The sequence below is a fragment of the Adiantum capillus-veneris genome, chromosome 23, assembly GCF_014529385.1.
Source record: "Adiantum capillus-veneris isolate H3 chromosome 23, ASM1452938v2, whole genome shotgun sequence".
Classification (NCBI taxonomy): Eukaryota; Viridiplantae; Streptophyta; class Polypodiopsida; order Polypodiales; family Pteridaceae; genus Adiantum; species Adiantum capillus-veneris.
The window spans coordinates 141516501-141588589 of record NC_140953.1 but is presented as its reverse complement, the minus strand read 5'-3'; the positions used below and the strand labels follow the sequence as shown (position 1 = coordinate 141588589).

General features: G+C 39.7%; 1 protein-coding gene across 1 annotated transcript; it reads right to left on the bottom strand.

The window, feature by feature from the left end:
• Positions 1–31382: 31382 nt before the first annotated feature.
• On the bottom strand, positions 31383–44601 carry LOC147428721 (Translation machinery associated TMA7). Its single transcript, XM_086496665.1, has 4 exons — positions 44458–44601; positions 44327–44382; positions 31791–31832; positions 31383–31707 (listed from the first exon to the last, which is right to left on the bottom strand). Exons 1-4 carry the CDS (start codon positions 44471–44473, stop codon positions 31618–31620), a joined length of 204 nt encoding a protein of 67 aa, XP_086352791.1. The 5' UTR covers positions 44474–44601; the 3' UTR covers positions 31383–31617.
• Between the last annotated feature and the right edge of the window lie 27488 nt (positions 44602–72089).

Sequence of the window (72089 nt, the reverse complement as noted above, 5' to 3'; positions counted from 1 at the left end):
ATTACTCCTTACTGCTACCTTTGATTGGTTTATATATTAGTGTCTTCTGGCTTTTATAGACTCACTTTCTGACTTTGAATCAAAATTGGAAGTATGAAGTAATAAAAAAAATGTGTTGTTAATATGCAGCATATCGTACACTGTTTTAGTTCCTTGCTGGATACTGTACCCCAGTTATTGGATACTTGACGTAAGTCGAGTATATTGGTTTGTGGATAGCTAGGATGTGTGGGATAAAACTGAGCCTGTTTTTTTTTTTAAAAAAAAAGCTCGATAGTCGATTCAAACCGGGTATCGACTGCATTGGGGTTTCTAGTTGGTATTCTGTATGTTACTAGATATTTATTTGATGTGACCTTGCTTTAAGGTAAATAAACATCTCTATATACTGTACCCAGCTGCTGGATGCATGACATATGCCGAGGATTATGGTGTGTGGATTTTATATTGGGATGTGTGGCTAAACCTGAGCCAGGTAAAATAAATCTCGATGGGCGAATTGTACCGGGTATCGACGGCTTTGGTGTGTCCAGTAGGTATACATTATAAGACTAGATATTTTATGATGTGACCTTGCTTTAAGGTAAATAGCACATCTCTCTCTCCATTTACACTCTGTAGCGTATTTTTACCTCTCTGTTGTGTCGGGCTGCCTGCAACACGTCTTGTGCCTGCGCTAGGGTTGAGGTGGCTTGTAAGTATAGTCGCATATACTGATGTAAGGTAAGACCGGATCTTCAGCGGGGACCATCCCTGAGTATCTGGCCCGTATGGGTGGCGTCTAACTTTGTAGCAGGACTGTGACAGTGGCGGATCTGCTCCTGATTCGCTTCAGCAATGTATAAAAGCCCCCTAAAATTGTGAGTACTCTTACTCACTTGGCATCGTACTGTATTCACTTGTGTGCATTCTATACTGTGTGGGTGAGTGGATACTTCCTACTGGGTGCTCAATCATGCCGAAAAACAACGTGAAGGATACTGTGGACGCTTCGTCGTCTCCTAATCTACAAGTTTTATAAAATTCCTTGTCTTACATTTGGAATCTCTATAGATTCGCTGTAACTGGTTTTTTGAAATTCTTTAAAAAAAACCAGGTAGTCTGTTACCGTATATTTAACCTAAAGCTAATATGTCACTCTGAAGCTTTGTTGATGAAATGATTTGAAAATTTGGAAACTTGTTCAGGATACTTTTTACTGGTCTTTTGGAGATTAATGAATGTGTAGGTACTCTTTTGCTGCTGTGTGACAATTTGGAAATTATATATTTCTTTGACTAATGATGGTCGATGTCGTAAAATAAACAAATAATTAAGTTGCAACCCGGTTCTGGAAATTGAGTGAAAGGCTCAGTTAAACTAAGTATTGCCTGGATTTTTGTGAATGATGGGAGTTGTATGCATGGTTGCCGTTTAAAACACCGTAAAACTGGTCTATGAGGAAAATTCTGTTTTTTTAAAAAATTGGGGGAAACTGCTTGGTAAGAGGCCGTTTTTGCTACTAAGGAAAGAGTATTGTATGTACTTTTTAGAATGGAATTGTATATTGTTGCGAAGATGTTAAGATTCGGTTAAAAATCTGCTCAATAGATTAAATTAACTCGTGTAAAAATTAAAAAAAACCCAGACACTCACAAATAAAATGAGCTGTAATGATCATATAATGTGGATTTGATATTTTGGATTACTGCTTCACTAATTTACTGCATTCCTGTTTATAAAATTACAGTCACTTGATAAATTTAAATCTCTTGGTAAGGTTCCTATTGCATTAGATCTGCGGTACACTTGTTTGAGGGCACTTTATATTGGTTTCTGTAAAGGCGTCCTGACTTCTCTTAGTGCTTGTTCTCTTATTCATGATAAAGCTAAGAGTTGCTACACATCCGTTATTGAATATGAGTTGCAATACATACTCGGTTTGTATATTGAGCTAAAGTATTGCAGCACATACTGGATTTATTAAAACTGGCTCCAAGATTCTGGTTTTTTTCACATAAGATGATGTTTCTTATGATATTTTTCGGTAAATTACCTTTACTTCAACTGGGGAATTGAGTTATATATGGCTTGGCTGGGTTGGAACCTCGGCTATTATATAAAATTTGTTGGTCTTCATTTGCTGGATTAAAAAGAAACACTCAAAAATATAGAAGCTGACTCTAACCTAAGCATCTTGCAGTATATACAATAGTGCTTCTAGGAATAGGTTATAAAATCCTCGGTTTTATGGAAAGTCGTATAAACTCCCTTTTGTACGGATCTGTTCTGGTTTTTTATATGTCGTATCTGTCTCAGACCAGGTTCGAGTCTGATCGAAGGACTGACTCACCTAGTGCCTTATATTTTTTTAATTAAAACAACTGTCTATTTCTGGCTAGTGATACAATATAACAAGACATGACTTGATAAGCATTAATATTTCTTGAGAAATGTAGTTTTTTTTATAAAATATATATATCAAAAGATTTAGAAAAAGATGGTTTTAAAAAAAGAGAGATATATGTATATTAAATTGAGGAATGAACAGGTACATTGCTACTTTATGGTGTGCAATTTCCTTTATCAGATTGGCAAAATTTGCCAAAGAATGGTTTATTTCAAAACTAAACAAAATACTTGTTAAGAACAATATGTTTTTTTTAAGGTGACATGGATAGCAACTGGGATGCCCTGCATCACCTATGTACAGTCACGTGCTAACGAACTGTTTTCTTGTGGCTATGGGTGCAGGTGAGGGCTAGCTTCCGTGATTAAATTGTCGAGTTCTTAACAAATGGAGGATATCTTAATGTGACGCAAATTTTCCCAGACTTTGGGTTTATGGATTCTTGAACTATATCTTGTTATCTTCATTACCTTGTACAAAATTTATTTTCAACTGCAAATAAATTATTGTGCAATACCACTGTACTTTTCTAGAATTCATGGTCTGTGAATAGCTCGTGTTCGTTTGCGTATATGTATTTAGATTTAAAACTGCTACACACACACACACACACACACACTTGGTCACTGCTTCTTACTATGATGGCTAGTTCTAGTTGATTTCATTGTTGCTAGCCTACTATGCTATCTTGATTACCATGGCTGAATGAATACCACAAAGAAATTTAGCTCGGTGGGTGCAACCCCTTGCAGATGAACCTTACTTGGTTTGTTTGGGTTAGTATTAACCAGTCTTTTGGAACATGGGCCTAGTGGGAGCATTTCCTTTAACAAAATTCTCTAAACCTATAAGTAATAGGCTCCCCTCTTGGATACGCTCTGCATTACTGGTAGTTTAGTCTGTCGAGGCAAGTCTCTTCCATTTCCACTCATAAAACGACACGATTCATCCCGATCGAGGGATGGGTGGCTTGACACGACTCTGAGTCATCAACTGCTTGGTATGATTCAAAAGGCATCCTACCCTCCTATGCTAGGCGCCTGCGGCACTTCCATAATTGCGGCGTCTGCGGCCTCTTCCACTATATAAGGTGAGGGGAACTCCCTCACTTAGACTTGGTGTAGAATGTACAGGTAAGGTCAGCTTGATGCTTGGCTTCGCAATAATCTGTATCCACTGCTACTATGATGATGGCTTATTTTCAAAGGTTTTATGTACTGCCATTAATGCATACTGTGCATTCTACCACACTAGCTTTTTACCTAAATTAGCTTTTTGTCCTGAACTAGTCTTTTACTAATGTTAATTGATGATATACCTGATCCAATGTTGCAGGGTTTTTGGAATGAAACTCAAAATTGTACATTTTTGCTCTTACAAAAACTTTAAATTTGTTATAGGCCTTCAATGGCAAGGCTTGGGCATAAAATGTGTTGAGAATGATTCCTATTATTACTGGTCTTTTGTATAAAATTGCTAGACTCTGGCCCTATTCTATGTTGGAGACATTTTTTGAGAGAATTTGCTATACTAATCTAGGCTTAGCAGGATCTTGTGCTTATGAGGTACAAAAAATGGGGTATTCTAACACTAGCCTCTGACCAACTTATGGTTTTTGATCTAATCCCGTTGCTGTACTACCTTGAAAATGGCATAAACAGAAATTATGGCCGACTTAAGGTTATTGATCTGTCTTGTGGTATGGGAAAACATGGTTACATAATAATTGCCTTATGAGATTGAATTAGATTCAGGTTATGATTATTGATTTTAGAATGATGGCTGACTGGCTATTGGTTGTCTGGCTGTTGATGGAAGTTTAGACTTGTTCACTTGATAATATTGATTTTGTTTTTTAAAAAAAACATTAAGGAGTTGTGGTTTTACTGAGAAATTTTGAGAACATTTCTTATATATTCCATGGAGCTCTGCTCACCTCGTCTCTATGGTTTAGCAGGATTAAAACATTAACTAACTATAGTATGGCTTAAGCACAAAACAGGTGGGAATTTTTTATGATTGATATTGATCCTCTGGCTAAATATGACATAATTTTGGATAGTTGGACTTATGGCCTGCTCATTGAGCTGGAGGATATACTATCAAAAACTTTGATGGATCACTTAGGCACGGAATAAGGGTAAATTGTGTGTAATTCTACCATAAAAAACTAGTTGTATTTGGGTATAGATCTTTTTCTTTGCTGACCTTGCCGGACTTTGTCATGCTGACCTTGACATGCAAAAAATCTGACGTACAGCTTGCTACTGTTTACTAGGAGTATGGTTTGGCTTTTTCCTAGTTTGGCTTTATACATAATCTGGTCTTTAAAAAACAAAGAATTGGCTTAAATTCTGATCTGGCCTTGTGAGTACTGAACTGGCCTTTTCTTGCTCTACTACCTGTGCATGGTATGGTATGGGGGAGGCTACTTGGATTGTCAAAACACTGACCTTCAGCTTGATACTTAGATTACTAGCTTAAATCTGGTTCTTTTTTTCACTACATCTGGTTGGCCAGCTCTGGCTCTGGCTTTTGCTGGCACTTCTCTAGCTCTGGCTAATACTTCTCTGAGTTGTTTCTTTACAAGATCCTTTCACTTTTTTGTGTTGACCTTGCTGGACTTTGTCTTGCTTGCCTTGAGGTGAAAAATCTAAAACATGCCACAGATTACTGGATTAATGCCTTTAATCTGGTCCAGGTTTGAAAAATCTGAAATACAATAATCTCTATACTGAGGTGGGGGTACTGGTTTGCTTTGATTTACCTACACCTTGACTGCTGATTACTGGTTGGCCTTTTTTGGGTAGCTCTATACTGAGGTAGGTTTACCGGTTTGCTTTTATTTACCTACACCTTGACTGCTGGTTACTGGTTGGCTTTTTTGGGTCTTGGATATCTCGCTTAAATCCGAAACATTTTACAACTAGCTCATCTTTTTGGTGATACTTTACTACCTAGTTTTGGTACACTGAGTAGTTGAAGTTTTTGAAATATATGAGAAATTATCTTTTATAATCTAGGCAGATCTGCTCACTTGGTTTAGCAGAAATAAAATATTGAATTTTTGCCTTAGCACTAAATAGGTTGGAATTCTTCGGGCCAAATATGGCTTAACACTGGACAATTGTACTTCGGGCCTGCTCACCGAGCTTGAAAAAAACTATCTGGTTGTTTTTTCATACAATGTTTAGCTAAAAGAATACTTTGAATGATATGGTGTAGACGAATTTCTTTCACAACTAAACAGTTGCTATAAAGAAGAACTGTTATTAACATATGAAGCAATTCTGGTAGATTTACTTTGTATGCAGAAAAAACTTGAGATATTATCTACTTTAATGTACAGGACAGTAGTTAGTCTAATAATGTTTAAGTTTGACATGGATAACAATTGATAGGTTCTTTGAAGCCTGTTATGCATAGCGAAGTCTAACATATATGTTGTCTTGACTATATGGATGCAGGTGAGAACTCTATCTTGGCTTAAAAAGGTTTAGCTTGCTGCAATCCGACTTTGAAAACACTTGATGATTCAACTGGGATAATTTTGATACCTTTGTATAAACTCATTTGCAATGATATAGTTATGAATCAAAGACCAAGTTGTTTTCTGTACTAATCTTTGCCTAGACATCTATAACCAGTCATCTTTTGAACGTCTTATTTCTTGGTGTGTATTTATAAAAGTAAAACAGCTACACACACACATTGTATTACTTAAGGACCATTAACATATTGGAGACTTGGAGCTTCACTTTATTAGGAGTCCACCATGGGAATTAACCCTTCTGAGGTACAAGGTGGTTTTTTACAAAAGGGGGTGGTTTACTGCCTTTACTATTACTTGCCGTGAAGGCGCCTTGTGTAGCTTTCCCATTCTGCTTATAGGCGGCCTTGTTGTAGCTGGGGCGGTCTCTCCATTCATGATGCTCTGCTCATTACACCGAACTGGCGGCCGTCCTCCTTCCTCTATTTAAAGAGGTGAGGGCGCATCTCTGCCCCTCACTTAGCTTTGGTTGTTGTTCTGCTTACATTAAGTAGAAATTGTGTGGCTGTTTTACACTGAAGTATGGAGCTCGCAACAGAGGTTTCTCAGGTTGGCCACTCCACCCTTGCATATTTCTTTGCAGACCTATTTTTATAAAAAAGAGGGGTGTTATTTCACTATGTTAATGACGTTGTAGCTAGTTTTGATATGGTGGTTCTTGATGTGGTTTCTGCTCTGCATAAACGGATCCTGGTTATGGTCCTGGTTGGGCGATGAGTGTATATGATGATGATATTTCCCAGCTGCTGGATGCATGACATATGCCGAGGATTATGGTGTGTGGATTTTATATTGGGATGTGTGGCTAAACCTGAGCCAGGTAAAAAAAATCTCGATGGGCGAATTGAACCGGGTATCGACGGCTTTGGTGTGTCCAGTAGGTATACATTATAAGACTAGATATTTTATGATGTGACCTTGCTTTAAGGTAAATAGCACATCTCTCTCTCCATTTACACTCTGTAGCGTATTTTTACCTCTCTGTTGTGTCGGGCTGCCTGCAACACGTCTTGTGCCTGCGCTAGAGTTGAGGTGGCTTGTGAGTATAGTCGCATATACTGATGTAAGGTCAGACTGGATCTTCAGCGGGGACTATCCCTGAGTATCTGGCCCATATGGGTGGCGTCTAACTTTGTAGCAGGACTGTGACATTGGCGGATCTGCTCCCGATTCGCTTCAGCAATGTATAAAAGCCCCCTAAAATTGTGAGTACTCTTACTCACTTGGCATCGTACTGTATTCACTTGTGTGCATTCTATACTGTGTGGGTGAGTGGATACTTCCTACTGGGTGCTCAATCATGCCGAAAAACAACGTGAAGGATACTGTGGACGCTTCGTCGTCTCCTAATCTACAGGTTTTATTAAATTCCTTGTCTTACATTTGGAATCTCTGTAGCTTCGCTATAACTGGTTTTTTGAAATTCTTTTAAAAAAAACCAGGTAGTTTGTTACCGTATATTTAACCTAAAGCTAATATGTCACTCTGAAGCTTTGTTGATGAAATGATTTGAAAATTTGGAAACTTGTTCCGGATACTTTTTACTGGTCTTTTGGAGATTAATGAATGTGTAGGTACTCTTTTGCTGCTGTGTGACAGTTTGAAAATTATATATTTCTTTGACTAATGATGGTCGATGTCGTAAAATAAACAAATAATTAAGTTGCAACCCGGTTCTGGAAACTGAGTGAAAGGCTCAGTTAAACTAAGTATTGCCTGGATTTTTGTGAATGATGGGAGTTGTATGCATGGTTGCCGTTTAAAACACCGTAAAACTGGTCTATGAGGAAAATTCTGTTTTTTTTTTAAATTGGGGGAAACTGCTTGGTAAGAGGCCGTTTTTGCTACTAAGGAAAGAGTATTGTATGTACTTTTTAGAATGGAATTGTATATTGGTGCGAAGATGTTAAGATTCGGTTAAAAATCTGCTCAATAGATTAAATTAACTCGTGTAAAAATTAAAAAAAACCCAGAAACTCACAAATAAAATGAGCTGTAATGATCATATAATGTGGATTTGATATTTTGGATTACTGCTTCACTAATTTACTGTTGTCCTGTGTATAAAATTACAGTCACTTGATAAATTTAAATCTCTTGGTAAGGTTCCTATTGCATTAGATCTGCGGTACACTTGTTTGAGGGCACTTTATACTGGTTTCTGTAAAGGCGTCCTGACTTCTCTTAGTGCTTGTTCTCTTATTCATGATAAAGCTAAGAGTTGCTACACATCCGTTATTGAATATGAGTGGCAATACATACTCGGTTTGTATATTGAGCTAAAGTATTGCAGCACATACTGGATTTATTAAAACTGGCTCCAAGATTCTGGTTTTTTTCACATAAGATGATGTTTCTTTTGATACTTTTCGGTAAATTACCTTTACTTCAACTGGGGAATTGAGTTATATATGGCTTGGCTGGGTTGGAACCTCGGATATTATATAAAATTTGTTGGTCTTCATTTGCTGGATTAAAAAGAAACACTCAAAAATATAGAAGCTGACTCTAACCTAAGCATCTTGCAGTATATACAATAGTGCTTCTAGGAATAGGTTATAAAATCCTCGGTTTTATGGAAAGTCGTATAAACTCCCTTTTATACGGATCTGTTCTGGTTTTTTATAGGTCGTATCTGTCTCAGACCAGGTCCGAGTCTGGTCGAAGGACTGACTCACCTAGTGCCTTATATTTTTTTAATTAAAACAACTGTCTATTTCTGGCTAGTGATACAATATAACAAGACATGACTTGATAAGCATTAATATTTCTTGAGAAATGTAGTTTTTTTTAAAAATATATATATCAAAAGATTTAGAAAAAGATGGTTTTAAAAAAAGAGAGATATATGTATATTAAATTGAGGAATGAACAGGTACATTGCTACTTTATGGTGTGCAATTTCCTTTATCAGATTGGCAAAATTTGCCAAAGAATGGTTTATTTCAAAACTAAACAAAATACTTGTTAAGAACAATATGTTTTTTTTAAGGTGACATGGATAACAACTGGGATGCCCTGCATCACCTGCGTACAGTCACGTGCTAACGAACTGTTTTCTTGTGGCTATGGGTGCAGGTGAGGGCTAGCTTCCTTGATTAAATTGTCGAGTTCTTAACAAATGGAGGATATCTTAATGTGACGCAAATTTTCCCAGACTTTGGGTTTATGGATTCTTGAACTATTTCTTGTTATCTTCATTACCTTGTACAAAATTTATTTTCAACTGCAAATAAATTATTGTGCAATACCACTGTACTTTTCTAGAATTCATGGTCTGTGAATAGCTCGTGTTCGTTTGCGTATATGTATTTAGATTTAAAACTGCTACACACACATGGTTGTTTATAGCGTGTTGCTATTTCCTTGGTATATTTTACTAGGACTGTTGGCCTGGGGTACCTTTAGTGAATAACTCGCTTAAATTCACTACGTAATTTTTGTAAGGTAGTACCTTAATGGTACCTAACCCCTAGATACTAAATGGGTTATGGATGGGTTACCCGGCTTTGTAAATGATGTTGTCTTCTACTTAATAGTAGCGAGGTGGCTCCCTTGTGACGGGTCTGCAAAACTGCACTATTAAGTGATCTGTGTGTGTGTGTGTGTGTGTGTGTGTGTGTGTGTGTGTACATGGCGGTGCTGCTACACCATCCCCCTCTTGAAGCGGGGCCCACCATACGGCTAATGCTCCAAACCCTATAAAAAGGTGAGCTTTACATGCTCACTTAGCATTGGTGGTGTGTGTAATTGGGAGAAGTATCTGTACATTGTGAGGATTTTACCTGCAAAGGGGTAGTGTTAAGTGTCGAATATATGGCAAAGGGCAAGGATAAGTAGGCTTTTGTGGAGCTGGCTGCTCCAACTCAATCTCAGGTGACTTTTGACATTGAATTGGAATGATGTCCAAATTGTTTGATGGTTGTGAGTATTCCTCATGCATATGCCGGTAGAGGTAGCTTCTTCTGTTGAACTTTATCTCATGAGAGCTTGTAAAGCACAAGGGGCTTCATATGTTTTCTTCCCCTTGTAAATGATTTCATCTCTAAATATATGATTAGCTTGACCTTTCTTATTATTTATCTTTGAAAGCAATCTAGTTGAGTGACATCTATAACATGTGGGATATCCATGCATCACCTGCATACGATGCCAATGCTAACTAAATGTTGTGTTGTTTCCAGGGGTGCAGGTGAGGGTTACCTTCTCAACTATGGTTTTCAAAGTTCCTTGGCTTGAAGATGGCAGACTATTATATCTTCTAGCTCTTGATTTCAGTACTTGTGTATAAAGACTGTTCTGTACTATGAATGGAACTATACCACCTTTTCATTGACATAGTTTCTAGTGTCTTTTGTAATTTGAAAGGATTTTTTGGTGTATATGTTATATTGTTATTGGAACACACACACACACACACACACACACACACACACACACACACACACACACACACACACACACACACACACACACACACAACCTCACAAACATGGCCAGAGCATGAAAAACAAGCCATCCATTGTAAACTTATGCTACCATATCACATACACCTTTTATTGCTAATAGATATAGAAAGCCTATATATATAGCAAGTAAGAAATCTAAGAAACCGAACGAGTCCCAAGGGAAAGTTGGCCAAAAGGAATAGGCAATGGCACATGGTGTAGATTCTTGCTCTTGAATCTTTGTCTAGATATGCAAGAAATGAAGTGTCATCTACATTGGAGATCCATGAGTGTTGTCTGATCTCTTCTACATGGCACCCAACTTTTGAACCACATGAATTAGTGAGAATGTATGGTACTATCAAGGGGCACAAGTGAGAATCCTAGTAGAAGATGATGCTTCTCATAACTTTCTTAATTTCAAGCTGGTTAAGAAGTCACATATGCCTCAAGATTTTGATTTTACACCACTAAAGGAAGTTATGCTCAGTGGGCAAGATGCTAAGATATGGGAGCCTCAAGTGCAAACTGTTCCACTTGAAATTCAAGGGCATACATGAACTTGGATTTCCAAGTCATGAACATGGATATGGTAGAAGCTCAATAGTTGCTACATGTTAGGATTTGTGTCTAAGCCCACACATTGGAGCTCTCCCCTTACTCTATTCTGCCTAGATTCAATGTATTTTCCTACTAGATTTGCCTACCATTTTTAGTTGATGCTTGCATTGACTCCACGCACACACCACACGCACACACGCACGCACGCACGCACACACACACACACACACACACACACACACACACACACACACACACACACACACACACACACACACACACACACACAGTTATGGAGAGGCATGCACGATCTAGAAGAGATTTGGGCTGATCATGATGGGTATCAAAGCTTAAAGCTAGATTGTCATTTAATCTAGCACTAGATCCTATAAAAATTGCATTTGCATTATAACCACTTCCAAGCTAGGCCATTGGATCTCACTGTCTCTCCCTTGCTTGCAATGGCCACTACTCATACTTTCTTGCATTGTATTTAGGTGTAGAAAAAAAGTTTGGATTGATTGCCTTGTGTGTGTATGTCAGCATTGCATTCAATTTATGCTTCAACTTTTGAACCCACCTTATTCACAATTCTCTAAAATTTTGGTGTGCCTTTGATAATAGCCCTTCCTCATAGCTCGCCAATGAGCCCAAGCTCAATTGGAAGCCCATTTGAGCTTCTGTTGAGCTCTCAAATAACTGTAGCAGTGAGTTTTTCATTTGCAAGATTTGAATTTCCAACAAGAAAAGGAGAAAGGTGGCTTGGCTCATGGGGGACATCCTATTCTTGGAGGGGAAGTAGGTGGCGGGCTCAAACCTTGCTCACTATTTTGGGAGTCTTGGTGGTAGACGTGGTTGGATTCTCCACATCCTGCTATACGACGGTAGGGTCTGATAGTGGGCACTCTCATGCCATCCCCCCCTTTGCCTCATATCTCGATGCCAAGATTCTTCAACACTTAGTTTTATAGCTCTGGTGGGTCCATAGGGGGCCCTTCACATGCCACCAATGTTTGTTCATGGTTAGAGAAAACAATTCACATGTGTTATTAATGGGAGAAAAAAATGCCCCTCCCTCTCCACTTCTATGTACATTAAAGCTTTCCGAGGTTTATCTTAGGGAACCAAAATAATAACACATGATGTGTCTCAACTTAAAGAGTTGCTGGATGAAATTCACAAGGATGTTTTTTTGCAAGATTTATCATCAAGGACCCCCTCAATGTAATGTGCAACATATCATAGAAATCATGCAATACATAAGCCCATAAGCAAGCCACCATATTTTATCAATCATGGTGAAGCAGATAGGTGGAGCATTAGCTTGCCGACTATTGCAATTTTTTGGATCTGTTCAACGTAGATCTTAACCATGGGCATGTCCTATACTCTTGGTGAAAAAGAAAGAGTGTTTTATGTACATATGTGTGATTGCCATCATGGATTGAAGTTGTTAATGTTAAGAACAAGTATCCACTACCAAGAGTAGTTCAGTTCTTTAACCACTTAAAAGGATGCATGATTTTTTACAAAAAGAAAATTATTCTATGAATATCATCAAATTTGTATAAGAGTTGTAGATATCCCTAAGAGTGCCTTTGGAACGTGGTTATGTTCTTTGAAATTTTGGTTATATCTTTTAGTCTAACCAATGCTCTAGCTACATTCATGACACTTACAAAAATGTTTGAGACACATGCTTGACAATTTTGTTATCATATTTCTTAATGACACCCTTATCATAGTGCTACTGAAGACAAGCAATTGCAACTCAAAAAGATGTTTGAATTGCTTTGTAAACATTAGGGGACCAAATAATAGAGTAGCACATGCTCTTTGTCATACAACACATACCAATTCTATCCTCTTCACAAAACAGAGATCATATTTCAACTCTTTCAAGGGCTAGCCAATGTGGGCATGTTGAGGCATATTCTAAGGTATGGAGCCATTTCAAAATGAGGAATCTAATAAGTTCCTTCACATATAGTTTATCTCTTTCATGCGATGAACTAAATTGATGGAATAATTTCTCTGTTAAAAATGGTGCCTGATCCACAAGGGGATAGTATGTGTACTAATGGAAATAGACATTAGGCACCATATCATTTATGAGTGTCCTAATAGCCTAAGTACTAGCCATCCTAGAATACAAAATATGTGTACTATCATATGATGATAATGTTGTTGAGTATTACTAACCAAGATTATGTTATCATGTTCAAAACTATGCCTTGCATTATCAAAATTCCAAATTAGCATAGCAAAGTGTGTCAACGTAGTAGAACTCTTGCATCCATTGAAACCCCAAATGCAAGTGGAAACATATATCTATGGATTTTATAGTTGGTCAGAGCATTATCAAAAGTTCCAAATTAACATAGCAAAGTGTGTCAAGGTAGTATAACTCTTACATCCGTTGAAACCCCAAATGCAAGTGGAAACATATATCCATGGATTTTATAGTTGGTCTCCCTTCTACTCTACACAAAAATGACTCAATATGGGTGATTGTGGACCGGTTGACTAAAGTATATAAGTTTGTGCCTACCAAGTCAACGATTAAGACTACTAAATTAGCATGGCTATTTCTAGAAAATAGTTACAAGCTATGGTTTACCCAATCAATACATTCCAAGTGACCAAGATAGGACATGAAGCATATTATAATGTGTGTAAATGTATGTGCTTTCAAATGTACAACACATTTGGCATGTGCATGATAATTAGAGCAAATATTTAAACACTTTGTTGTGCAATAAGTCATTGGATACTTGAGGTTCTATATCTGCATACAAATTTTTTTTATTGAGCACATAATCAGAAGTGATCTTATTTTATTAGTTGAAAGTAGTCTAAAGCTTTCTTTGCAGGACTTGTTCCTCCTAGTGAAATTGCAGTCCAAGTGACTACATCTTGAGGATAGGCTAACTATATCCTCCTATAACTGCAATGCAAGCAACAATATGGACATGTAACCTGTTGTCGATGCATTCAAAGAGATAGCATTATGGACAAGAATCTCATCTTGTGTTTCAATGTTCATTCCATTTTGATATATTTCCACAAAAATAGTACAAAGCACTTCCTTTTTTTATGTCAAATTTCTCCAAGAACCTTACAAGTGCTACATGATGTACCCACCTTCTACTTAAGACCTAGTGCAATGTGTCACCATTGTGCATGGCACTCTACCCATATCAAATTGTTGTGATCCAAACTCTATCAATAGGAGATTTTAATGCCACCCCTTGGCACTTCTAGTCTACCTTTCCTCATGGGTTATGTAGTGCTTAACCTACCTTGAACCATTTGGAAATGAATGGCCACCGACTACTCTAATACAATGATGCAATCTTGGGTTCTTCTTTTGCAGCAACAATATCCCTTGGACTTGTCTATACCCTCATGTGCCCGTCATATTTAAAAGTTTTTCTCATAATTGCTTAATCATGAGACCGTGGTGAGTCCCTTCACATCTACGTCTACCTGCACTTTCAAGGCATAACTCCTACCCAATGTTACCATGGCACACAATTCGTTCAAGCCTATCAAAAGTATCAATCAATCATCCAATTAATTTTGTAATTTTTCCCAGCAGCTAGCTATACTTGTGCACACAGTGTACCCCATCATACCTAATGCAATTCTACAATTAGGGCTAGCAGAGAAATTCCTCATAATAAATGCCTAGAATCATTATGTTACACCTAGTTTATTGGCAAATTAATAGACTGGATTAGGAGAAGAAGAATACGAGCAATAGTACCATAAAGTTGCCTACAATGGAGTAGCACTTTCTTTTGGTCAGCTCCTGAGACGCACGATACCTTGTTGACCTTGCCACTTGCAACCAAAAAAAATCTATTGTTGTTTAGGCCAATAGCAAGCGCTCAGTGAGCTATATTAGATCTGCATGTCACACTTTTCACCCCTACTTGGTGCACTTGTTAGTATGTGATTTTAGTTTTAAATCTGTTAGCATTTATTGAATATCTCTTACTGAGACAAACTCACCTTGACCAACATAACCTTGCTAGCACACCACCTCTTATTGACTCGTTCCCCCCCCCCCCCCCCCCTCTCCCTCTTTCAATGTCCTTGTCCACCATAAGACCTAGTACCAACCCACACTCAGTTGTTGCCTAGCTGCAAAGTTCTTTAGCCTGCCGAGTATAGCCATTGTAGCCATTAAAACTTTGGTTATTGCTGGGTCCCTAATCAGAATTGCAACCAAACTGTACATTTTGTGCATCAAACACACCTTTTAGTCTGCAAATGAGGCATCAAACCCAGTAATGTATACACCTTTGTTGAGCTAGATGCTCGACTTCAGGCCCTTTGTGTGCTGCTTTTACCACACGACTGAACCAAATTGCCTTGTAGAGTGCTTCATAACACTCATCGCCCTCCCAATGATCCATTTTTTGGGCAGCCCTTGTTGCGCACCTCTTATAAGTGCAATCTTAGAGGCAAAAGCTTGCTTCTCAATCATTGAAAACAATTCATTGCTTCCTAGCCTTGTCCCTACTAGAATGCACTGCAGGAGTTTATATCTTGTACCCATGAATTCTTGCAGTGGATAGATTACATAGTGCATAAATTTATGTAATTTATGCATTGCAAGATTTCATGGGTTCGAGTGTGGCCAAGTGACCATAGTAGCACTCACAGATGTTTGTATTGCCTCACATAGGATATGTGTGATTTGCTACTATGTGTGTGTGTGTGTGTGTGTGTGTGTGTGTGTGTGTGTGTGTGTGTGTGTGTGTGTGTGTGTGTGTGTGTGTGTGTGTGTGTGTGTGTGTGTACGTTAAAAATTAGCTACATTTGGCATACATGTCAACCAAAAGCACTACAAAACATGTTGTCTTTTTCTTTGAGCCCTTAACAAACATGAATATGTATACAAGTGTCAAGATGCAACCATACTTGGTTAATCTAGACCACATTGATGAGAGTATTCCTCACTTGACTTGTTGAAGAGTCTTACAAAATGGAGCAAGACAAAAATGGAGCAAACTTGCTTCTAACCCTGGAAGAACCATGAAAGGAAGAGAGAGAGTGAGGAAGGGAGGGAGGGAGGAAAGGAGGGAGAGGGTAGACTGCTTATTACTAAATGTTGGAGACTTGAGTCATTGTGCCTCAAGGAAGAGAAAGAAAAAGATTGAGACAGAGAGACAATGTAGCTTTAGAAAGGAGAAATTGAGGAGAGAGATGAAGTGAAAGTGTGATACAATCGATTCCAATTTTCATTTTCATTGACATAAGCTATCATTTCATCCAAATCCATAATAGAGTGAAGTCAAAAACATTAACCCTCTCTTAAATCAGAGAAGTGATCCTTTAGAATAAAACAAAACTAAATATAAATAGACACAAGGCACCATGTAGCCAACCCGATCAATGTACTTAGTTTGTCTTAAAACCATAGTGAAACATGTTGAACAAGATTTGTATTCATCATTATTGAACACAATGCTATCATTTACATCACAATCAAGTGGCACAATGCCATGAACAAAAGCTCAACCTAGTTTCATCTCCAATTTTCTCACTATGTTGCAACCTTGTTTCAAAAAAGGTACAACCCCCCCCCCCCCCCCCCCCCCCCTTCATTGTCCTTGTCCACCATACAACCTAATACCAGCCCACACTCAGTTGTCGCCTAGCTGCAAAGTTGTTTAGCCTACCGCGTATATCTATTGCAACCATTATAACTCTAGTTATTCCGGGTCCCTAATCTAAATTGCAACCAAACTGTATATTATGTGCATCAAATCCACTCCCACCTTTGAGCGAAGGAGACTCCAATCCCCATGGGGATACCCCAATAACCTGAAAATCTCACCTTCCTTAATGACTTGGCAACCAAGGTTAAGAACCCACTGAGGGACGAGGAGGAGGGAGAATACTCCTATTTTTTTGTGGTTTACACTGGATCTAGAAGTTACACAAAAGGTGTCAAGAGACTCCCAAAAGTCTAGATGCTCAACATCTGATAATAGAGCACAATCCAAAGACGGGTATTAACAAACTTGCCCAACATGGGGCCAAAGCCCATAGCACCCAAGCTAGCAAGTATGAAGGACTACCTAAGCATGTCATAGGCTTTGTCAAAATCCACTTTCATGAAATGAAGTCTTGCCTTGACTCTTATGCATGTTCAAACCCTTCTCACATTGAAATTAAAGCCTCCAATAGGTTTTGACCCTTGATAAACCCTTCCTTCTCTCAAGATTTCCACTTCATCAAGTGGGTCGTAATATTATTGGAAATTTCTTTAGCAAACACCACTTAAGCTAAGGTGAACGTCGTGAGCAGCCTCCAATTGGTTAAGTCCTCCCTAGGGCCTCTTTTGTGGAGGAGCTTGATGACACTTGTGTTGATGGGAGCAAGGAAGGGCTTCATGGGTGAAGAACTCCTCTTAGACTTGTAGGAGAAAAGGGGTTGGGTTGCCTTGAATACACGAAATAATTCCTTCAATAGATATGTTAATGCTAGCCAAGGACAGAGGGGAGTCAACTAGAATCTTAGCATGCTCAATTTTTGTTTTGTGGTTAGCCTCCAACACCTTTGCTTTGTTATTGGATCATAGATTAGGGTCTACAAGTGCCCCTTTTGACGAAGTCTAGGTTATCTTGAATGGTGGTGATAAGGTCATTGGGACAGAGGAAGAGTGGGGAAGACTCTCTAACATTATTTTATCCTAGGAGCTTAAACATCTCTTTACTAAAAAATTTAATAGATTTAGACTTAGAGATACTAGGCAGGTGATCTGAGTACTAGATGAGAAAGTCAAGTTTGATTAATGATTCAGAACTTCAAATAGTAGATGATAGGATGACATAGAACCAAATGGCATAGAATCAGACAAGGTAGATTTAGATGAGTCTGTCACCAGACTTCAGATGAATGGAACTTATTATCACATCATTGAACTTTAAAATATAACAATTGAAATGAATTGAATGAATTGAATGAATAGACAAGTCCATATTAGAAAGACACTGAATGAAGCATAACTCAAAATATGATTCAAATAGCAACTGATATAAGTGATACAAATTTAAACTCAAGACTCAACGATACATTGGATAGAAGACTCTAGAAATGATTGACTAACAGTTTGGGATTATGTTCTACCTCAAGTGTACAAATGATACAAATGGTCAACAATAGCTTCTCTTAAGATCTTCTAAGAGTCGTATGGGTCCCAAAATGAGATCAGTGGGTGGGTTCTATTTATAGGCATTTCTAATGGGTCTCTGACTACTCCCCCAATGTACAATATGGAGTTGTTACCATCTGCGTATGAAATTTGCTATAACAACTACACCTTATTGTCTTTCGGATCATTTTTTGCTTTGATTTTGGCTTTTAATTCCTCATGCTCTGCTAATAGAACATTGTACTTCCTCTTCAATGGGAGGACGTATTATTTGGCGAGCATTTTTTGATGAGCGCTTTCCTAGAAATGGGAGAGCGGATTCCAAAAATGATACTCTCTCTCTCTCTCTCTCTCTCTCTCACACACACACACACACACACACACACACACACACACACACACACACACACACACACACACACAACCCTTGGGAGTTGAGGATCCGCTCTTTTTCTCTCTCTTCTCATCCTCTCTCTCTCTCTCTCTCTCTCACACACACACACACACACACACACACAACCCTTGAGAGTTGAGGATTCACTCTTTTTCTCTCTCTTCTCATCCTCTCTCTCTCTCTCTCTCTCTCTCTCTCTCTCATAGAATTCTTTCTTTGGTGAACACACCTTGATCAAACACCGGGAGCGCTTAAGTGCTGCAGACATTCATTTTTTTGAAAATTTCACACTCTTCCTCCTCCTCTCTCATGCATACTCATACACAAGGACAAAAACAACCCCAAATTATTACAAACACACACACATTTTGAATGCTACTTCCAAGGTAAAATACTTGGAGTTTTTGCATCATTATTCAAGCATACAATTTAAGCAGTGTGATGGCGGTATTGCCTTATGTTAAACAACCTACATAGAGATAGTACTTTGTAATTCTGGACTTGAGAGATGCAAACCTATTGCTACTCCAATGGAAACAAGTTTGAAATTAAATGTTCTTGACGTTGGTGATCTTGTTGATGTCTCTCTTTATCTAAATGCTATTGAATGCCTTATTTATGTATGCAATACAAGGCCAGATAATTCGTTTGCAATCTCACATGTTAGCAAATTTATGCATAGCACAGGGTCTAAGCGTTGGCAGGTTGTCAAGAGGATCTCTCACTACTTGAGTGGCACTTTACATCTTGGGTTATTTTATCCCAAGGGGGGATCATTGCCACCAAATTTACATACCTTGTTAAACTTAGATTGGATTGGTTGTTATGACATACGAGTGTCCACAAGTGGTTTTTGCTGCATGCTCGATAGTTCATGCATATCATGGTTGAGTAAGAAGCAACCTACTGTTGCTACAAACGGGAGCGCGGAAGGCCCTGCAAATACTAAAAAATAGCACATAATCAACAATAAAACACAAAAATCTTCATACCTGGCCAAAGCTCATAATGAGAATCCACGACGTACGAGAACAGAGAGATACAAAGAGCGGAAAGGAGGAAGAGGGCATGTGCAGGTGCACCTCCTAGAGCGGAGTGCTACACCAACCGACGAGAGAGAAGAGAGGAACGATGCAAACCTTTGGTGCAATCTCCCCCCGTGCAAGAGTGAGCATTTTCCTCTTGCACATATTTATTTATAGATTAGTAAACATATTGATCGGCTAGGCAATAATTGGCCATGGCTGATAAAGAGAACTTAAATGATAAAAGATATTATTCTTTTGCATAACCCTTGGACTTTTCCACCTGTCAGCTGCAGAAAATATCCAAATATAAATTCCATTACAAATGTGGCCACTTCTAGTTGTGGAGCTGAGTATAGGGCAGTCTTCACAGCTATGGTTGAGTGTGTATGGCTCAAACACCTTATGGCTAATTTGGGTGTTGGATACGACACTGCCAACATCATCTATACTATTAGTCAGAGTGCATTGGCAGTTGCAAGGAACCCAATTTTTCATGCTCTCACAAAGCACATGGAGGTGCATTATTACTATGTCACAGAGAGACTCTCGGTATGAGAGATCAACTTGGCTTATGTGCCAACACAGGATAACCTTGCATATCTATTTACAAAGGCATTGCTTTAGAGGGACAATCCAATGGAGCTAACAATGGAAATAATAAGGACTGTGAAAATGACAATGAAGATAACTAGATTTTCCCATTGTAAGCTAATGTTAGAACTTGAATTCAGCAATGTGTGTCTCATTTGGACCAATAATCAACAAATCATCTGTCAAGAGATAAAGAAGGAGAGCTCTTGAGCTCTTGCAAGCGCGCGCACGCACGCACGCACACACACAAAGATGGAGGCAAAAGATTGTACTTCTTCTTCTTCACTAACTCAAGATAAGAGGTCTAGAAAACATAAGGGAAAATACAATATAAAAGAGGAACTAGTACAATGGTCTAGTATGAGCCGCTGGTGAGTGAGGTGAGTATATAAGTGTGCCATCACTCTGGTAGATCAACTTGGTGTAGTACAACTGTAGCAGCATTGGCAAAGATATGTTTATCCACCAAGCCATGCTAGTAGTGATGACTGTCGATCGTAGTCATCTAGGAGTCATACATGTTGAGCTTGACATCTCAACACACCCCCTCAAGCTCAACTCCATCTCTCATATGCCAAGCATTGCTCAAAACCACGTAGCTTCTATCCTCCAAGGGCTTTTGTGAAGATATCGACAACCAGCTCATCCATTGCCACATACTCAAGGTCGATGTCACCTGCTAAGACCCTCTCTCTGATGAAGTGGTAGTGCACCTCAATGTGCTTTGTCCTAGCATGAAACACTGGGTTTCATGTCAACTGTATGTTGTTGAAGTATCACAATAGATGACAATTGGTCTCTGTACCTTTACTCCAAAGTCATAAAGTAGCAATCCCAACCATGCTACCTCGCATGCTACCATTGCAACACCCTTGTACTCCACCTATGTACATGAAAGAGCAACCGTAGATTGCTTCTTGCTAATCCATGTGATAACAACACTCCCAAGTGAGAACATGAATCCGTTGGTAGACTTGCAATCGTATGTACTACCAGCCAATCCGCATATGTGTATCCATAGAGCTGCAACTCCACATCAGCCCTATAAGCTAATTATCCAATTTTCTTTGCTGTGTTTGTGGCACCAAAGCATAAGCTAAAAACCAAAAATGTGCATGTGATCAATATATGGATTTGTATCATGCCATGCTTCATAAGGAGTCATAGACTGCAAGGCTTCGGTAGGACACCTGTTAAGTACACAAGTAGCACATATGATAGCCTCAAGCCAAAACAAATGTGGAAAAGCTTGACTCTTGACCATACATCGTGCCATCTTTGTAGGCGGCCTAATTTTTCTTTCAACAATATCATGTTGTTTAGGTGTATATGGCACTGTATATTGGTGTTTTATCCCACGATTAGCCAAAAATGTATTAAACTCATGAGACATATACTCCTCCCTTGATCTAAACAGAGGGTGCCCATAGTACATTTAGACACATTTTTAGACAGTCAAAAATTTCTTGAAGCACATGAACACTTCGGATTTAGCTTTGAACGAATACACCTATGCATTCTTGGAGTAATCATCAATGAAATTCACAAAGTATAGGTAATTGCCGAAGGATGGCATTTGTGTAGGTGCACATATATCACTATGCACAAGTTGCAACCTGCATGTAGCACTTATTGAACCATCCTTTGGAAACTTTGAATGCCGCATCTTACAAAAAATTGAGCCTTCACAAACATTCTTAGAAGGTGCTTCAAGAGGTGGCAGAGAAGAAACCATATTAGATTTTTGCAAATGTATATGCCCAAAAACATGCATGCAAATTTTTGCATCTAAAATAGCCTTTCAAGCCACATTTGCATTTGCAAAATTCTACCCACACTTGTCATAAAAAGTGAGCATATACAACCCACATCACAAAATGCCACATGCAACTACTTTATCACCAAAACTTAGATCATGAACTATACATCTGTCATCCACAAATTTGACAATAATACCAAGTCTTGCAAGTGTAGATTTGTACAAAGGTTCTTTTTTATCCTTGGTACATAAGGTGCAACAACAAGTGTGAAAGAACTACCATTTGTAGCAATTAGCATAGTTTTTCCAACTCCCTTGATCGGAGAAGAGGCATTGTTGACAGGAGTGTTTGTATTCCCTTGAGGGACAAACTCAAGAGAGGTAAACAAAACACGATGTGAAGTAATGTGCTTTGTAGCACCACTATCAAAGTACCACATGTGAATCTATAGAAATTGACATACATGCATCATGGATAGAAGGAGCATAAGTACTCTCTACACTAAATTCTCATTTTGCATTTACATCAGCATCATAATATCCTTTCCCAAAAAATTCTACAATAGTTGCACTTGTAGTGGATTCCATATGTTTCTTCTTTGCCTCTTTTGCCTTCAACTTAGGACTTTATCAATTGATCATCAGCCCTGGGATAATGGCAACACATCTTCTTCTTGCACTTTTCGTTAGAATTCCTAGAAGAGGTGCTGCAGCACAAGCATTAGGAACATGTGATTTTCCACTCACCAAATAACCATGACAAGTGGCTACATTGTTATATTTACTACCTTTTCTTTGAGCAACAACAAAAGCCTATTCAAATAAAAAGGTGGAAACGACATGATAAATGCACACTTGCAAGGGTATGCAACAGTTTGCATGTTGCTTTCAACTACTTGAAATGTATTCGTGGATCGACATGTTTGAAATACTATTTTCCTAGTATCCTTCGAAAGGTGCATTTATTGAATGGTTCAGTGGGAGGGTGGATCCAAAGGGCTAATTTGTTGGCCAAAAAGTTGAACCCAATTTTATATTGTCCATTAAGTTAAGTCAATAAGAGGGAAAGCATTAGGAGACAGTTCGCTGTGCCATACATAGTTGCTCATAATGGAATTTTTGAGTGCATGAATAGAACTATTTGGGAGGGTCACTTCCATGCTATCTGTGGAAAATTTACCTCAAGAGTTTTGGGGAGAGGCTGTTATGACAATGGTTCATATAATCAATAGGTTAGTAGACCATTGAAATCCAAGGTTTTGAAGGATATTTGGACAAGACATAAGCCTAATTATGACAATTCCGTGTGTTTGGGTGTGAAACATTCTCACATGTGCCTAAAGAGATTAGAAAGAAATTGGATCCCAAGTCACAAATATGCATCTTCATTGGTTATGGTGCACATGAAAAAATGGGTTATCCTCTTTGGCACTCAAAATCCCAGAGAGTCATTTGCACCTCACGTGATCTTTAATGAATCAAAGACGTATAGACAACCTTTGAAAGAGGTTGAGTATCACAAAGTTAGATTCAAGGATGTAGCCTCAAGTCAACTTATGGAAATAGCTCAATCTACTAGTGATGCACCTTCCACTAGTACTACAGAGATTGCTCAAGAGAGAGCTAGTGCTCATGAAAGAGTAGAATCTAGCAGTCATGCATTGAGAATATCTACGTGTATATCTTGTGCCCCTAAGTGATTTCAGTCAAGGTTGGACTATTTAGCAATCATTGACTGTGGTGAGCCTACCTAATACCAAGAGGCTATTGAGATGAAAGATAGCATGAAGTGGGAGTAGGCAATGCAGCCCGAGCATAATTTTATTATGAATAATGAAATTTGAAAATTGACAGAGTTGCAGAGGGCAATCAAGCCTTGCCTTGCAAATGGATGTATAAGACAAAGGACACAACACAAGATCCTGAGACTAAGTATAAATCTAGATTGGTTGCTAAGGGTTTCAAGCAAAAGAAAGGCGTGGACTTTGATAAGATTTTTTATACATGAAATCCCAAGGGTATGAAAAGAGCCAAGAAGATCACTTCTTCTATATCAAAAAGTTGAGCAATGGTTCACTTATCATCTTGATACTCTATGTTGATGATAGGCTCATTGCTGGAAAGTCAAAATATGAGATTGCCATCTTGAAGAAGTCACTTAACGCACATTTTGTATGAAAGATTTGAGAGATGCAAGTCACTTTCTTAGTATGCGTATCAAGAGGGATAGAAAAGGTTTTTGGAATATTGGAGTTGCCTCAGGTTACGTATATCCACAAGGTCTTGCAACGTTTGATATGTAGGGGGGAAAGCTACATTGAGTATCCCAATGCAGGCATACGGAAGACTTAGCAAGAATGATTCTCCTGCTAAGAAAGAAAAAATGGCCAAGGTGCCATATTCTTCAATAGTTGGCAATCAGTCTTATGTATGCCATGGTAGCCATGAGATCGGACATTGCTTTTGGGAGAGAAAGAAAAAAATGGCCAAGGTGCCATATTCTTCAGCAATTGGCAATCAATCTTATATATGCCATGGTAGCCACGAGATTGGACATTGTTGCAGTGGGAATGGTTAGCAGATTTATGGAATATCCTGGCAAGAAGCACTGGGAAGTGGTGAAGCACATTTTGAGATATTTGAGAGGTACAATAGACAAGTGTTTGTGCTTTGGGAATAGTAATGTATCTATTGTGGATTACACAAATGCGGATTATACAGGTTGTATGTTAGTCGAAGAGCCACGTTTGGCTATTTTTTCCTATTTGATGTAGCAACCATGTCATGGAGATCATGTCTCCAAAACTATACGTCATCTTCCACCACATAGACACAGTATGTGACAGTTTTTTATGCTAGAAAAGAAGTTGTATGGTTAGCTTGCCCAGTAGGAGATCTTGGCATTATTCAGACTCCATTTTTGCATTGTGCAATTTCTTTGGCAAAGAACCCTATGTTTCATTCCAAGTCAAAACACATAGAAGTCTGTTATCATGTGATACGAGACATATTGGCTAGCAAGCACATTGAGCTAGTCAAGTCCATACGGATGACTACCCTGCAGATGCTCTCACCAAGAGCCTACTCTTAGAGCTCCCACATTGCATGGAGATGATGGGTGTAGGGCAAAGCCACTTGGATGCTTCATGGTTGAACAAATGTATATACATAGGCCACCCCGGCCACATTGGCCTTAAAGTGGGAGATTATTAGGGTCCAGGCCTAACTAGCCGAACACTTATCACATTGATTGTACTAACCTTATCTATTATTTTGATCATATAGAATAATAAGGAGTAGTGAGGCATTCCAATCCTCACTAAGAGCTCCACCAACACTCTGTGTCTTCTTTGCTTCTCCCTTGCACTCTACACACACCGTGCACTCTTTAAAGGTCAAGTCGAATGCTTGCTAATGTTTGATAGGAAGTCTATTATATGTCTAAAGCTCAAGAATATATGGTTCCATGAAGAGAGTGAATCCAAAAGTAGAGTGATTGATTCATTACATTAACACAAGCTCCATTGTCTACCGAAGCTTTTTTGGATTGTCCTTCAGTTGTGCTTATATACATTCTCACATCTATACCAAAGCTTTTTTGGATTGTCCTTCAGTTGTGTTTATATACATTCTCACATCCATACTTTCAAGAAAATTATCTAAAGTTTGTAGATCTCAAAGACCTACCAATGGATTCATTTCTTGATATACATCTTGGATTTTCTTTTCACGATCTGAGGTCAAGATTTCTCTTGGGCCTATTCAATGATTTCCTACTTCTTTATCCTCCACTCCTTTGTTGCATAAATCTATTCTAGCATTTTATTGGCTAGTGTAATATAGTATTTTTGTAAACAACAATTCCTAAGTCACTTTTCCATGACATCATCATCAGAGGTTTCCAATCTTATCATCAATGACAAGCAATCACTTTCCTTTCTTCTTAAATTGTGTGATACACTATTTCATAGAATATGCTAGCACCAAGTCATGTTTTTGAACTCCCTGCTCATCAATTTGGAATCAAAGAGATATCTTTGTTTGCTTTTGTGTCTGTAGATATGAGCAATATTTGTAAGGTGTTTCTAATCAGATTTCTCTAGCTCCTCTAATTAATTTGAAAGTTCATGTTCAGCTTGTGCTTGCTAGCTTGTGACTTGTAGAGTTTTTAGCAAGAACTCCATAGGCAATATGAATCCAATCCAAACACTAGATTGAATGGTGCAATATTCAAGGTTGTCTTGTTTGCTATCCTATATGCCTAGAAGGTGGTATGAAGCTACATTTCCCAATTCATTTGTTCAAATCTAGCAATATTGGATAAAATTGAACTCAAGATATTGTTGATATGTTGGGCTTGCCCATTGGCTTGTGGGTAATAGAGGAACCACCTTATTATAGGTCTTCATGAATTCATTCATCACTTTATCTATCACTTTATTTAATAATTGAGTTCCCATGTCACTAATTGATTTGATTGGGAGTCCAGATCGTATAAAAACATACTCACACAAGAACAAAGTTGTGGTTTGTGTGTCATTTGTGCAGCTTTTGCATGAGCCATATTGTCAAATAATATATTACCACTATGATACATTGTGGTTGGGAGATAGAGTTAGTTGCTCTATTCTCCACCCACATAGAGTGTATCTCCTCTTTCCCTTCCTACGTCATGGACTCACACATTGCAGGCCAAAAGTAGGGTTTTTTGGTTGGTACCAAAAGAGGACCAATATTAGTTCCACCTTGTTTATATATTCAGCATAGCATCCTTTGGGATTTTGGAGGGAATCCCCTTCATGCAAAAAGGTTCTAAAATCTAAGATGGGTATAACCAATTTTTAAAAGTGTGGTGTCATTATGGTTTGAAGTGGTTTGAGTTTGGACTTGTGTGAGAGAGCATTGTCCTAATTTTTGTGTATGAGGTGCAATGTTCAAGGTTGAGCTTGGCTTTGCTGACTCTCTCTCTCTCTCTCTCTCTCTCTCTCTCTCTCTCTCTCTTCATGATACAACAAGCATTATTGATACTCTCTCCTCAAAAGACAAGCTATGAGCTAATAGGATTTTGCTTTGCCCCACTTGTGCTCCTTCTCTCTCTTCTCAAAGTAGCTTAGTATGTTGTGTTGTGCCATGAGGAACCCAACACACAAGGCTGCTACCAGAGGCTCACCTAGGACAAGGGCCAAATCAAAAGACACGTTTACCGTGAAATCCCCCAGAAGCATCATCAAGACATCACCAACACCAACAGGTAAGGTGGACCAAAAAAGCACTCCCAACACGAAGGCAATTGCTAAGTAGAGCATCTTGGTGGAATAATCAGAGCGAACCTTTGTTCTATTTGGTGATGAGGAGAACAAGTGTCCATGCAATCTCTAAAAAATATGATGTTATGGTAAACCTTGACTCATTTTTAATTTAGTTAAAGATTACATGTTGTGAAACGCTATATAGTACTAGGTTTGCATGATGTTTGAATGTGCAACTTTATGTGGTTCAAGAAAGTATGCATGCAATCTCTTAATGAAGGTATTAGTTTCAGATATGAAATGCTCTGCATTACCAAATTTGTCACTATATAGAACTCATCAAGTTTGCATGCATGTTTGTAACTTTTATGTACACGTGCATGCAATCTCTTAATGAAGTTCTATATTTCATTACATTATGCATGCTATGAAATTCTATATAGTACCAAATGTGGTACTTTAAGTCATCACATTTAAGACTGTGTGATCCCATATATAGATTATGCACAATAACTGGTAACTTTCAGCAAATAAATTTCAACAAAAAACTATGTGGCATGTACAAAGCACTAATTTTTATTTTCTTGGAGGGCATGTCTAGCTCATTTTTGCCTTTTCACATTTCAGGTTTTTGTTAAAAAGGAAGAATATCCTTATCTAACCAGATTTTGCTATACAAGAAAGGACCTGAATGGGCAGCCTCGATTGAGCCTTAAAGGACTGCTTCCAAAGGATTTCAATGATGATGATCTCCCGATCAATTAGTGTTTGATAGTCGTCAAGCACAAATAGCAAAAAAGCTCAAAGATATACATGAATCATTTGCAATCGCATTCAATCATGATTGTAGACTTTTGTATCACAAAATTTATCAAATCCCCCCCATCATGTGGTTAAATAACAAGTAAGTTTGTGTGATGAAAATTCCATGAAACCATGAAAAATCCTAAAGCCCATAAGGTGGCATAGGCCCTCTTTGGTGAAAGTATGTTGAATATATGCAGCAACAACAAATAGGGTTGGAGAAAACGTTGAAACCTAAATGAGAGCAAAGGTGCCGATCACAGTGGTCTCCCCCATCATGAAAAGAAGGCCCACATAATGCAAAGTGGCAACAGCATATACACAAGCAAAAAGCATCCATACATAAGGCCAATAGCTGATTATGTTGATGATTAGAATGTGGTAAGCCTAGAGCTGCCATGACAAGGCTAATGAAACGAAGGGCTGCTATCTAGCAAAAGAAGGAGACTTTGTTGAAATATGAAAGCTTTGATGCTATGGCAAAGAGGTGAAGGATGATATTGTTTTATATGAAGCACGAATGCTTGAGATATGACAACAAATTCCTAAACAGTGATTAAGAGAAGGGAAGTGGGAGCTGATTTGGGAGTAAAATCAATGCATGCTACGACAACTTGTTAGTGTGAAAACATCCAAAGGCTTGAAGAAGAGGTTCACCAGCAATAGATATTCTATCTGAGGAATTTTTAATGGTAGTTCATAAAGATGGCTTGCCCTTATGGTGGTTCGGAACGATGGCTTATCCTTATGGTGGTTTTAGATTTTAGTGTATCCACTGGTACATTTCCTCTAGTACTGCTTGGTAGGTTGTAGAACTAGTTGGATAGAAAAATTTGGTAGTTTTTAGAGCTTTGTTACTTAATTTTGAAAGTATTGGTAATGATGGTAGCTTTGGCAGTATTGCAATTTTGAGAGGTATGGTTCTTTTGATGGTTTTGGTATTTTTTACACTTTTTATAGATTTCTCTTTTAAAAGTGTTGGTGGTTTTATAGTTTTAGTAGTCACACAAGTAGTTTTGAAAGATTTTATAGTTTAATGGTAGTACTTTCGACAATATTGCTAGTTTTGAGAGTTATGGTTCTTTTGACATTTTTGGTGGTTTTTAAATTTTTATAGCTTGTTTTAAAAGCTTTGATGGTTTTGATAGTCTTATTATCTCTCATAGTTTTGAAAGATTTTGTAATTATGGTAACTCAAAAAGATTTTATACTTTTGGCAGTTTCGATAGTTTTGGTGATTTTGATAATTTTGCTAGTGTTGAGAGTTTTACATTTTTTTGCTCTAGTAGAGCTTTCCTCGAACCAAGAGATAGTGTACTTCAAGATTCCAAGGTGTAACCCTCCTTCCCAAGCCCTAAACACTCCAATGGGAAAAAGAGTTGTAGGGTAAGAGATAGATCAAGGTGAAAGAAGTATTTCTTAAGCAAGAGAAATAATACTTTATATAGCTTAATCCATGTGCAAGATCTTAGCATAGCTTAGCATAATAGACTAGTAAAAGATGATGATGAAGAAGAAAATCTTTCATTTGCTTGGATTTGCATCCATAGCCGCATATGCTCTTAAGCATAGAAGCAATCTCTAGAGCTCCCACGAGAGAGAAGGTTTGCTTGGTCACTCTTGGCACTTAGAGAGAGAGAGAGAGAGAGAGAGAGAGAGAGAGAGAGAGAGAGAGCAAAATCCAACAAGCCCTTGCTTTTGTATTCATGCCTACAACTTGATCCAATGGGAAGCGACCACTCAAAAATGCAACTCATGCATGCTCATATACGTGTCCCTTCTTACCAAACTTAAACAACTCACCCCTCCCCCCCTTCTCTTGGACTTGACTTGGCAAGTGTACACACACACACACACACACACACACACACACAAACTTGTTCAACCTCCCATAAAGCAAGTATGAATTACTTTGGACATGTGGCTTAGCCAAGCTTAGAAGAGGACTAGAATAAAATCTCTAAACGGGTTGATCTAACCTTTGAGTTTAGAGTTTCCCTTTCACTTATTAAAAACCATAAACTTATCCCTTAATTTAACTAGCTTGAATGTAAGATCTTTGCCAAAAAGAGGCTTTATGAAGCTGACCCGGGTTAGAGCCTGCTTGCTGATTTAGGACCTACTAAATAAGGATGGTCTTTGGTAAAAGTAAAACTCGCCCTTGGGATTTAAAGCTTCACCTCTTGTGCAAAACCGTAGCACAATGCTTTGAAGGTGTTACGAAGCTAATCTCAAAACCTGCTAAATTTAGATCAGCTAAATTTAAACTATTTGTGGCAAGTTAAAAAGTTACCCTAAGGCTTCCAAGACTTCATACTTGAAGTTTAATGATAAAAAGATAAGCAAACGAGCTCTCTTCTGGCTAATGACGCGAGTTGGCAACTCTGGAAAAGCGGACTCGAGCTTTTGGCAAATGAGCTAATGCCACATCTGAGGTACGTCCCTACTTGCTTCGGTTGTCCTTGCAATCTAAACCACCCCTATGGCTCAAATAAAGCCTGCAAAATTAACGAATAATTTCTTATAGTATCATACCTCAATAGATAGGTTAAACAAAAACATATATTGTCTTTCACACATCTTCCACTACATAACAATGAAATAAATGCTAATTGATTTGGAGTAATTTCCTTCAGTATACAAATTTAAGAATCATCCATGACAATAAGAAAGGCTTTAAAACAATTCCAAGGTTGCACATTTGGAATCTACAAAGGAAGCAAGTGGTTTCCTTGGACATCGACAAAGGCATCAATTATGCATGACACTCTGAACATCTTGTACAAATCCCAAGGATGCACATTTGCAATATGCCAAGCATAAGCGATCTTCATGTAGATAAGCCCACTATAATAGAAACAAGACTAGAGGGTATGGACAAAAATTATAGGTAAAAAAGTGAATTTAATGACCCACTATAATATATAACATGACTCTTATCTATGCAACATGACCAGAAAAAATCCACATAATACAAGGTAGAATGGGGACTGGACATCGCATATGAAGCATAAACCTAATGATAGCCTGAAACTTTTAGCTCATCAAATAAAAGAAAAGCCACTAGGACCATCAGGAAAGATGGCAGGTGAAGATAGGCTACACATAGCCCGACAAAGAAAAAGTTGTAACATACTACAAGTTAGCATGTGGACTGAACATCACATATGGATCATAAACCTAATGGTAACATGAAGCAAGCATCCTATTCTGCGTTTTCATATTATTCTCCAAAACAACAATCATATAGCTGCAACATCATGTCAACTGATGTGACACACCTTGAGACCCAAGCATTCAACTTTTCAATGTAGACCTGCAATTCCACAGCCCGACGACAATCATGCATAGCATCAAAATCCTTTGCAAAAGAAAACTAGAAAATCGAGCATTGCCGCTAGTTGAGTTCAACTTCAAGCATCAAACCAGTGCAACCAATTTGACTGAATCATCATAAACATTCATTTGCCATAAAAGACGACCACTTATTCACAAGCATCGGCATGATTACATCCAAGGTCAACAGAACATCCACTTCATCCTAGTACCTTGGCCTCTAATAAGAGAGGGCTCATGATAAACTGGCTAAAAACTTTATACGCTTCATCCCAGTCTGTGTGCATAATACATGCCACAAAAAAAGGAGTGCTTTCACAAGTGCCTGCTAGTAATATCATTTCTTTCCACCACTGCCACTTTTCTTCAAGCCTGACCCGGCAAAGGTGCCCTTGCCAGCTGCTTTGGCCTTCAGATCTTTCATAGCCTGAAACAGTTATATAAAGAAACTGATTAAATCAAGATCTGCACATAATTGGCCTCAAATTAGACTTTTCATGATCAGCCCACCTTCTCTTCCTCCTTTTTTTTCTGTAGAAACGCCTTCTCGTTCTGAAGATACAAAACAAATTTTCAGTCGATGGATGCTTTTTGTGGCAGAAAGACAAACCAAGAGATGCTACCCAAGTAAAATCCCTTTTGTGAGTAAAAAAAGGGGAGGGCAAGCACAAACATCTAATTCACAAAGGACAACCAATACAATCAAACAGAAGTTCACATTACACTCTGCCATAGCTCACGATGGAACACAAGGTTGAACTCCATTTAGGGTGGGTGACCACATGCTGAAAAGACTTTCCACCAAATAAACTTGCAAATGAAATTATATGAGATTGCAATATTTTACCACTGTAAAAACATGAAGCTAGACTATGAGCACAAGGAAAAAGTGCATTTGAAACCATTTTAGTGAAAGTGCTAAATATACACCTAGTCATTTCACTTAGCAAAGATGCCACGTGTTAAGTGTTATTTCTACAACACTGCCTCCCTCCTTTCAGAATCACTCTTCATGTTTGAACTTATCAATCATGAAGTCCAGCTCTTACTTTTGAACAACACGTAATTTCCAGCTAGCGGTCAGGCCCTCTTGCTGTGACATGATAATCTTCCGATATTTTTATAAAAATTATCATGACTTAAATAATGATTATTAAGATAGCGTAAAATTAAACCTAACTTGTCACGTGCACATCTAACCCTATGTGCATGTGGACAAACTCAACTCCTAGTTCTAGGGTTTAGGACACCCTATGAAGTGTTATGGCACCCTTGTGAGCCTCTACGCAAGACGTGCATGTCGAGGCATTGCACATAAGCACAACCAGTGTCTTCTACGTGTAGGCACTGGAGGACATTCATGCATGATTGAAGAGTCCATGCCATGAGCAAATCCAGAAACCACAATGGGAGTTGTCACAAGAGTCTCACTGATCGATTCTTAGAGCATCTGGACGCAGAGTCTGAGAGCGAGCACCCGCAGGCGGTTATACTTTGCTCAAAGATTAATATAAAAGAAATACCGAAAGGGGCGCCAGCCTTTGGGGCCAGTATCTCTTGGCACGGAACTACACCGGGCCGTGTCAACTCTCTCAAATTTGTGAAGTGTTTTGAAGTGAATCTCTGTTGTGTCGTGACAGAATCTTGACTTGGGGTGTCCAAGTTTGTTAGAGCAGAGCCGACGTCCCCACCAACGGTTGACAGAACCCCAATGCCACCTCCAGCTAAGAGAGCTAGACTCGCTATTGGACTAGTCCCTGATATCCATGGCATACGCCTTGAGAGTACTGGGGTGGAGCATGAGCCTCCATCTATATCTGTTGTTGTGATGGAAAGGGACCGAGTGAAGACAACCCTTTGAGAATCTCCGACGAGTAATGTCCAAGAAACACCACTGTCGAGGCTAAACAAAGTGAGGCCTAAAAGGGGGGGGGGGGGGGGGGGCAATGAAAGGTGCACAAAGGGGGTGGGCAGGCAAGGGGGCTGAGGGATGGCGGGCAACAGCGGGGGGATGGGGGGATCCGCGCGGGGTTTCGAAGGGGCAAGGCAGGGCAGTGCAGTGCAACGCGAGGGCTGCGGGGAGGGCGGCACGAGGAGGGTGAGGGGTGGGCGAGCACAGCAAGCAACGAGCGTTTTCTCCCACAGTTGTCGATGTAGTACGTGACACCACTCTTAAGATCAATCCTACTAAAACAAGTAGAACCCTATAATCTATCAAGTTTATCATCAATCCTTGGTATTGGAGACCTGTTCTTGATGGTAATCTTATTAAGCGCCTTATAGTCAATACACATCCTCCAAGGTCCGCCTTTCTTCTGCACAAGTAATAGTGAAGAACAAAAAGGTGAAAGACTAGCTAGATCAAACTCTTTTCCAAAAGGTCTTTCGCTTGACTCTTTTATTGTGGAGCTCTCCTCACTCTTTAAGATGGTCGGTTTGGAGTACTGCTGAAACCGGCCTGTTCAATCCAAAAAGGGCGGTAGACTTTACTTTAAACCTTGATTTAGCTTTCACCCATTATTAGTCGTCTATTTTACCTGTACTTTCAAGACACAACAAAGGGGAGAGGGATACAGGCTGCTAGATTGCACCTGTATGAGTAGACAGACACCAGATTGGCCCCTAACTTAGGCGCCCCTTTCGGTATTTCTTTATTGTTCAAAAGAGGGAATAAACGCTGTGGTTCCTACAAGCTGCCCCGCACAAACTCGGCTGAATTTCCACTGTTCCAGCCCGATTTCGGCAGCATAACTGTACTAGAACCCTTCACGGTCAGTATTCCCACGCATTGACTGACTTTCCCGACGCATACGGGCACTTTGCAAAACCTGGCGAGAATCTGCAGCACGCTGAATTCTCTGTTTTCAGCCCTGAAAATACGCCAGATCGCCTGTACAGCGGTCCCCTTGCGTCCCCGAACCTCCTGGGGGTATTAGGGTCCGTTTAGGGCCAAAACCCTAAACCTGCAAAAATACACAGCAGGCTGTAATTCACTGTTTCGGGCTCCGTTTCGCGTGCCGGTCGCATCCCGAGCAAGTCCTCGAGCTCCCGCACCTGTAGGGCTACTTGCCCTTTGAATCGGACGAGATTTCTGGCGTGAAACCTCTCCGAATTCACCTGTACCTGCGGGGGGATTAGCCGCTAGCTAATCCAGTACCTGTGCAAGAGGCTCTTGCCTCGGCAATCGCGCATGAACCCACACAACTGTACATTGGTCAAATGAAGAGCCCACTAGAGGGGCATAACATACTGCCAAAGGGGAGAGAGAGGGCAGTGCGTAGCGTGCAGGGCATCACTCCTGGCACCGCACTGTGCATAAGAGGGAAAGCAAGCACTCCATAGCTCTTAACCTGTGACAGAGACTTGCAAAATGAGCCTCCCAACTATAAATCACGTTTTTGCCTTCTCTATAAGTAGTAAACTGGCTTCAAAGTGCCAAGTGTCACTCATTTGTGCATTTTCCCGCTTTAGACCCTCGGGTCTAAAAATATCTCACCTGCAGCCTCTGTTGACTTGGCCACAGAGTAACAAAATGATCCCCATGTCAAACTGCACGTAATGACGCGAAGACATTTTCAGGTCCCAAAATAGCAGTTCCCTAAATTTTAGGAGATGCTGCCATTGTATCTTTCTAGGTCATCCGACCCTCTTTGTACACTGCGGCCACATCCAGAACTGAAATGTAGCCTCTGTAACAAAGGATTCCACTTTGGCTAGTCAATGACCCCACTTGGCTAACCATAGTCCTTGTCCAACCTTAGTGCTCTCTTGCCCTCAGGCCCGGACTCCCTCTGGACAGTTCCACACTAGCTATGCAATGCAGGGCAGTTAGATTTCCCGAGGGGTGTTTCCAAAAAGTGAAAGTAAATAGATAATAAGAAAGAAATCAACAAAAAGGATAGATAGTAGTCACACGCTGGTGACATACCCCCCTCTTGAAATCTCAAACGTCCTCGTTTGCATCTATGTCGTCCATGCTTACTGTCAACACTGATGTATTCAACACCTGTCGACACATATACGACACATACATGCTCATTGTCAACCCTGGTGTATTCAACACCTCGTCGACTCATGTATTGCCTGCGTGTGAACCCTGTCCCAATGACATAGTGGTAGCTTCGCACTCTGCCATTGCTTTGAGTCACGAACTTTCCAATGACAAAATGGTAGCTGCACATTTTGCCACTGTCTTATAGTACACGTTGGATCCCGTAACACTTGCGAGCATACCCAAACCGACAGTTTAAGAATGCAGTTACACATGTACTCTTTAATAGAAGCAATCACTGTATCCTTGACAGACTGACAAGAAATACTCACTTCTATAGCACTAACCAAACTTTTGGACATTCCATAAGAGCAATTGCCAAACTGACAATCTGTACAGCTCTAACATTCATGTAACAGGTATTTGATTTGAGCTCACTTTAAATACCATGTACATCATTTGTTTCAAAAGCCATTGTCACACTGACAATCCATTTAGCTTTGAAACTCAAGGGGTCAAGGTAGGTTGCAAATCGAAGGCTTCCAGGTAAAGTGATAACACAGTTGGTGACTCTGCAAGTTCACCTTCTTCCATCCACTTAGCATCCATTGGTGGATAGTTTCTGAACTTTACCAAGTAACGCCTAGCAACCTTGCCTTTCACTTTCCTTTCTTTGTGTGCCAAAATCTGTTCAGGGACCAAGATTTCGTCAAGTTCCTCGACTTCCGGCTGATCTTCAGCTGGTATATCTTCTGGCACATCACCCACATAGGGTCTGAGAAGACTCACATGAAACGCATTGTGAATCTTCCAACTGTCAGGCAATTTCAGCCTATATGCAACATCACTGATTATGTCGCACACTTGAAAAGGCCCATAGTAACGCATGCTGAGCTTTGGAAACACTCTTTCCTTGCCCTTCATCTTCTTTAACCTTGCCTTTTCAAAGCGTAAAAGCACCCAATCACCAAGTGAATATACCACTTCACGACGGTGACGATCAGCTGCTTTCTTTTGCTTTGCCTGAGTCCTTTCTAAGGCCACTTTGACCTTCTTGTACATTTCATCCATGTCCTGAACATACTTATGTGCTTCAAATATCTTGTCCTTTGTATGCAGTATGGGAGGAACTTTCTTGCCACCTTCAACTATTTCAAAAGGTGCCTTGCCAGTTGATGAATGCACTGTATTATTGTATGCATACTCCACCAATGGCAAATACTGCTCCCACTTTCCTTTATGCTCTGACACATAGCACTTCAGCAGATCTAGGACAGTAGAATTTGCCTCTTCTGACTGCCCATCTGTTTGAGGATGAAATGACGAAGAGAATTTGAGCGTGGTACCCATATTCTCAAACAAGCCTTTCCAGAACAAACTAGTCATGCGTGGATCACGGTCGCTAATAATCGACTGTGGCATGCCATGATACTTGAAAATATTGCTCATAAACAAGCGTGCCATCTGATCTGGCTTTATCTTCTTCCTGACAGGAATAAAATGAGCCTGTTTGCTGAATCTGCAAATAATGGTCCAAATACCATCGTTTCCTGTCTGCGTTCTCGGAAGATCAAAGATAAAATCCATAGCAATACTTTCCCATGGTTTATCTGGAATAGGTAGGGGTTGCAATAACCCTGGTGCCTTTTGCCTGTCAAACTTGACCTTTTGGCATATTAGGCATTCTCGCACAAAGGCATCCACATCCCTTCTCAATGTAGGCCAATAGAAGAATGTCTCAACCGCTTTAACTGTAGCATCAATACCACGATGCCCTGCATACGGTGGGACATGACTCTCTTCCATAACTTTGCGTCGCAATGGCTTTGTGACACACAATCTGCCATGCATCATCATGAACCCATCTTTGAGAAGATAGTGTTCATGACGTTGTCCATCCATTAGCTGCTCGAAGACCCTTGCAAAATCTTCATCATTTGCATACTGTTCTCTCATATCATCAAGTTCATGATGATAAGGAATCGACACAGCTGAAATTTGTGGCTTCCTTGACAAGGCATCAGCCACAACGTTCTTCTTGCCTTCCACATGCACAATCTGAAAATGGAACATGGACAAGATATTTGCCCATCGCATATGCTTTTCAGATAACTTTGTCTGTGTCAAGAAGTATCGCAAGGTCTGATGGTCCGTTTGGACAACGAAATCTGCACCTAGCAGGTAGTGTTTCCAACTTAAGAGCGCATGAATCACAGCCAGTAATTCTTTCTCATAGACCTGCATGGTCATCTCTGGCCCTTGCAAAATTCTGCTCTCATAGGCTACTACCCTGCCATCTTGCATTAGCACAGCACCAATGCTACTACCGCAGGCATCACACTGGACCACAAATGACTTCCTAAGATCTGGCAACACAATGACTGGATCTGAAGTCATCTTTTCCTTTAAGAGATTAAAAGCTGAAATCTCTTTCTGTGTCCATCTGAAGGTGACTGCCTTCTTTTGAAGAGCATGTAAAGGTGAAGCAATCTCAGCGAAATTTCGGATAAACCTTCTGTAATAGGAGCATAGTCCCAAAAAGCTTCGGACATCATGCACCGTCTTCAAATTTGGCCATGACTTGATCGCTTCAACTTTTGCAGGATCCATTCTGACACCATCCTTTGAGACAATGTGTCCCAGAAAGTGAATCTCTTCCAGAAAAAACTCACTTTTCTTTGCATTGATGAGCAACCTATGACTGCGTAGCTCTTTGAACACAATGGCCAAGTGATGCCTATGCTCCTCTTCATTCTTTGAGTAGACTATCATGTCATCAAAGAATGTACCAACAAACTGCTCGTGTGGACGGAAAATTCTGTCCATCATCCTATTGAACGTAGCAGGAGCATTTGTGAGACCAAAGGGCATCACTAAAAATTCGTAAAGGCCAAACGTCGTTCTAAAAGCAGTCTTGTGCACATCCTCTGATCTAATGCGGATCTGATGATACCCACTCTTTAGATCTATCCTGCTAAACATAGCTGCTCCTTCTAATTTGTCCATAATATCATCAATTCTAGGTATAGGAAACCTATTCTTGATGGTATTCTTGTTCAGTGCACGGTAGTCGATGCACATACGCCATGAGCCATCCTTTTTCTGCACCAACAACACTGGAGAACAGAATGGAGATGAACTGGGCTGAATCAGCCCTTTTCTAACAGCTCCTGTACTTGGCCCATTATCTCTTTCTGCTGAGCCGCACTAACCCTGTACGGAGGCTTATTTGGTGGGCTACTGCCTGGCACCAAATCTATCGCATGGTCCTCGGGTCTCTCTGGCGGTAATTGAGACGGTAATGAATCGGAAAAGCAATCACTATACTGTTGTAAAAACATTGACCTTTCTTTATCTAGCACAGATAAATTTGATTCATCACAATCTGACACTTCACGTGCAAAAACCAAGTACGCAGAAAGATGCTTTTTCATTACAGAAGTAATAGCAGAAGCTGATACAGTAGGAATAGACTCCCCTTTAAGCTTTACATCCAGAATGTGAGTCTTTCCCCTGCTCTGTACAGTGATCTTTTTGTTGTAGGCATCCATGATTCCCTGTACACGAAATAACCAAGGAATACCTAACAACACATCACATCCGTCCAGTGGCATGATGTAAAATTCTTCAGCATCTACATAGGACTGGATATGTAGACGCAACTTTCCGATGATGGGTGTCACAGCCTCTGTATGGCCAGGACATGCCAAACCTGCCTCTGCTGTATACCCCATCTCTTCAGGTCTGATTCCCAACTTTGAAGCCAATTCTGGGGAAATGAAGTTGGCTTTGGCACCTGGATCAAAGAAGATAAGCACTGTTTGATCCCTAACCTTTCCCCATGCTCTGCAAAGCTCACTTGCATCTGAATTTGGCTTGTCGCCCACCATATCTGGCACTAGACCAGCCATGGGCTTCTTTCCTTTCTTGTCTTCCTTGTCTTCAGAATCAGCTGGCCTTTTCTTTGTAGGACAGTTGTAAGCGATGTGGCCAGGCTGCTCACATATAAAGCATTTGTTCTCTGTCCTCAGGACCTTCTTTTGCTCTTCTGACTTGCGAGGAAAACGTCTTTTCCATTTCTTTGCTGGTCCTTTTTCTGATTCAGCCGTAGCTTTGTCTTTCCCTGTGTTGGCCGACTCCTGAGTCCCTTTAGGAGCCTCATTGGGAACGTGCTTCTTGGCTGAATTTTTCTTGCCTGATCCTGCCTTGACGCCAGTGTTAAATTCACAATCTTCTCCCTTGAGCAAACCATTGCCAGTGTTTGCTACCTCGATGAGCTGCGTCAAAGTAGTGACTTTGGTCTTTGTGCAGTATTTTCTCAATCCTTTGGGTAGGCCACAACAGTATTTTTCTATCTGTTCTGTCGATGGCACAAACCTATAGGAAGTTACTGGAAGTAGAGCTTTCCAAAACTTCCGATTGTAATCATCCAGATTTCTGCAAGTGGCAGCATTTAGCTGGTGCCATTCTGTCATGACATCTGCTTCGAAATCATCAGATAACCATGCTGCTGCAAAAATCTGCTTGAAGTAAATCCATGTGGACGGAGCTTGCCCTTGAAGCAATAAAGTTGTCCACCATTGTCCCGCATTCCCTGTCAAGAAAGTGGCTGCCTTGCGGACCTTTGAAGCCTCTGTAAAGTTTCCCCCTGCATAGGCCTTGTCAAACTGCTGGAGGAATGAAAGAGCCTTCTTCCTGTCATCAAACCCTGTAAAGGTCGTGAATGACACTCCTTTGCCACCTTCTTTGTACGGAGTTGGCCTCTCCAGCGGCGTTAAATTGTCATATGGAAGTGACTGAAACATGGGAACACTATTAGGGTTCATTTGTGTTCCTTGGCCGCTATTAACTTGACCTGGAAATGCCATATTTGGCTGCTGATTTGTAATTCCAGCCATACCAAAATTTGCTTGTGGCATCCCAAATTGTCCCTGAGTGCTTTGAAACCCCGGTTGCATACCCATGACACTGTACATGGGGTTAGGCATCATCGTTTGAGCACCCGCAAACACTGTTCCTGGCGTATAAAACTGATTTCCAGGTGCATGACCAGCCATGCTCTGAAATACCGATCCACCTCCAAAATAGCCAGGGTGTACTGAAGGTGGTGGGAAGACCTGTTGCATAGCCTGTAAGTTGCTTCCCTGCCCATTAGAACCAGCTATAGGCTGCTGAAAGGTGGCGGGCTGAATTGGTACAGCTTGAAAAACTGGCATCTCAGCCACCTGTTCTTGCACCTTAGGCATACGTTGTGGAGACTGCATGTTCTCCGTCAAGTGTACAGGTGTTTCCATTGACTGTGCGGTATGAATCACCTGTGCTCGAGCCTTAACAGGCTTTTGAATATGATCCAGTGACCCAACTTGCTGAGACGGAACAGGAGGTTGCAGAAAGGCTAAAAACCTTGGGTTCTGCATTACTTGTGTGAACATAGCCACAGCAGTAGCCAACTGGGTCCTGAATATATCATCATCAGTCTGTGGTGGTCTTGAGGACTCACCCACTTCATGTGTCTGTTGACCCTGTGAAGAGGAAACCTCTTCAGTCACATCATCTGGTCTGTCAGCCATAATTACAATTCCCTGTGTCTGGTCTATGATCCCTGTGTCTTCAAGCCCAAAACTGACCAAGGCTCACTTCTATGGGAAAAAGTGATTTAATCCCGTCGATGGAACCATGAAACCGGCCTGTTCAATCCAAAAAGGGCGGTAGACTTTACTTTAAACCTTGATTTAGCTTTCACCCATTATTAGTCGTCTATTTTACCTGTACTTTCAAGACACAACAAAGGGGAGAGGGATACAGGCTGCTAGATTGCACCTGTATGAGTAGACAGACACCAGATTGGCCCCTAACTTAGGCGCCCCTTTCGGTATTTCTTTATTGTTCAAAAGAGGGAATAAACGCTGTGGTTCCTACAAGCTGCCCCGCACAAACTCGGCTGAATTTCCACTGTTCCAGCCCGATTTCGGCAGCATAACTGTACTAGAACCCTTCACGGTCAGTATTCCCACGCATTGACTGACTTTCCCGACGCATACGGGCACTTTGCAAAACCTGGCGAGAATCTGCAGCACGCTGAATTCTCTGTTTTCAGCCCTGAAAATACGCCAGATCGCCTGTACAGCGGTCCCCTTGCGTCCCCGAACCTCCTGGGGGTATTAGGGTCCGTTTAGGGCCAAAACCCTAAACCTGCAAAAATACACAGCAGGCTGTAATTCACTGTTTCGGGCTCCGTTTCGCGTGCCGGTCGCATCCCGAGCAAGTCCTCGAGCTCCCGCACCTGTAGGGCTACTTGCCCTTTGAATCGGACGAGATTTCTGGCGTGAAACCTCTCCGAATTCACCTGTACCTGCGGGGGGATTAGCCGCTAGCTAATCCAGTACCTGTGCAAGAGGCTCTTGCCTCGGCAATCGCGCATGAACCCACACAACTGTACATTGGTCAAATGAAGAGCCCACTAGAGGGGCATAACATACTGCCAAAGGGGAGAGAGAGGGCAGTGCGTAGCGTGCAGGGCATCACTCCTGGCACCGCACTGTGCATAAGAGGGAAAGCAAGCACTCCATAGCTCTTAACCTGTGACAGAGACTTGCAAAATGAGCCTCCCAACTATAAATCACGTTTTTGCCTTCTCTATAAGTAGTAAACTGGCTTCAAAGTGCCAAGTGTCACTCATTTGTGCATTTTCCCGCTTTAGACCCTCGGGTCTAAAAATATCTCACCTGCAGCCTCTGTTGACTTGGCCACAGAGTAACAAAATGATCCCCATGTCAAACTGCACGTAATGACGCGAAGACATTTTCAGGTCCCAAAATAGCAGTTCCCTAAATTTTAGGAGATGCTGCCATTGTATCTTTCTAGGTCATCCGACCCTCTTTGTACACTGCGGCCACATCCAGAACTGAAATGTAGCCTCTGTAACAAAGGATTCCACTTTGGCTAGTCAATGACCCCACTTGGCTAACCATAGTCCTTGTCCAACCTTAGTGCTCTCTTGCCCTCAGGCCCGGACTCCCTTTGGACAGTTCCACACTAGCTATGCAATGCAGGGCAGTTAGATTTCCCGAGGGGTGTTTCCAAAAAGTGAAAGTAAATAGATAATAAGAAAGAAATCAACAAAAAGGATAGATAGTAGTCACACGCTGGTGACAACTGCTAGGTATCAAATCTATAGTATGATCCTCTAGTCATTCAAGAGGAACTCGCCAGGCAAACCCTCAGAGAAACAATCGGTATGAGTTTGAAAGAAAATCCAATGCTCCGACTCTAGCTCTGTCAAACTTACTTCCTTATTTTCATCCATATTATTTAGAAAGGTCGAGTAAACAGAAGAGATTGATTTTATTCACTTTAAAATGACGGAAGCCGATACATCAAGGGACTGTCTCGCTAACACTACATCCATCTCTAAGCCCATCTCTTCAGGCTTGATTCTCAACCAAGCCGCTATCTCTAGTGAAATGAAGTTAGCCTTGGCTCCACTGTCGAAGAAAATTAGAGCTTCTTGATCCTATACTTTTCCCTATGCTCTGCAAAGCTTCGTACTCTCACCCACGTGGTCTCTAGGTGTCCCCACAAAATCTACTTCACCAGATCCAAAGTACTTCCCTTCCTTGTAATATTCCGCCTTTTGTGCAACATACATTTGAGGGGCTGTGGATTTCTTTTTCTAAACAAATTTCTCGACTTTCCTCTTCCCTTTTGAAGAGTCTTTCTCTACACTTTGGACACTGACTCGTCCGTTGCATATGTCAAGGAACCTCGAAACATTGAATAACTATCCAAAGAATGATAAATAAGTTGTTGAATGCTGGACTTTAGACAATAGTGTTGGATTTCTTTTGGTGGACCGCAACAATATGTTTCCATCATTCCTTGAGAGCACCACATGTGCATTCTCACTAAGGTGAGATGCCGCTTTGCGAACTGTGGAAGCTTTTGCAAAGTTGCCCAAAAAGGCTGTATCAAACCGCTGAATAAAAAATAATGCTTTATTGGTATCTTTGTGGCCCAAAAAAGTATCAAACTTGACCCTCTGGCCACCATCCTTAAATTTCTTCTTGCCCTTTCTTTTTCAATACCTCTTTCAATCGCGGTTCTTCTTTCTGAAATTCAAACCAAGAGTGGAGTCTATTTAAGAACTATCCAAGGATCTGTCATTTAAGGTGTCCAAAGTCATAGAATCATCCTCATCTGAACGCTAGAACACCAGTGAGCTTTTAAGATCTGCTTTTATGATGCTTTCTTTTCCTTGATCTCCGCTTTTCTCTAAAACTCTCGCCACGTCTCTCTCAGCCTGGCTTCTAAATAATTCATTTTATTTATCTTCTACTAAAGCAAATAGAATCTTTTGTGTGCTCTTGTTTTGTGGCGACACTGTCAGAGGTCTCCTCCCGTTCTATGTAAATGAGGCTGATTCTTGGCAAACTACAGAAAAGAAGCCATGACAAGTCAAGGAAGAATCACAAAAGAAGAGCTCCCCTTCACACTTTCTTTGAAAAAACTGAATTAATTCCATCTTATTCGCCTAGCTAAGGGAACCAGATTCAAAAATAATACTCCTAGAGTACCTTTTAGTCCTAAACTTGAAGCCATATCCAAGAAGCATAAGTCTCACACACATGAGCTTAGACTTGGGTCCTTCTTTGATTCCAAGGGAGACAAAGCATAAACACAAAGTGCAACGTACTAAGTTTCTGTCATGTGCAGAGCAGATTTGTATCTTCCATTACCTACAAATGTTATATCGTCCAAGATCATGTTGTGGGCCATACAAAACACAAAAATCTGATGTGCACATGACTTGAGCTCAAGTTAATGACAATCAAAATTTTGAGCCGCACGAAAGAGAAGACCAACAAACTCTTTGGTTGCTCTAGAAAAACAAAGAGCCAAGAAAACACAAATGACGCTGCTACACTGACATGATTGAATCACACAAAATCGCCAAACTCTCTCTCTCTCTCTCTCTCTCTCTCTCTCTCTCTCACACACACACACACACACACACAGCAAAAGCACACACACACACACACACACAGCAAAAGCATACCTCATCGTACTCTTTTTTATCTGCCTTGGGAGCCTTCAAGGGTTTGGCTTTACCACCTGCCAGGGAAAAGCAACCGATTGAAAACCTTACAAACGGAAGAATAGCAGAGACGTGCAGATCCCAGTTATTACCCTGCTTCGACGACATCGTGGCCTGCCGATCGCTCGTCCCCTCTCTCTCTCTCTCTCTCTCTCTCTCTCTCTCTCAACCTCGACGCTAAATGCCAGGAATTGAAATCGTTGTACTCAAAAGTCCGCGAGCAGCAATACTAGTCATAAAATCACGAGGCCTGCCCCTAAGGCCCGTGTCACACTGGGACGGACGTCCCTCACTTTTTGCAGGGTGCCGCCCGTTGCTGCTGTCACAAAGGGCCTTCTCCAAAAACCTGCGTGGAGGCAGCAACGAATCCGCCTTGGCCAAGTGGTATGACCACCGGGTTTCTCGCTGCCTGCCAAGGTTAAACCCAATCCTGTGCGCTCGCGCCATAGCTTTTGGCAGATGGCCTCCCATGCTGAAAGTTGGCCGAGGTGGGAAGGCAGCCCCTCTGACAAACCCCAGCGGCCATCTTTCACTTTTTGGAGCACCAATGAGAGCGCGCCAAATCAGCACGGCCATCCCTCCCTCGTCCCAGTGTGACACCAGCCTAAGAGGTAGAACTAGAAGTGCTAGAGTGTATTCTTCTTAACATTCTTAACATCTTGTAATAGGGAAAGCCTAGGAGTGGTAGTGGTTTTTCTGCCAAGCAGATAACGTGCAATCTTGGGACCCTCGAGGCTCGGTCTGAGCTCGAGATTGTTGTATATTGTTGATGTTCTTAATATTATCCACTCACAATTGTGAGTTTTGCAACAACAAAAAAAAACATTCTTCCACCCAAAAGGGCAATACAGTAGACGGTGGTATAGCACTCAAACCACCATCGATGTCGCAAGCTCTGATTACAAAAAAGGATCGACAAACGTTGGGAGGATCTTAAGTAGTTTACAGAGAGAAAGCCAAGCAAGTAGCAAGAGGAGTAGGGGGCACCGATTGAAATTAATTAAAAAAAGAAGAGGATTAAATGGGAGATGCTCTTGAGCGTGCAAGGTTCTAAAGTTGCAAGGCGAGAGGAAGGTAGGGATGCAATGGATGTGGAAGCCATGCATTCTATTCTCAATTCTCTCTCTCTCTCTCTCTCTCTCTCTCTCTCTCTCTCTCTCTCTCTCTCTCTCTCTCTCTCTCTCTCTCTCTCTCTCACACACACACACACACACACACACACACACACACACACACACACACACACACACACACACACATGCGAAGCACACCTTTGAGGTGGGCGCGAGCAGCCAAACCCAAAGGCCCAAAGGCTATGGGCTCTCATTGCATGCAAGCCCACAGGTCAAGGTTGCAGCTCTCTCTCTCTCTCTCTCTCTCTCTCTCTCTCTCTCTCTCTCTCCCCCCCCCCCCCCCCCCCTCAAATCTGCATAGACAAAAAAACAACAAAGTTCCACATGGATGTTATAATAAGTAGCTTAGGGTTTCATTTTTAGTGCACAACCTTGAAAGTATGGTCCTGCTTGCTTACTTAGTGCACAAGCCTTGAAAGTATGGTCTTGGGGTTTAGTGCACAAGCCTTGAAAGTGTGGTCTTGGGTGCTTGGTAGATGTGATTATTGACTTGGTATAAGCATGTAAAGTTTGTTTTGCAATAGCTAACTTGTGCATGTATACTCGAGAGAGATAGCTCTTAAACGTTTGTGCCTTTGCTTCACAAGATTATGCTTGGAAGAATGTGTCGTTAAGCTTGTAAGGAGCAACAGTGAACGATCGGAGTATCATTATACTGCAAAGCATTGTTTCCTAGCTTGTCATAAAATCTAATATCTAACCAATCCAAATGATTTTCTCATATTAAATTGATCATTTAAGGTGGGAGAATAAACGGGAACAAGGGTTAGAATATAGACATGTGCTTATGGATCTATTTCAACACAGGACCAAAGGTAATGGTCCAAATGGGAGATGGTCTATCAAAGAGCAATGCTAGTTTAATGGGGCTTAAGACCTTAGGGTTAGATTCATTAAAAAGACCTCCAAAGGTTTGTGTAAAAGTCCTTAGACCTTAGGTTAAAGCTAGGCCTATGCTTGAGGTGCTTGATAATTAAAAGTGCATGAGATGCTTGATAGCTATTGTGCAACTTAAGCTAGGCATGTGCTTTGAAGGTCCAAGGCAATCCCTACAAGGAGGAGGCGAGCCCTTGAGGCTAGGGGGATGGTAGAGAGAGAGGCCATACTCTTACTAACCCTATGCTTGATGACTAGGTGCTTAAGCAAGTAGGGGGACAAGTTGCTTGGGCTTGAAAGTCAACATACAAGCCTACTAAGGAGGGGGCGAGCCATGCAAGTAGGGGGGATGGTTGGATGACTTCTCTCTCTCTCCCGAAGGGCACCCCTTGCTCAAGAGGCAAGAAGGACACATGTCAAGCCCCTAGCTAGGTTGCCCTCAAGGAGTGTCCAAAGAGGTCCAATGAGGATTTAGATAATTAAAACAATTATTTAGGCATTTATCAAGTTCTCTCTCTCAAAGACGAAAGGAGGACACTTGTCCAAAGACTACCTCTACTGCTTGACTTGACCCGGGCTTGTGATTGGCTAGGCTTGAGAGATCCACTTAGCAAAAAGCATGAGCTAGAATGAGGGGTCGATCCAAGCAACTAGGGGGCTTGCTTGTAGGGTATACTCCCCCTCCCACACACACACACACACACACACACACACACACACACTCATTGTGTGAAGTGCAAAGTGCAAGAGCTCCATCTCCTTCTCCAAGCTTGTTGAGAAGTTGAGAGCCTACACCAACACTCTTGGCTATGGAATGCAAATCCAACCAAGAGCCATGCTTCAATGCTTAAGCTTGCCATCTTCTTCATCTTCATTACTATGCTATTATGCTAAGCAAGAAGAGAAAGAAATAGCTACATAGTAGAGAAACAAATGAAATGAAATGATCTATGAGACCAATTTGTTACAATTACAAAATTGTGAATGTTTTGACCTGAACTTAGGTAAATTAAGTCAAAAGGCCAAAATAACCTATGAGACCAAACTCTTAGAAAAAATGTGAAGATAGAGAGAAAGAAATGAAATGTTCTACTAATCTTCACAATTAGGTCAAAAGGCCAAGATAACCTATGAGACCAAACTTTTACAAAACTGTGAATCTGATACCATCTCTGGGTGTTAAAAGCAAGAAATAAAATGAAATGAAATGTTATATTAATGTCTTCAAAAGGCCAAAATGACATATGAGACCAGAGGGTTACAATGTGTTGAATCTGATACAAAGTTAGAGTAACAAAATGAAATGATAAAATGGTAAGATAAAAGTACTATGGGATCCTAAACTGGTAGGCGTGAACTAAGCACACACACACACACACACACACACACACACACACACACACAGACAAAGAGTTGAAAATGAACTGAGTTTGAAGGGTACTCACACACATACACGTGTGCATGCTACACAACCACACACAAACAAAGAGAGAGAGGGAGAGAGAGAGAGAGAGAGAGAGAGAGAGAGAGAGGGAGAGAGAAAGAGAAAACACACACAAACACACTTAGAGAGACAAAGAGTTGAAAATGAAGTGAGGGAGAAAACACACACAAACACACTTAGAGAGACAAAGAGTTTAAAATGAACTGAGTTTGAAAGGTACTTACACACATACAAACAGAGAGAGAGAGAGAGAGAGAGAGAGAGAGAGAGAACACACACAAACACACATAGAGAGACAAAAAGTTGAAAATGCCAAACAACCACACACAAACACACACACACACACACACACACACACACACACACACACAGAGAGAGAGAGAGAGAAGAAAAAGACCAAAGTGAATAAAATTAAAGATAAGCGAGAGAGAGGGAGGGAGGGAGGGAGGGACATAGGGAGAGGTAAATGTGAGTAACAATTCCATCCAAAGATGTAGATTTTAGTGTCATAGAGAGGGTTTCCAAAGATCTCGGGCTTGATGTAAATGCCTAGAGCAATTCCAATAGACCTTAGAGATTCTTGCATAGTCTTGAAAATCAAGGCATGATACTCAAAAGGCAATCCCAAGAGAACCTTCATACTGAACTAAGATGGTATCTTTGTCTTCACCCTAATAAGAAAGAGTTTTTTAGGGGCCTGTCTATGGAAGTATTAAAGGATCTATCTAATGATAGGCCCTCCAAATCTAGCTATGCTATTCCAATGATAGTCAACATAACCAGTTTGTCACTCTCATACGAATAGTTTCAAAAGATCCCAAGGATATTATAAGTGCCCTGTTGTAAGAAAATCAAGAGGGAATTTGGATAATCAACATCTTATTATTAACAATAAGATAAAACACCTGATTGTTCTATTACATCGTGCCGAGTTTGGTAATTGTGATGTGAGATTATCCATAGTTTGATCACCAAAAGGTGACCACATGGATAGAAGATCACATGAAACCATTATAGATTTCAAAAACGGTTGGATAGAGAAAATAACACGTGTGATTGAAAGATCCAGTACTGCGGCCGAACCCTATAAATTTTAGATATAGAGTGAGAGAGAGAGAGAGAGAGAGAGAGGGAGATGGAAAGGGAGAGAGAGGGATAGGAAACAGACCTAGAAACAGATTTAATTAAAGAGACATATTGTAAAGTCAAGTTTTGTGGATGAAGTCCTAGAGCAACTACACTTACAACGTCTCTCTCTTTTTTCTTAGGAACTTTATGGCACCTAGCGTATCTCCCGAATGTTTTGGTCATGCATTGGAAGCGATGGAGATAGTAATGAATCATATAATGATTCACTACTCTCCGGAAAACAAAGCGGTCCTTTTTCAAAGCATTGTTCGAGGTTTCTTTCCGGGTGTTACTATAGAACAAGCTTGGAGAACCTACGACCGCACTTCCATGACTCGAGACGGAACACCCTTTCACCAGGTGTTTGTCAGAATCCAGAATGATCCCAGTCAATGGTTTCGCAACCTACGTCTTTTGCAGATTCGAGTAAAGATGGGATACTCAGATGCCCTCTACCTTGATTCTGAGTTAGGTTGTTGTTCTATATCTGAAGCTTATAGCAAAATTAATGCGCTAAAGAGCATTGTAGGACCTGATAAGATAGAGAATCATAAGGAGCTTATTTTCAAGCATCCTAGTGCTAAACGCTCTTTTCCCATTTTCAAATGTAGATGGGGTTGATTATGTATTGAGCAAAACTTTTATCTACTGAACAAAAGTGATTCATGAGCATTTTGGTTTGTTTTCCACTTCTCATGCAATCCTTTGTTGTTTTTCACATCTAGATAGAGATGATGTATTTTTTTAATTCTAAAATAGCAGGCACTTAAAAAGTGAATATTCTACGAGGGTTACTTTTTAATTTACAAGCATTCAAACCTTCTCTTTGGTTGTCACATTTCTCTTTGCAACCACTTTAGGTTTTTCTGTACAGTAAAATGGAGATTAGTTGTGCCATTCCATTGGCTATTGCAACCAACGGCTTGATATCTTTTGGGATAGCTGTAAGTGCATTAGCGGGTGAAGAGGAGATACCGTCATCTCTTCCTACTATTCGCAATATGCATGCAACAAAGAGAGCAGCTCGAAATGTCGGAAGGAATAGTGCATCTGCTAATGAACTGGAGATACTTTCATCTCTTCGTATTCGAAACGTGCGTGCGGCAAAGAGAGCAGCTCAAAATGTCAAGTGGAATTCGAAGAAGCAAATTATTGAAACCTTGCTAGAGATCAAAGCCTCCTGCAATAGAATGGAGACGATGCAAACCAATGTCTCGGATGTGGTTGAAACTTTAAGCTCTGCATTGGAGATTGAAAGTGGGATACTATGGAAATTTCAAGAAGAGACAAAAGCATCAAACTTTCAGAGACTAGAGAGTGAAGCATACATGAGAGAGAAACTTTCCAAAGTTGAGGATTCTCAAAAGATGATATTGACATCTATTGAGAATCTTCGAAAAGAGGCTTTGCGGAGTCAACGTGAATCAAAAGGACAAATGCAAGACAATAATCTACGACAAATCGTGCTAGGATTGAGAAGTATTGTCAACAAGCTCGGTGCTTTGACAAAGGTTCAAGGTTCAAGACTTTTAGATATCCAAGCTACCTCAAATAAATTAAGTGCTCTGGCTAGATTAGTTCGACCAAAGCAGCGTCAAGTTTCTCAACGACCTAATCCTACTAATCCTACTAATGGTAGAAGTATGTAATGTTTTGCTGTATCTTCATCAAACTGTTCTTTTTAATTGAGTCAAATGTATTTAGTCCTACTCATGGTAGAAATATGTAATGTTATGTTGTATCTTCATCAAACTGTACTTTTTAATTGAGTCACTATCAATGTGTCAAATGTATTTAGGTTAGAGGATATAATTAGATGTTCCTTTTTATATCGATTTTCTATTATGCATAAGAATGTCCTTTTAGTGATTGACCAAAATTATAGCAAGTATATTATATTATAACAAGTATGCACCTATGATTTCAAAGAAATCAAAATCTTTTGAAGATGTTGCGAAGGTAAGGACGCACGACGAGGACGAATTAGCAACAGGGGGGGGGAGGGGGCGGGGGGGGAGGGGTGCAAAAAACAAGATACAAAGCCGAATGTTGAAGCGGAGACAAAGCAATGAGTAGAGGTCGCTGCATTTGTTTTTTAGTTTACTGAATCGACTGCAATCGCAGCTCGACGTGTTGGTGCATGTGGTTAGGCTTGAGGATTTGAAATGCTATTCGCTGAGGGGCCCTGAGTTCAATTCCCCTCCAATCCTTTTATAAGATAAGGCCTTGATAAGGGGGAGCGTGAGATTCGCAAGCATCTGTGGTGAAATGAATATAATAATGAAGCCACTAGTATGACAGAACACAAGTATATAATATTATAATATGAGATCTATTTGCACTTGATTTCATAGATGGTATCTAGAACACGCATATTATCACTTGGTCATGCACGACGTAGTCGACTGTGTGATGATTCGCGAAAGGCGAGGCGCCAAATAGCACGAGAGAGAACAAGGCATGCACTACAAAGTACTATTGGAACTTTATTGGAGTGCAATGAAAGGCAGAGCATACATGATATACATGAAGGAAACTCTGAAGCCATGAATGTTGAAACAACAATGAACATAGTAGAGGGAAACTATTCTAAAGTAGAAAAGAATTGTTTATCCATCCGCTTTGAATATCCCACGTCTCTCCTTTTACATCACAAGTCTATGGCACCAGTTCTATCCAAAAAGTGTGTGTTGCACAACTTAGGAAGCTTAGATTTTGTTTTCTCCAAATGTGGAGCAAAGGCATGGAAGGACGAAGGAAAGACTATCCAAATATTTTGTGGGTAAATATTGTTGCTCTGATGGAAGAGTTCGATTACTTCCTTTGAATGAGACACCAAATGAATTGAAAGATTTGATGAGCTCAACCACAACAAGAAGTAGACAGTTCTTACAAAACATTCGGGGATACAATAATGCATTGGCATTTGTGTCTCTTGGTGCTCATATCGATGAGACTATTAATTATGGTCGGAGGGGTGTATACACTTTTAAGGTTCATGGCTCCGTCTATCATAGCATTGGTTCTTTAGCGCCCGCTGAAGGACAAAATGAAGTTCCACGCTTTGCACAATTATATTTTTTTGATACCGAACATGAGTTGAGCAACAGATTGTATCATGTTTCAAATTTAGATCGTAGTATTCTATAGTGTCTACAATTGATGATGCATAGAGTAAATCCCTATGCAAATGCTCTACGATCTGCTGCTTCTTTGTCTGGAGATGCTATTGTACCCAATATGAGGATGGTTATTGCGGAGCATCGTTGTGATGGTTGGCAATATCTTACTCCAAGGGGTTCGGAGGTTGCTGCAATTATGCAAGGACAAGGGGATGATAGAAATATTGGCTATCGCGACATTGTACTGAATTTTCGACATGGGGACTTGAAAAGAATCTCCAGTATGCATCGAGCTTACATGTCCTTATATGTTTTATTATTTCCAAGTGGAGAGGATGGGTGGCATCTTTACTTACAAACTACCGATGGAAAAAAAATGAGTCAAAAGCAATATTATGCCTTTTGCTTACAAATTAGAGATGATACCGTGGAGTGTCTTCTTCGAGGGTAGGCTATTACAACAGTATGTCGTGGATGCTTATAGTACTCTAGAGGAATCACGGCTTTTGTGGATGTGAAATAACCAAAAAACACTTCGTGGTGAAGTGTACCAAGGATTGGTGGACATGGTTGAGGCTAGAGATGGCTGAAGGTCAAAATGTTGGCCGTAGAATTGTTTTGCCTTCATCTTTTGTTGGAGGTCCAAGATATATGTGCCAACTATTTCAAGATGCAATGGCAATTGTTCGTAGTAGGGGTAAACCGGATCTCTTCATCACATTCACATGTAATCCACGATGGAAGGAAATAGATGATGCATTACTACCTGGACAAAGTGCTGTTGATCATCATGATCTGACTATACGAGTGTTTTATCAAAAGTTCTAAGATATGATGCATTTACTTATCAAGCAAGCCGTGTTTGGGGAGGTGATTGGAAATGTTTCAGTGATTGAGTTTCAGAAGAGAGGTCTTCCTCATACTCATATATTGTTGATACTTGCATCCGAATATAAACCCATAGATACATTACACTATGACAAGTTGGTTTCTACAGAGCTCCCTGACAAGAATGTGTTTCCAGAATTATTTGATGTAGTGAGTCGTTGTAATGTTCATGGGCCATGTGGTCCTTTGAACCCAAGTTCTCCATGTATGGTTGATGGAAAGTGTAGATTTAAGTTTCCACGAACATTTTCTACGTCTACAAATGTAAACGAAAGTGGATATCCTGTGTACATGAGACGAGATGATGGAAGGTTTGTTCCGTCTAAAAATTACAATTTAGATAATCGTTGGGTTGTACCTTATAGCCCCCTCTTATCACTAAGATACCAAGCCCATATTAATGTGGAGATCTGCTCAACTGTCACTGCCGTGAAATATCTTTATAAGTATGTCTACAAGGGACATGATCGAGCCACTATTGTTCTTCAAGATTGTGAATGAGCTACTGATGAGATCAAGAGTTATCTCAATGCACGTTATGTTTCTTCATCTAAGGCTATGTGGAGAATATTTGGCTTTGACATGCATAGTGAAAGGCCAGCTATTCAACGATTGCAAGTACACCTTCCATTGCAGAATATGGTTACATTTCAAGATGGTGATGATGTATCACATTTGTTGGATAATGAGCAAAATAAAAAAACTACCTTGACAGAATGGTTTGTTGCAAATCAAAACTATCCAGATGCAAATAGCTTCACATATACTGACTTTCCAAATGGTCGGGTATGGAATAAAAGTCGAAAGACATGGTCTCCACGACAACAGGGTGTTTCTATTGGGAGAATGTATAATATTGTCCCTACTGCTGGTGAGGTTTATTACCTACGAATGCTTCTCAATATTTGCAAGGGATATAAGTCTTTTGAAGACTTGCGGATGTATGATGGTCACATTTATGATACATACAAGGAGGCATGTATAGCTAGAGGATTATTGCAAGATGATGAAGAATGGTCACTTTGCCTCCAAGAGGCATCTTTTTTTCAAAATGGAATGTAGTTGAGACAACTGTTTGCAATCATATTAGTCTTTTGTGAGCCACTTCATCCGGCTACTCTTTGGGACAGGTTTTGTACCAAATTTTGTGAGGACTATGTTTATGTCCTAAGGATGCGTATTTCAGATGCAAGTGTGTGATTTGATGTGGCAAAAAATAAAGCTTTGCTTCATATAGAATGCTTTTTGCAACAACATGGCAAGAGGCTTTGCGATTATATGTTGCCTGCAATAGACTCAACAATAGTATCCTTAAGTGAAAATGGTGTTATGGCTGAAGAAACAATGTTCAACGTTGATGAACAATGTAGTATAGCGGATTGTATGGAGACTTCCTTAAATGAGGATCAGCGAGATACTTACCACCAAGTGCTACAAGCTGTTGACACACATTCAGAGAAGGTATTTTTCCTAGATGGTCCTGATGGCTCAGAAAAAACTTACTTATATAATGCACTTCTTTCACGAGTGCGAGGAAGTTGTAGAGTTGCTCTTTCAAGTGCATCTTCGGGTATTGCAACTTTGCTTTTGAGTAATGGAAGAATTGCTCATTCTAGGTTTAAGATACCTTTGGAGCTTCACTCTGAAGCAACTTGCAATATAAAGGTAAATAGTCAACTTGCAAAACTTCTAAGGAATGCAACAAAGTTCCACATGGATGTTATAATAAGTAGCTTGGGGTTTCATTTTTAGTGCACAACCTTGAAAGTATGGTCCTGCTTGCTTACTTAGTGCACAAGCCTTGAAAGTATGGTCTTGGGGTTTAGTGCACAAGCCTTGAAAGTGTGGTCTTGGGTGCTTGGTAGATGTGATTATTGACTTGGTATAAGCATGTAAAGTTTGTTTTGCAATAGCTAACTTGTGCATGTATACTCGAGAGAGATAGCTCTTAAACGTTTGTGCCTTTGCTTCACAAGATTATGCTTGGAAGAATGTGTCGTTAAGCTTGTAAGGAGCAACAGTGAACGATCGGAGTATCATTATACTGCAAAGCATTGTTTCCTAGCTTGTCATAAAATCTAATATCTAACCAATCCAAATGATTTTCTCATATTAAATTGATCATTTAAGGTGGGAGAATAAACGGGAACAAGGGTTAGAATATAGACATGTGCTTATGGATCTATTTCAACACAGGACCAAAGGTAATGGTCCAAATGGGAGATGGTCTATCAAAGAGCAATGCTAGTTTAATGGGGCTTAAGACCTTAGGGTTAGATTCATTAAAAAGACCTCCAAAGGTTTGTGTAAAAGTCCTTAGACCTTAGGTTAAAGCTAGGCCTATGCTTGAGGTGCTTGATAATTAAAAGTGCATGAGATGCTTGATAGCTATTGTGCAACTTAAGCTAGGCATGTGCTTTGAAGGTCCAAGGCAATCCCTACAAGGAGGAGGCGAGCCCTTGAGGCTAGGGGGATGGTAGAGAGAGAGGCCATACTCTTACTAACCCTATGCTTGATGACTAGGTGCTTAAGCAAGTAGGGGGACAAGTTGCTTGGGCTTGAAAGTCAACATACAAGCCTACTAAGGAGGGGGCGAGCCATGCAAGTAGGGGGGATGGTTGGATGACTTCTCTCTCTCTCCCAAAGGGCACCCCTTGCTCAAGAGGCAAGAAGGACACATGTCAAGCCCCTAGCTAGGTTGCCCTCAAGGAGTGTCCAAAGAGGTCCAATGAGGATTTAGATAATTAAAACAATTATTTAGGCATTTATCAAGTTCTCTCTCTCAAGGACGAAAGGAGGACACTTGTCCAAAGACTACCTCTACTGCTTGACTTGACCCGGGCTTGTGATTGGCTAGGCTTGAGAGATCCACTGAGCAAAAAGCATGAGCTAGACTGAGGGGTCGATCCAAGCAACTAGGGGGCTTGCTTGCAGGGTATACTCCCCCCCCCCCCCCCCCCCCCCCCCACACACACACACACACACACACACACTCATTGTGTGAAGTGCAAAGTGCAAGAGCTCCATCTCCTTCTCCAAGCTTGTTGAGAAGTTGAGAGCCTACACCAACACTCTTGGCTATGGAATGCAAATCCAACCAAGAGCCATGCTTCAATGCTTAAGCTTGCCATCTTCTTCATCTTCATTACTATGCTATTATGTTATGCTAAGCAAGAAGAGTGATGATAAGTGAGTAACTATTTCTTTCTCCTATGAATGTTTCTTCTTCCTCTTCCCTACCCTCATTTCCCACTAGCTCTCTCCACCTTTGAAGGTGTTTGAGGCCTTGGGACTGAGGCCATGGATGGTTCATGCTTTTACAAAGATTATATTATGTTCATGATGCATGCAACTTTCCATCTTCATTGCATCACCTAGGTCACAAGGAACACAAAGATTGTATTGTACCAAGTCTCTCTTGATGGGAGAATCTATAATACAAAAGCCTATTGGGAGGGGGGACCGGCTCCACATAAATCCGGTCTCTAAGTCTCTCTCTTGCAAAAGTATTGCTCATGCCAAGTTAATTAAGTATTATGGTTATGTTGCTATCGCTAATTAAGTTCACCCTCTATGTTCTCAAAGCAGTCTCATGAAAATGCTCACTCTTATTCTCTTAATTCCGCTATTTCAAAGTTCATAGGCCATTTCCATGACATAGCTTGCATATCCGCTCATTGCTAGCTTATCTATTCGAGAGTGTCATAAAAGACGAGGCATGGCCTTCCCTTAATCTCAGTCGTGCTTTTCTCTACTCACGCAATAACTCTTTGTTAACTCTTTTAAAGCTACAATCCTAGTGTTTGAGACTCTCTCCTACAAAAAAAGCACACATGGGGGAGTTATTGGCAAAGAAGTGGATAACATTTGGTAGCTGGCACAAGCAAAGATTTTCTCCTCTTTATCATGCCCTCTTGCAACTACCTAACGAGAGTTGTGGCAAAGTAGTGAGAACATATTCCTTTGCTTACTTAGTGACAAATTGTGTCGTGATAGCAACTTTACACTCCTTCCAAGTCCTTGGTGCCTCTTCTTGGGGTTTGAGGCCAGCCCACCACTGCTTACGAGGCTTTTGGAGTTACATATCTATATGGTATAACTTGGATCACTTTGAGAAATTCTCTCCACCAAAAGCAACATCAAATGTCAACTAAAATTCAAAGCCTTGTCAATTTACCATAGCTTCCACCAAAAGAAAGGAAGTTATGTTGTTACTTCTTCCTTTGAATTTTTGCATGTGATGTGCTCTTTTCTATGCAAGATGGATATGGCAATGTCCTCTCTTCCTCTTGCCTTTTGAGACATAGCATTCTTAGTAAGGAGAAGAAGAGCTTTCATATGAATCCAAGGGAGGAGAGGATGAATCCAAGGGAGGAGAGGATGAAGGTGTTGTTCCCCCTCTTCACCTCCATGATAGTCTTCCATGGTCACTTGACTCCTCTAAAGAGGAAGAAGAGCTTGGATTAGGAATGATTTATTTATGCTTTGTTGTAATCTCCATATGTAAGGTTCCCAACCCGCCTACACCAAGATCAGGATGGGATCCTTGACAGGTCTCTAGGCCTTAAAAATCGGAGTCTCTAAACAAGAAAAATCCAAGGAATAAACCTTTGCCATTGACAATGGCTTGGGTCTATAGCCCTAGAAGAAGACCTAGTCCTGTCTCGCAGCGGAAACGGGACATTGTATTCAAACGGCCTACAAAAAAAAAAAATCTTATTCCGGCCCTATAACTTCATCATTCAGATTATGGTTTCCTTAGCCAACGCTTTTTTCCCCCTAACATATGTGAGGGCACAGCCGTTGGTGGATCCCTCTTCCAAGTGAGAAGTTTCTAAAACGTTTTAGTGCGCAGGGATGGATAGTTACCTGACTAATCAGGTCCACCCGTCCATGATTGACAACCTTAGTCAATCCCCACGTACCACCCCGCACTCACACATGATTCGTTTATCTTATTATCACATTGTTTTAACATTTAAAATAATGGTTTTTTTTTTAACATTCCATCACAGTAATTCCTTGAAGACAACATTGAAAGCATTCTTTTAAAAAACAGACATCTTTAAACTTAAGACAGGGTACTATCAATCAAAACATTGTCCATAATAACCATGACTAGTACCCTTCTTGTCTCAAGACCACCTAAGGATGAAAAACGGCACCCATTCCTTATTCAAATCCGGAGTGGATAAACCCCCACCCAAGGTTCCGGGTGCCCATACACCAAACCAGTTGCCCATACAACCGGGCGGCTCCCCTAGGATAAAAAAACGGTATCCTAACTTATGTAGAAACATCAAGACATGACACGGAGTAGAAACTCATCGTTCATGGGGATAACCGACTTAATCGTGGCTAGAAAGCCAATCATTATCATCAATTTATACTAAGGAGTCGGAGGTGTCTTGAGACAAGCTGTCTTAAGGATGATCAATCATATCTTTCCTATTTCAACCAGTTTTAACCCAAACAATTCTTTCCTACATTATAAACAAATGCATGTTGGAAGTTACCTTCCGTTTCAGTCAGTTTATCCTTCTTACGTATGCAATGCTAGTTTATAAAAGAACTTAAACTAATTAAAGACTTATTTGAATAATGGGACATCCACCTGGGATTGATTGGCCATCTGTTGTTGCGCTGGTGCCTGAAGACTCTCCTCCGTAGGCCTACTACTAGGCCCGGCTTCATCATCATGAGATGCTCTAATTCGTTTTGGAGCTACATCCTCATCATCAGATGTAGGATTTGCTCGGGTCCTTTTTGGTATCATAACTTCTTATCCTTATAAAAAGGACGTCTGATTATTAGGTAAATAGTTCAAAATCTAGACTTAACCTTTGTATTTAACCGTAACCCATCCAAGGTTAAATTTATAGTCTTAATCGATAAATTCTTGACCTATTAATTTCTTATTTGTCTAGGTAGACATGATAACTTTTTCCGCTGCTTTTCTAAGGGTTTTCTAAGCTCTCCTAACTTTCTTATAATTTTCTATATCTTTTTTCTAATTTCCCATTAACTTTTAAGCTAATAATCTACTTTATTTGGGCTTAATATTTATTGTATTTAATTTCTCTTAAAGATTTCATTTCCTCAACTTGATATCATAGGTCTACACTTACTATAATTTTCCTAAAAACTTTTGACCACAAGGTCTATTTATTTATTTTAATTAATCATTCACTAAAAATAGAACTTTTGGTCAATTATAATTTTCTACCTCACCACTTAACTATGGTATAATTACCACAAGTAGATGAGGATAATTTTGACATCTGGTAATTATCTTATCATTTTCTAACTTAATTATATAATTTTCAACTTCAATTTTCAGCTAAAATTTGGATAATTTGACTTAGATAAATATCTATACTATTTTTCTAACCTTGGCATAATTATCACGGCCTCTTTATCCTATAATACAGCTCTGATAAATAACATGTAATTATAGCACATGATTTACTAATTTCCCCCTTTACATTTTAGCTAGAAATAGTGTAATTTGACTTAGATAAATATCTATACTACTTTTCTAACCTTGGAATAATTATCACGGTCTCTTTACCCTAAAATAAAGCTCTGATAAATAGCATGTAATTATATCACATGATTTACTAATTTCCCCCTTTACTTTTTAGCTATAAATAGTGTAATTTGACTTATATAAATATCTATACTACTTTTCTAACCTTGGAATAATTAAAACGGCCTCTTTACCCTAAAATAAAGCTCTGATAAATAGCATGTAATTATATCACATGATTTACTAATTTTCCCCTTTACTTTTTAGCTATAAATAGTGTAATTTGACTTAGATAAATATCTATACTACTTTTATAACCTTGTCATTATTATCACAGCCTCTTGACCCTATGATACAGCTCTGATAAATAGCATGTAATTATATCACATGATTTACTAATTTCCCCCTTTACTTTTTAGCTAGAAATAGTGTAATTTGACTTAGATAAATATCTATACTACTTTTCTAACCTTGTCATTATTATCAAGGCCTTTTGACTCTATAATACAGTTCTGATAAATAGAATGTAATTATATCACATGATTTACTAATTTCCCCCTTTAATTTACCCCTAAAAACAGCGTAATTCCACTAAGATAATTAGTTAAACTAGTTTTCTCAACTTCTACTAATTATTACAGGTACTTGAATACCTAATTAACCATTGATAATTATATGGAAGCATTTGAATTTCATTTACTAATTTCCCCCTATCAAAATTACTCAATAAACAGAGTATTTTAGCTAAAGTAATTAGCTAATTTAATTTCCTAAACTTCTCCTAATTATCACAGGTACTTGACCACTCAATTAATCACTGATAATTATATGGAAGCATTTGAATTACATTTACTAATTTTCCCTATTAACATTTCTCAAAAAACAGGGTATTTTAGCTAAGAAAATTAGCTAGATTAACTTTCTGAAATTTTACTAATTATCACGGCTTTTTGAACACCTAATTAACCACTGATAATTATATGACAACATTTGAATTCCATTTACTAATTTCCCCTATTTAAAGTACTCAAAAACAGAGTATTTTAGCTAAAATAATTAGCTAAATTAACCTTCTGAACTTCTCCTAATTATCACGGGTTATTGAACACCTAATTAACCACTGATAATTTTGTGGAAGAATTTGAATTTCATTTACTAATTTTCCCTATTAAAATTGCTCAAAAATTAGGGTATTTTAGCTAAAATAATTATCTAAATTAACTTTATGAACTTCTCCTAAGTATCACGGGTTATTGACCACTTAATTAATTACTGATAATTATATGCAAGCATTCTAATTCTATTTACTAATTTCCCGTATTAAAATTGTTCAAAAAACATAGTAATTATGCCTAATTAATTAGCTAGATTAATTATATGAGCTTCTCCTAATTATTATAGGTTCCTTAACATCTAATTAACCACTGATAAATGTATCTCAACAATTGAAATCAATTTACTAATTTCCTTTATTTAAATTGGTCAAAAAATAGAGTAATTCTATCTAATTAATTAGCTAGATTCATTATCTGAGATTTTTCTAGTTATCACGGGTTGCTTAACACCCAATTAACCACTGATAAATATATTATAGCAATTGAAATCAATTTACTAATTTCCCCTATTTAAATAGCTCAAAAAACAGAGTAATTCTACCTAATTAATTAGGAAAATTAATCAGAAAATTATAGGATAATTTTCATAGATTAATGACTGTCTAATGCAACTCTGATAATTACCTCATCTTAATCTAAGCTTAATTAATATATTTATCATTAATTCATGGTTAATTTGGCTAATTTCAGCCATAATATGATAGGATAATTAATTAGCTTAATATTACTAAGCTTAATTACAATAATCAACAAAGATTAATTAATTTCAAGAGGTTTAAGGAGCATGCATAGGCCTAATCTTTGATTTATTAACAATTTATCTTAATCTAACCTTGCTAATTAAGAAGGATTAGATTAATTACCGTTAGGGTGAATCAATTAGAGATTAAACTCTAATGATTTCTGCGTAGTGTTCTCTCTAAATGAGAGAGAGAGTAGCAAGGCTTCGAGTCTCTGTAAAATGTGAAGCTAGGGGTCCTATTTATAGTTTTCTGGCACTCATAAGCTCTCACCGGCTGAAAAAGGCAGTTGCTTGAAGTTCAAGCAGCCCCCAACAAGTCAAAAAACGACCCCTGCTGCTAAATGAGTCCCTGGCAGGTCAGTGATGACCCTCCCATTACCTGCCAGCTTTTAAAATATCAATTATGCTATATTTTGACCTATTTTTACTTAATTGGTAAATATCTAGGAGGCCTTTAATAAAGTCTATGCTTAAATGATGACTGCAACCCTTCAATTTTACCTATTTTATTCAATTCACAGTGTAAACTTCCAGGGGTCATAACTATGCCAGTTTTTATAGGAATTCAATTCTGAAAATTTCTAGCCCGGGGTTTGCTGTGCTTAAGATTCCAAAAAAACCAATATTTGCCATGGTCGGACAATTCTACATTGCTTTTTCAATAATCATATCAATTTGATTAAGCTTTATACAACCTTTAAGGTTTCAGAAACTGGAAACATTACACCATAGAGCATTTAACGCGTCTTCTTTACCTCATCATCTAAAGAATTTTGCTCTTGGTCTCACTCCTCTTACGGTGGTTGCATGATTTATCTTTCACTTCCATGTAAGAGAGTTTTGCTTAGGAGATTTTGATTTTCTCCTCTTTGGTGACTCAAGGACTCCTATTTGTGGTGGGAGGAAGGCATTTACAAGGTGATGTACTTTGTCTCTTGTTTGATTCAAAGAGCTCTCGAGAGAGACTTGTCCCTCTCCTTTGGGTGGCCAATGGTGAACTAGGGGCTGCATCCTCTTGATTTGCAAAAGTCTCCATAGCTTTACACTTGTCCTTCAGAAGAAAGAATATTATTAGCCTCTAGTTGTGCCTAGATGAGTTCTTACAAGTTAAGATTGCTTTGTGCTTTTTGCAGTAGTAATAGCATGCATTCCTTGTTCACAAAGACCATCATTATCATTAAAATTCATTCCATACAAGTTTGTGTCAATATCTTTTATATTAGTCACCATGAATTCCTCTTGCATATCAAGAAGAGTTCTAGTAGAACCCACTCTCGTGGTGCCCTTGGACTGTCCTCTCTTTGACAACAAGAAAGGAACACCATAAGGCTCTTTATGAGATTTACTTTTGCTAATTAATTATGATAATTAATTGATATATAGACATTTAGGACAAGTATATTTAGACATTGATATAGATAGTGTAGAGGATCAAATTTTTAGAGGCTAACCCTCCCTCAAAAGGATTTTTCCATAATGATGAGAATTACAAGTACAAGCAACAAGAAAATGCTAATCTATTGAGCTCTATTTCAATGATCCTGCTTTGTGAAGGCTTAGAACTTTACAATTTGGGTAATTAGTAGCTCTATTTTGCTAGTTTTGCCCCTATAATATTTGCCTCCCTTTCAAAGGCATTTGATTATGCAAATTGGGTAGCCCTAAGGAGAGGGAGAGACATTTAATTACATGATCATGATTATGTGACTTTCAAAGGCATTTGATTATGCAAATTGGGTAGCCCTAAGGAGAGGGAGAGACGTTTAATTACATGATCATGATTATGTGACTTGAACAAGAAGCTTTGGGGATTAAGAAAATCCTTCTTTATTGGCATGTTGTGATATATTAACTGTTGAGTAAGTGTAAGAACATATTACACACGTGCGCGCGCGCACACACACAGTTTAAAGATAGATTTTTGATGAGTCTAAGCAAGCTTTGAGAGCTTAGGCATGCTCTATATACACAAACACACTCCCAGGAAGACAAATGGCTCCCTAGAAATCAAGCTAGAGCCGGTATTGGTTGCATGTTGGAAGAGGCACAAAACGTTGAACTCATGAGAATGAAAATTTCTACTTGAAAGTAGCATGGATGTAGGTATCGGGTTTATGAGAGTGGAGCTCGAGGTTAGAACTCCAAGATCAAGATGATGTTACTAGCCTTGTCAACAAACTTAAAGTTATCTCAACCCGAGCTTTTTTATGTCGAGGTAAAAGTTCCAAACAAGGATAAAATAGACATCCTTCTTAAACCCCTATCGGGTAGTTTTGATAACATTGTAACTATGCTCAAGGAGAAAGATCATATCCCTACACTTGAAGATGTAACAATTCACTTCTATAGGAAGAAAATGAAATTGGCACTTATACAAGTTCCAAATAATGCACGGTTGTAAAAGGTAAAGGTTGCTTACATTGTGGCAAAAGCAACCACAAATCACAAGATTGCTTCTTCATTAAGGTGTGCCCTCATTGAAGCAAGAAGGGACATGCACCTAACCTATGTTTCTTTAAAGATAATGCTAAGAACCAAAAGATCCTAGAGATTCCAAAGGCAAAGTACATGTTGTAGAAGAAAGAAGATGGAGAAGAAGAAGAAGAAGAAGAAGGGGATGTAAAACACTATCTACTATGAGGATATATTGTAATGGGTATTGCACCAAACCCAAAGTTTGGTGGTAAGACCTACACCCTCTTGCATTAGATTCATCTAACGAACCATATGTAGTTACCCAATGTAGCCCATATTAGACTCCTTGATTAGAATCCATGCATTTCATGTAAACTTCTACTTATGGAGGCATCTCTTGGGGTAGACTTTAGCTTACACTCAATATATGACCAATCCCTAAAGCTAAGCATACTAGCATGCACCCCTATATGTGCATGTATAGAACCTCCTACATAGGAATCCCTAACACATACTTCTCATGCCATACACACATGCTAAATGTTGTAGCCCACATGCTACTTTCTCTTTTCCATTTGTGATGCATATCCCTCTTGCCTTAATTTCCACCTTCCATCACTGAGCATATATAAGTCCACTATGCTAAACTTGTAATTCTCCTTCATTCTAATCAATCAAGCAAGTTCATTTCATGGTATTGAGTGCACTATCTATAATCTACTCATTCCTTATTGTTATGATGCTCTCACAATGATGAATACCTCATTGGTCCATCCACCATAGGCATTATAGATATGAGGTGGTGCAAAAAACATGAAACTCGTGAGAATGAAAAATGACACTTGGGAGCATCCAAGATGAAGCTATTAGGTTGATGAGAGTGGGAATGTCCATAAGTCTATTGGACGGGGCACAAGCTTACTGCTTGCATCTTTTCATAAAGAGAGGCCAGTATAAATGCATGATTGTGAGCATTGATTGGTGAATAAACTTATGCACTATAATCTGTAAGAAACCATCTTTGCATTCATAATGTTTCAAGTTTCAATCCTTTTTTTAAAGTTTTTTTAGATTGTACCATCTAACTAATACCATGTTAGCTTGGATCTAAGAACAATTCTACCACACATGCATGTGCACACAATGCTATCAATGTGGTTCTTTATGAATGAATACACATGTACATGATTGTGAGCATTGATTGGTGAATAAACTTATGCACTATAATCTATAAGAAGCCATCTTTGCTTTCATAATCCTTCAAGTTTCAATCATTCTTTAGTAGTTTTTGTAGATTGTATCATCTAACTAGTACCATGTTAGCTCGGATCTAAAATAAAAATTCTAACACACACGCGTATGCATGCATGTGCATACAATGCTATCAATGCGGTTCTTTATGAATGAATACATATGTACATGCATATACACAAACTATGTATATCTCCATCAATAACAGAACAAGGTTAAAAAAGAAACTTCAACACATGGGATGTAAGGAAGTGATATTCTTATCTTTGTCTTCAAAGATTGTCCATACTAGGTTGTGGGAGAACGCGATCGTTGGGTGATACTTATGGCCTCTACATTGTCAACTGGGAAATATTAGCATAAGTAAAAGTGTGTCTAGGAATGCAACAAAAAGAAAGTACTTAGAAGCTAAAATTGATTAGAAAACTAACATATTTTCTGAAAAATTTAGTGTAAGAAACTTCATATTTGTTAACTTGCCTCTAAGAAACTTTCTATACAAAGCTTTTGAAAGTTATTAGATACGATTTGTTTTGGGCATTTTGACAATAGTATTATAACAATCATTTTCTTAAATTCCCTTCAAGGATTATTTCCAAAGGAGATCTTTAAAAAAATTACTATTTATTGTTACCACACCAAATTTTACCACTTTTTACTAGCATCACCTTAAGCTATTTGAAGTCGGACTTGTGTAAATAAAAGTCTACTTATGAGGATTTATCCAATGAAATAAGGGAGTTGTTTGTTAGAGTTTGGACCAAGTATAGTGGGGTGTCTCCAAATAAGAAGCCATTTGTCAAGAAAAGAATTCGTAGAGGAAAAATTCTTGAGCATTCAACACATCTTCTTGAGTTGATGAATCCCAAGTATGCACATGTCTCAACTTTTATCTTGTCAGTGCTTATAGTATGTGCCAAGTGTATGCTTCTTCTTCCTTGTCATAAAATCTAATATCTAACCAACCCAAATGATTTTCTCATATTAAACTGATCATTTAATGTGGGAGAATAGCAAGGAACAAGGGTTAGAATATAGACATGTGCTTACGGGTCTATCTCAACACGGAGCTAGTGCTAAAGGGGTCCAAATGAGAGATGATTGTCAAAGAGCAAGGCTAGCTAATGGAGCTTAAAATACCTTAGGGTTATCTTCATTAAAGACCTTCAAAGGTTAGTGTTAAAAGTCATTTGACTTAGGTAAGCTAGGGTTGTGCTTAGGTGGGAACCCGGCCCAAGCTTGAGGTGCTTGTTGACTAAGGTGCTTGAGGTGCTTAATGACTAAGGTGCTAAGGTGCTCCATGACTAAGGTGCTTGAAGGGGTAAGGGTTAAAAAAGTCAATGCATGATCCCTACTCATGAGGAGGCGAGTCCTCATTGTTGGAGCTAGAGAGAGAACACCTACACCCTCACACAAGGCATCCTTGGTACAAAGGAAGCAGCAGGGACACTTGTCAATCTCCTCTTCATGTTGCCCTCATAGTGTGCCTAAAGCCTATTGGTTAGCCTTCCAAGGGGTCCAAGGATAATTTGGTTTATTTAATTAATTGTTTTTGCATATATCAAGTCCTCTCTCTCAAAGGGGAAAGGGGGACACTTGTCCCAAGACTACCCTTGTTGCTTGATATGCACTAAGCCTGTGATTGGCCAAGCTTGAGGAGGTCCAAGGGTCGACCAAAGCAAGGAGGGGGGTTACTTGGGGGTTATACCCTCCCAACACACACACTCTCTCTCTCTCTCTCTCTCTCTCTCTCTCTCTCATTGTGTGAAGTACAAAGTGCAAGAGCTCCATCTCCTTCTCCAAGCTAGTAGAGAAGTTGAGAGCCTACACCAACACTCTTGGCTATGGAATGCAAATCCAAGCAAGAGCCATGCTTCAATTCTTAAGCTTGCCATCTTCTCCATCTTCATTACTATGCTATTATGTATGCTAGCAAGAAGAGTGATGATAAGTGAGGAACTATTTCTTTCTCCTATGAATGTTTCTTCTTCCTCTTCCCTACCCTCATTCCCTGCTATCTCTCTCCACCTTTGAAGGTGTTTGAGGCCTTGGGACTGAGGCTGGGGATAGTAATGCTTTTTACAAAGTCTATGTTATGCTCGTGATGCATGAAGCTTTCCATCTTTATTGCATCACGTAGGTCACAAGGAACACAAAGATTGTATTGTACCAAGTCTCTCTTGATGTGAGAACCTATAATACAAAAGCCTATTGGAGGGGGGACTCTGGCTGCAGATAAATTTGGTCCTCAATTGTTGTCAAGTTCTCTAAACTCTCTCTCTTGCAAAAGTAATGTTCATGCCAAGTTAATTAAGTATTATGATTATGTTGCTACCATCAATTAAGTTCACCCTCTATGATCTCAAAGTAGCCTCACAAAAATGCTCTCTTTAATTCTCCTAATTCCGCTATTCTCAAAGTTCATAGGCCATTTCCATCACATTGGTATCAGAGCTATTGGTTTCTCTTTTCTCACTTAAGAAGAGAGGAGGTTGGGCTTGTTTATTGCAATAGGGTAAGTGGGACAAGGATCTATTATCTTGGTTGAGAAGGACTTAGTTTGAGGTACACCGTTGGGAACTATGGTCTTAATAATGGAGCCTCTCGAGGCTTGCCTTTGGCTTTACCATTATTGAGCTACGAGCAAGATTAACAAGAACCATAATCAACCAAGCAATGTTAGACCCTCTCCACTACTTTTTGCAATCAACAATGTCTAAACCATGGGTGTGGCTGCTTGAGAATTGATTTTCAAGGTAAAGAAGAGTAGCGACTAAGGTTTTTGAGGGTACCAAAGCACAAAGTATTCTATACATAAGTTTAATTAACATGGCTACAATAACCAAGAGAGTAGAATGAACATTGATAACTTTGATTTTGCACATGAAGGTGCTAATGATGATGCCCCCATGTTTGCCAATTATCTTGTTACTAGGTTGCAGCAAGCTAAAAGCTACTCAACAACTTTGTGCTAATGGGATTTCCCTTCCTCTCCAAGAGGAGATAGAGCTTAGGAGGCCTCCTCACGAGACCCCCAAAAGAAGACTCTCTCCCATACAAGAGGAGGAATCCAAAGAACAAGAAAGTAATGAATCCCTAAGTTCCTCTGAAGATGTGGGTCCACGAAGACGACGGTCTAGATGGTTGCCAACTCCTCCAAGAGGAAACGGTCAACCCACAGTCCTTTTCCTCGTCACTCCAAAAAGGCAAGAAAGAGGTCACCCTCTTCTCCTTCTTCTTCACCTTCCTCCTCTTTCGACGAAAGCTATGGCTATTCTCCTAGAGAATACAAGAGGGGAGGACATCACAAATCTTACCTTTCATGGCGAAGGTCACAAAATCTTAAGAAGTTCAAAGAGGGAGGAAAGAGTATCTCTTTTCTCACCTATGATGGCACCTTTGGTGCTACTGACAAAGTATTGGCCTTTATCCAACAATTTGATGAGGCCTTTGGAGACGAGGGTTTCACGGAGTTCTCCAAGCTACGCCATGTAGCTATGCACTTTTAGAAATCAGCTCGTCAATTGTGGGCTAGCCATCGTGGCAACAACGAAGCCCCAAAGACATCAAAAACTCTACGAGTTTTAGTCATGAAGAAATTCCTTACAAGCAATGCAAAGGACAAAGCGCTTACCGAATCGCGGAGTTTGAAGCTTCTCTCCCATGAGTCTATCCACAAATATGTGGACAAGTTTTGGTATTTACATCTCAAGGCTACTTTCTTCTACAAGATAGACTTTGCTGAGCAAAAGCAACAATTCTATGTGGGATTACTTGAAGAGATGGCCGAGTACGTCAACTCCCAACAGCCTGGTTCTATCACCGAAGTAATCCACCACACTATGGTTTCTTTGCACATCAGTTTTCAACAAGGGGCTAGACCAAATGTCAAGCCTATGGAAAGCAAAAACAAAAGTGATGCAAAGGGGAAAACCAATGCCCAAAATTCTTCCCAAGGCAATTCCAACAACAACAACAACAACACCCAGTCCAAGGAGAAGGGAGTCTACAAAGGTAAAAACAAACTCTCTCTTGAAGAGCTTGAAGCTTTTTGCAAGGACCATAAATGTTTTAAGTGTGGAGAGCAAGGACATGGCTATCTTTCTTGCCCCAAGAGAAATGCCCGCAATGAGACTCCTAGAGCTTCCACCATCTAAGCTCCAAAAGAGTATGCTCGTTGCAAAGGATCACCTCTCTCCTATACTTGGGGACAGGTAAGGGAGCGTGATACCTTCATCTTGTTTGACACTGGCTCTACTCACAACTTCATATCAACGGATTTGTCCACCAAGCTAGGCATTCAAGCTTTTGAGATGGGAGATATTGTAACTATCGGTACCGCTTTCAAGGGACAACAAGCCTTTGCTACTCCCTTGATTGGGAAGTTGAGGCTTCATGTTCAAAGCTATGTCGACAAAGAAGACTTTTTCATCTCTCCTCTCCAATTTGAGGATGCTATCCTAGGGGCACCATGGTTCAACCACATGGCTGCCAACATAAAGTTCCCTGAAAGGAGAATCTACTTCACTAATAGGGAAATTAACATGTATATAGATGCTGGTGAGTCTGGTCGTACTATACCACTTGTAAATCCTCTTGCTTTTGATAACTGAATGAAGATCTCAGTTTTTGCGTACATGATTTTTGTCAAAGAGTCCCTAAAAGATTCTAATGTTTCATCAAATGTAAATGGTAGGAATCAAGAAGAGTTAGACTTATCTAATTTTCTAAAAGGATTCCAAAATGTGTTGATCGATGATATCCCTATGGATTTACCTCCAAAATGAGGGATGATGACCATTGAATTGAGCTGCTACTAGGAAGCTCACCGCCTAACAAGCCTCCTTATCGAGTTTCCCAAGCTCAACAAGAGGAGATCATGAGGCAAGTACAAGAATTGGTAAACAAAGGGATGGTGAGGCCTAGCTCCTCTCCCTTTTGTTCTCCACTCCTTTTGATTCAAAAGAAAGATGGTACATACCGCATGTGTGTGGACTATCAAGCACTGAACCATATCACTATCAAAAACAGATTTCCCGTGCCTCGGGTAGAAGATTTGTTTGATAAGCTACAAGGCTCTACCTACTTCAGTAGGATTGACCTTAAAAGTGGCTATCATCAAATAAGATAGTAGATGAAGATATCCTAAAGACCGCGTTTCGTACAACGTTTGGCCTTTATGAATATCTAGTCATGCCTTTTGGCTTGATTAATGCGCTAGCCACGTTTAATCATTTAATGGAGAAAATATTTAGACCCTATCGCAAATTCACTGGAGTGTTCCTTGATGATATCATCATCTACTCCAAATCCTTGGAGAAACACAAGCAACATCTCCAAGTGATTTTTCAAGTATCGAGGGAGAACAAGCTTTTTCTCAATTGATAGACAAGCGAATTTTTCCTTCAAGAGATTCGATACTTAGGTCATATTATCTCACAAGATGGTATCTATATGGATCCATCAAAGTTGGAGGTAATAAAAGCATGGCCTAATCCAAGGAATCTACATGAACTAAGAAGCTTTATTGGTATGTGTGCATGCTATTAAAGCTTTTAGCAAAAAATTCTCTCAAAATAGCAGGACCATTACATGACTTAACAAAGAAGACCGTTAAGTACTCATGGACTGCTAAGGAGCATAATGGTTTTGACAAGCTCAAAGAGAAGCTTACCTCCCAACCAGTACTTATGCTTCCAAATCTCTCAAAGCCAATTGAGGTCCAATGTGATGCTTGTGGTGATTTCCTTGGAGCAGTCTTGCTTCAAGAAGGGCATGCCATAGCATATGAGAGGCGAAGGCTCAATACAGATGAACGAGTCTTGGGCATTTATGAGAAAGAGCTTTTAGTTGTTCTACATGCCCTAGCACATGGAAGCACTATCTATTGGGGACTCCATTTATTCTACGAACCGGCCACCAATGTCTCAAGTACTTCATGACGTAAACCAAGATTTTCGACAAAAAAATGAGGTGGAAAAATTTTCTTTTGCAATTTAATTTTCATATTGCTCACATTGGTGGTAAAATCCCAATCAAGTGGCCAATGCACTTTCACGACGACCAAAAGTTAATGCGATGTCTATAGCTACTCACAATGATCTATCTTCTATGATAGATGAGTATGCCACTGGCCCTGACTTTAAAGATGTAATGTCAGCCCAATGTCAGTCCTTGCTTTGGGGAAGGAAGAGGAACCATTCACCTTGCATGATGGTTATCTTCACCATGGCAATAGGCTATACGTTACCCACTCCCTTCATGAGAAAGTCATGTATGAATCCCATGCTCCTTTCTATGTGGAGCATAGAGACATTCAACCTACTCTCCAAGGAGTAGAGACGTATTTCTATTGGTCTACCATGAAAGTGGACATACAAGAGTATGTTTCAAAATGTGTGGTATTCCAAAAGACTAAGTATGATAGAGGGAAGCAACCTGGATTACTCCAGTCATTTCCAATCCCTAATTCACCATGGGAGAGTATATCCATGGATTTTATTTTTGGATTACCCAAGTCTATCCATGGGAATATAGGAATATGGACAATAGTTGACAGGTTTAGCAAGCAAGCACACTTTATTCCTGTCACAAAGACTATAAAGGCACACCAAATGGCAACTCTCTTCATATCCCAAATTTTCAAACACCATGGATTGCCAACATCGATCGTGTCAGATAGAGAATCCTAGAATGACCACTAATTTTTGGAAAGGTCTCTTTGAAAATCTAGGTACAAGATTGAATTTCTCTTTGGCCTATCACCCAAAAATGGATGACCAAAGTGAGATAGCTAATCTTACGATACTCGATCTACTAAAGACTTATGTTATAGAAGTAGATCAACGCTCACAATGGAAAAAGTACTTACCTCTTGTAGAGTATGCGTACAATAATATTGTCCATACTTCTACGTGAAAAGCACCTTTTTGAAATCATTGAGTGAAGACCTAAAAGTCCCTTTCTACTTAGAGTATATGGGAAGATCTTCGTTGCCGATGAGTATAGCAGTGACCTACAAGAATCTTTTTAAAAGATTAAGGAGGCTATATCCATCTCTCAACAAAGGCAAAAAGCTGCT

Bases quoted from the DNA above. Each gene is read 5' to 3' on its own strand.
- LOC147428721 (XM_086496665.1), bottom strand. The intron at 31,833-44,326 runs GTATGCTTTTGC...TTGTATCTTCAG, and splicing joins ATAAAAAAGAGTACGATGAG to AACGAGAAGGCGTTTCTACA. The intron at 31,708-31,790 runs GTGGGCTGATCA...TAACTGTTTCAG, and splicing joins AAAAAAAGGAGGAAGAGAAG to GCTATGAAAGATCTGAAGGC.